The sequence below is a fragment of the Wyeomyia smithii genome, chromosome 2 (genome assembly GCF_029784165.1).
Source record: "Wyeomyia smithii strain HCP4-BCI-WySm-NY-G18 chromosome 2, ASM2978416v1, whole genome shotgun sequence".
Taxonomy (NCBI): domain Eukaryota; kingdom Metazoa; phylum Arthropoda; class Insecta; order Diptera; family Culicidae; genus Wyeomyia; species Wyeomyia smithii.
Window position 1 is genome coordinate 26660510 of NC_073695.1, and position 68842 is coordinate 26729351.

Here is a 68842-nt window from a genome sequence, read left to right on the forward strand (position 1 = left end):
ATACCAAACTGAGTAGATCTTAATCACTTGAGAGTCAAAACAAAGGAGCGTGTACGGAGACACCCGCTGATCTGGCAAGCCTGCTTCACACTGTTTCCTTCTGTTCATAATTTTTGCATAACACCCTGCACAGTATACGCATACAACGAGCGCACTCGCTGGCAGAGTGTCCACTCTTTCGCTGGTATTGGTATGTCCGGTGTACTTGAAAGAAAACCGTGGAAAAGTGTACGTACGTCTTGTGCCCGTGTTCGATTCGATTTGCCATGAAGGCATGAATGGCTTTCAGCAGTCAGCGAGCAAGTAGGTTCAGTCACAGTCCGGTCTTTTCTCCTGTCGCGTCAAAATATTCAGATTCAGAGGAGGGTTTGGGTTTTTGTTGAAGAAAAAAAAAGAAGTAACACTGTAAAAGTTGTAAGTGTAAAGTGTGCGTGTGTGTAACCTGCGTGTGGTTCTGCAAAAACGAAGCAGATAAGGTGTACTTTTTCCCCGTGAATTAAAATTCTTTTGATTTTTTGAAAATTGTGGAATCTATGGTTCAGGTGCTCGTGGTGTTCCGGGGTGGGATGTGAGCTTGCTGCATCTGGATTAATCTATTTTGAGCAGTGTGTTTTTGATGTAAAAGTGAAGTGGCTGCTGGAAAGACCAGGTTATTAACTAGTGAAAAATCCATTTTGTCGACCGTTTCTGGTCGAAAAATTTCAAGAATTCGGAAAAGCTAGAGAGAAGAAAACTTTAAGCGAAGGAAGGATTATTAATCAACAGCGAAAAAATGGGTAAGTGAAACATATAAATTAAACAAAAAAACTAATTAATGGGAGCCGGTCTTTGAGAAAAGTTTTCATCTATTTGAATAGAACGTAAAGCAAAATGCAAACAAGAAATTATAGAATTCTGGCTTGCGCAAATCGATTTCTTATTGGAATGCTGGTACGCTGTCACCGTATAAGAAGGTGAAAAAAAGGGGAAAATGTCATTCTTCACTTTACACCACACTGCCTGCCACAAATGAAATCTTTTCGTTGGAAACGGGAGCGAGCCGGCGAAAAATGCAGCAAATTATTCCCGGCAACCGTTTCGGCTTTTGGGCGTTGTCCCCCCGTATCGCCTGGTCTGTGTTTCTAATTTTATAAATAAAAATATATTAGAACGTTCGCGTGCGTCGTCGGAAAATACTACGAGGGGAAGATGTGATTTGATAGACCCGATGAATTTGCACCCTGTCAGTAGAGTGTTCAGCGAGAGAGAGAGAGAGAGTGGGTGGCAGTTATCCCGTCGATCAATCGAAGAGGAAAAAGCAATCGATATGTAGAAGGAAAACGCGAAAGCAGAAAGCGAATTTTTCCTCCTCTTTGCTGATGATTATCGGGCGAACTTCAGTCCCGCAAATAAACTTTTGGAATACTGTACTGAGGAGAGAAATAGAACCGTTATTTTATTTTGCCTGCTACGGCTCTTCTTTGCATGGAACAGTGGGTTCCCGTACGAGGGGACAGCAGTGGCTCTGGTAATCTTATCTGTGGGATTCGAGACGGTATTTTGGAATTTATTAGTTTTTGCTGTGCTGATGAAAGTGAAACATGGCTCCCCTGATAAGTATGTTCAGAGCAGTAGGTTTAGAATTCGTTAATGAAGTATTGAAACTTGTCGAAAAATTCACACCAAAGCCAGCCCACGGTCTGTGTGTCGATCACCGTTGAAACTCTTCCATTTTTGGCGAAAGAGGAAGTCGTATTATTTTTTTTTGCTTTGCACTATCGTCTATGACTGTAGGGAAGTAATATGGCAAAAATAAAATGACTGCCAAAAGAAGGGAGGAAGTTTACAGGCCTGCCACAGCCATAAGGCCTAGTTTGCTGCACTTTAAGAAAACAGAGAAAAAGCAACTCAGCTCCAAGCTAACGGAAGTTTTTCCCAGCTCAGGCTTGTTTGGCTGGGCGATGGTCAATGTTTTGTAAGAGCGATGAAGCCCAGGGCACTGCCGGGCTGTGCTTTACAGATTTACAACAGTCGGTCATTTGATAGTTCCACTGTAGACGGTTCGGGTTGAAACTAAGGCGAAACAGGCTTGAATTTTTTTCATGTTTGTGGCTTTTTTTAAATCCAAGTTGAAAACTGAATTTTTTTACCATACATAATTTTGGGTTGCCTCAATTGAGTAAAAGAGAATTAAAATCAAAGACGTATTTAAATACGACTGTTGAAGTACAAACGGAAGCTTGTTTGAAGTTTATTTCAATAAGTTGGTTTTTTATTTCGTTATTTGCCACGAGTAGTGAGAAGGCAAAACATTTTTCTAATACTGGTGAACGGAGATCAATCGTAGCCGAAACGATTAGAAACTGTTATCAGATTACAATCGCTAATTAGTGCGAACTATGTTTACGTTAGCAATTGCTTGGTGAAAGCAAGTAGAAATCACTGGTGACTTTTCGTCACATAATCTACCTGATCTGTTGATTAAATATAAAATTCTAGCTTGCCTGATTGCCGTGAGTAACTATACGGTGTATATCGTTGTTTCGAAGAAATGAAAATATTTGCAATTTTTATTTCTTTTAATTAGCGGTTCATGTTTTGAAAGTTAAGATGCTTTGATTTATTCTCACGTCCCCACCATTTGCAAATCTGTCAAAGCTTGAGTCATTCAGTATCTGGATTGAATTAAACAATCAATTTACTTCAGCGCTTCTGGCGGGCGTATCTGGAGAATTTGAACATTCATTTTTGATTTTCATATGTGGTAAACATAACAAATCAAGAACAAGCCAAAACTTCCTGGTAGAAATCGAATTCCATTACGGTAAAAGTGTTCGTCTTTTGAGGCTATCCACGAATCAAGCCATTTTTCAGTGTCTTTGAAGCAAGCTGGTTCTGCGTTTGGCATGGATCCTTTCCATGGATTCGTTTTCAATCGCTTACTTCTTACCACTCTGCCGAAGGAGTTATTTTTTCTAAGCAACAAAAAGTTGGTTACTAGAAGTTATTTAAGAAATATTTTCGTATAGGCATTCATCATAACGAGTCTTTATTATAAGTGAACCTATATCTCGGATAAAATCGTATGCATTTTTTCCTATCATATGAGAAAATGTTTATTTTAACTGGTTTTGTTAATATCAGTTATCACCTCTAGCAGCTTTCACACCTCCGTAAACACAGCTTTGCTAGCGCGAATTTGATTGTTCCAGTAAGGTGTTTTATGCTGGTTGTTGATAGCTTTCGCATTTCCTGTTTGAAGTATCGAACAAATCTGTTTCCAATCATTTCTTTCGATTTTTTTCTAGCCTATAATTATCAGTAAGTAGGTTTCATAGTTTTCATCTATTCCATCTAACGAGAGTTACAGGATTTTTTATCGGAATCAGTCGTGACAAAAAGTCGGTTCATTAAGCGAAAGTGATCATGATGTAGAATTTTATGGCTAATCATTCATTCACATCATTGAAATATAGGCATAGGATAGCAGTGAAACTAATCGAGCTGAAATAAAAAAAAAGTTTATAAGTGTTGTTGTGATGACGTTCGTTGAACGGCGAAATAAAAGCTGAATGTGAACGTGATCAGCAAAAATCTTTTCCTACTATTTTCTGCTAACTTTGCTTAGCCTCCCAGGTGGTCTCGAGATACGATACTGGCTTAACAAGCCAATCGTCATAGGTTCGAGTCTCGGCTCGGAAGAAACTGTAAGTATCGGTAGGATCGTAGCGCTAGTTCCGCAATTGTCCTGTACAATGACAAATGGCTGCGAAATATGTGTATAATAAACAGAACGTTGAGTGTCGAATCGGAATGTAGGCTTTACTTTTCTTGCCCAGCTTGCTTCCTCAATTCGTTCGAAAACAACAAATTTGCTTACTTGAGCTTGAGTTTTATTTTCGCAAATTTCGTAGATGCTCTACCGTGATGAATATGAACTAGAAAAGTTGCACAAAGAACCATCGTAAGATGGCTAATTGTGGATGAATTGACCCCATGCGTATAAGTCCCTCTGACATCGAATGGACTGATTCTACTAAGATTCGAACTCATGAACTTTTGCTTGTCTATGCGGTCTCGGTAACAATAACAAAAACAATAAAAAAAACAATCGAAAACAATAAATTTGCTGTTTAATTTTCTTAGCATATCGAAAAATCACAATGTAAAAAAGATTTGTTCAGAAATTTTCACGAAGGAGGCGAAGAAAAAAGAATAAAACATCGCCTGAACGAAAATAACTTAGTGTACAAATGTCTCGTTGAATATTTTGAACGATTAAACAAAAATACTTCTTGGTTTGTATTTTCTGTCGCAAAAAGATTTACGATAAAGCGGAAATAAAATTCCAGAAAAATGTTTTCAGGATGAGTCAGGATGTTCAAACGCTATTTTTTGGGAATAGGCATTGAAAGTTGTGAGAGTGAGAATTTTCTATCAAAATAAACATTTTACTGTCTTACAAATGAAAATCCAAAACATTTAGTACAGTAGTTGCTAACTGAGGTCCGCGGGAGCCTTTTTCTTAGTGCCAAAATAATTTTATTGTGAAATAGCACTTTTTTTTAACTTTTTTTTTTCTAACCGTTTATTTTTAGATTGCGGATACATTCTTGATAGAAATGCTACCAAGATAAAAATTTTCTGCTATTTGTTGTTATATCCTGTTATCCATCTGCTAGATGTTATGAACAATTTGATAGCTGATAACGTCCTGAAAGAGAGAAATTAGCGCCCCAAAATCATTTCATTGTGAAGTATTTTTAAAAAAATCCTGCCACTCATCGGACATTGTGGCACTGCAAAAGGTTTTTCTCCGCATATATTTGAAATTTGATTTTAAACTATTTATTGCATAATGCATGCTTTACTGTTTACGAATCTTTAAAAGTCTTAATACTTGATGGACCCAACGCTAATTTTCAAATCCGTTTATCTCGAAAATATAAATTTTGAGTCGTGCAAGTTTTTACAGTTTGTTCGTCATGCGTTTAGTAATGTGATTGCGAACCAATCACAGGTGCTGTATTTTCCTTCTATGATGCTAACAGTTCCTAACAGTAATTAGCACTCCGATTCTTGATAGTAAACTCATGAAGACTGTAGATGAGAAAAACCCCCTTTTTACTACTTCAATTGAAAATATGTGGTCGTCCCTGAACAGACAGTTAAAACAAAGCAGGAGGCATGCCTATATGACGGTGCTGTTAACACAGACGGGAGATCCAAAATCTAGCGAAAAATGATCTATAATCACCAGTGCGCGATCTGCCGTTTTTTAAACATGAAGAATAAATTTACGCATGTTAGCTTTTATACGTGGCAGTTAACCGAAACGTTCACCATGGCGGACGGAAATAGGCATGTTTTGAGTTTTGAGTTTTATTTCTCAATTCCTCCTCAGTTATCGCGACGACAATCGTTGGAGTAGATCTTATGCATCAGGTTAGCCAGAAAATTCTCGATGGAACGCAGCTGGGGGACGTTAGGCGGGTTCGCCGACTTGGATACCACATCGATATTCAGCCGCTCCATCTCCTCCAACCATCGGTTCGAGTAGTGGGCCAACGCTAGATCCTGCCAGAATACCGCATCTTCGCCCTTATGGAATTTCTTGATAAACGACGCAACTTCTGGTAGCCACATCGTAAAATAAATTTCCCCGTTCACGGCCAGTCCAAAGCGACTTTTACATCCCTTTTTTGCTGATTGTCAGCCACAGTAGCAGTGTATGAAATAAATTTCACCTCGGAGCTCACTTGTGCACAGTGCCCTGCTAGTCGTTGCCATCCAGGATGACATATTCTCGTCGTCCATCACCACCGCTACGTCGCGATTCACCGGGAAAATCGACTTGACCATTTTATTCACCCGCTACCGCTGCGTCATTGCCTGCAGCTTCGAGACAAGTGGACGGGACTGCCGCTTCCTGCTATGTATGTCTATGTTTGCCAGGTAATTTTTCATTGGTCAGTCTCCCTCTTCAGCATCCTTTAGAGCTTCTTGACGCTCAGGGTACCGTTCTTTGAACGCGTACAATTCTGAACGGAGTAGCTTCACTGTTTTCGCCATCACGGTTAAAGTTCGTTACTATGATTGATGCTGCATGGTTAGTTTTGTCACTTTTTGCGTAGTTCGTCCAACGTTTTAATGCAAACGTTAGACATTATCCGGGGGGGTCTAAAAAATTCAATTTACTTCTGAGTAGGACAGTGGCTATGTGGCATCACCTGACATTCAAACTTTGGTTCGAATTAAACAATTGTACTTGAAAAATTTGCAGGATAAAACTATTCAGTATGGTTAGAACTAAGTATGGAAGACTGATCTTTAATTTGCATTACAATTCATGTCAATTGTGCATATAGATGATAAGTAATGAGAGTTTAAAGCTCATTTTTTGAGGTAAAAATTGATTTCTCTCCGCCGGGACAGGGTTAGATTATTGTTCTCTGCATCGCACTATTTAATGTCTAATTAACCTACAGTTGTGATTAAAATTAAAATAACATCGATGCTTAAAACTTTTGATGCACTGTCATTTCTCTTGATAGACGTTTTAAGAGCAAATCAAAACTTTTAATTACAAAAAAGCTATTCCTTCTAAGGAAAAGAATTTTTAATTGGTATCTCTAATCAACAGGAACAACAAACGGATCCATACAAACAAACGGATCTCATACAGTCGACAGGTTGTTGAGCACGCTTTATGGTTAATGATTTTGCGGGATATAAACCTTCAACCGAAATAGAAAGAAATATAGGGTAGATAATATTATTTGGACATAATAGTTGTTAAAAGTTCGACTGTTGCATTTTCAAAAAGGTAGAACAACGTTGTTTTTACTGTTCGACGTTTCGTCACAGATCCTTGACATTTTCAGCAAAGATGACTCAGCAAAGATTTATTAGCATGGTCTTGTTTTTACATATCCAAATAGTTACAATTACGAATGGTCTAGCTAATTGTCTGTGGCTTTTGTGTCTGTGTTGTGACTTACATGAATCTTGTTCGCAACTGGTCAGGATACTTTTTTGGGTCTATCGTTACACTGTTTGCGGCTATGGCTAATCGAAACAGGAATTACATACAGAAACCAGAAATCGACCCTAGATTCAATTTTGAATTCTGGGATGGTTACGTCCGGTTTCTGAAAAAGTCAAAAATGGCCAGATATCATCAAATGTGTGTAGTTCCGGCACCGAGATAAAGTAATCATCTTCAAGAGACTCATTGAGACTCTGCAAGCATTCTGAATTTTTAAATCACTCTCATCATTAAGCCTCTGTAGATCGACTGGTAATAAGTGTACAGGAAATAGACTTGGTTAATATCCATGATCCAAAGGAAATTTAACAAAGTTTTTATATAGTATACTGTCGTGCACGGAAGAGTAAAGTTAAGTGGGGGGGGAGGGATTTTTTTTGATAATATGTGTGCTCACTTGATTGATGATACTTTGGTTATGTTGACATGTTTTAAGTTATTTTTATGTTTATTTGATAGATATTCACAATTTCATCTGGATGACTCCTTAGCCTGTCAAAAAACTAGATTTATCCTAATTCTGGAAAAATTCACAGTTGCCAGTTCCTGCAAAACCTGGAATTTACGGTGAATTTGAATTTATCTGGAAAAAATCTGTAGTATTAGGGGATTGTGTAAATCAGAGCTTTCAGGGATTCCTGTTTTAAAACAATGTCGCACTGAGAATCTAATTGTGAGCATTGGGTGAGAATTCATTGAGCACGTGAAGAAAAATGAAGAAACGAAAATCAAATTCAGTCGAATGCAAAAAAAAAAACACAAATTGGAGATGAAATGATGAAGAGCTTGAATCTCATACATTGTGTAAAAAACAACATCAAAATGTTATATCGAGTTAAAAAACTTAACATTATGCCAGCGTAGAAATAGAGGATTCAACTATTTCTAAACTACTTTTGAAATCGATTAAAAAACTTAACGTATATTTTATCCTTACGTTGCTACCAAATAGGTTAGACAAAATTATGGAATGGTTTAAAACGGAACTGTTTTTGAAATAAACATTCGAGTGTGAAAAAAACAGCCTAAACAAATCAAAGGAATTTAACTCTTCAAGTTGGCTAGATACCCTGTTATATATTTCCAATATTATAGATAATGATTTTCACACACTTGTTTCTTATACACAATTACCGTTGACCAAACCGTCATAGTAATAAACATAGATACGTGCGCTCGGTTACAGTATCGAAATAAGAATCCCATGATGAGTCACTCAGATTCATTTGATGAGTGTATTATAGCTTGGAACAAACGGGTATCGCGGCAAGCATCATGTTCGTGTGTGCTAGATTTGACATGAAACTTCCGAGTAGATTTTTTTTACCACAAATGACAAAATTTACGCCAAAAAAAGTTGAGGTGTTATTAGATTCGTGTTCGGTATTCTCGAGTAGTGTCGTTTCATGGTGTATCAAAAAAATCGCAAGCGATTTACTAGCCCGTGGTTTGAGAGCTAGCAGAGTATGACCCTGTAATTTTTGACGTGATTGTTTGGTTGTACATTTAGCTTTGCGGTGTCACATTTTTACCGATTATAGGTACCTGTAAGAGCACTTACTTGTTCGAGGTCGTTCGAGCAAGCAAGCAAGCGAGCAACCGACTCGGTATCTATCTCACATTATTTACTGATCTTTCGACAAACTTGCTGACCGCTGACGGACGCCGTTGCTTGTGCTGTGGATATGTACGGTGCCAAAGTATTTTCTGGCAATTCGCAAATTGACTCGTTAGTTACACTGTTGTTGGGATGGACAAAGTACGAAGCGAGAGCAAAGATTAAAAAGCGAGTTTCTACCGGTTCAGCACGCCTGAACTGTATTAGCGTGCTGTCATGTTATCACGTTATATTAACGATGTTCTGTCCATCCCTAGCATCGAACCGCTTGGAAGAGTAAATAGTGTCCCATGGAATACCGACTGAGAATGGCTCTGGGTTTAGTCTAAAGTTCAGTATAACATTACTCTCAAAAGAGTTCTCACACATGACCGCCAATAGCGACAGTTACCCCAAGCACCGATTCGCTCTCTTCAGTTCGTGCTATGTGGTGTGTTTTGCTGCGATGTGACGATGATGTCATCAGATTAATATTTGGTTTGATTACATCACTTTTGTTTGAGAAGCGCGCCATCGACGATGGCTACTCGCAAATCGAGGGGAGTGTGATGATAGAGAAACCGAAGCAACACTGTGCTGTATATGGGAAAACATAGCGGTACCTATGAAACCCGCGATCGCGCTTCTATTTCTGCTGAGCGCTGCTTGCCTTTCGTCCAACCCGTTTTGCGCGGCCATTCACGGAACGGTACTGTCGCGTACCAAAATAAAACAAAAAAGGTAACGTTTTCTGTCGCCATTCAGCGGTGGCTGCGCTTTTTTCCTGGTTCTTGTCCGCAAGCGTCAGCCAGCCGGTACACGTTTAGAAGGGTGATAGACGAAAAAGAATTTCGAAAAAGCGAAAGTTTTTTTTTCTATCTATCTCTCTTGTTTATCTATTGGACACGGGCAGACCAAAAAGGGAGCAGTAGAATTATACATGCTCCAATTCCGTCAAACCAGTGAGCGTGGCGGTCGTGACGAACTGGTCTGAAATACGCAGCTAAAACACGTCGAGGGGGAAAGAGAAGCCCTCTAAATCGTACATTCTGCTGCCTCCGAAAAATGACTGCTCTATATACTGACTAGAGATGACGGCCATCCCGTTATCACCATCAACTAATGGATGCTGGGGTGCTACCAAAACGCGTTCCGCGGGAGTCAAATGAAAACAACATGTCTGCTAGTGGAGAGCTAGATTCCATTTTTTGAGCGATAATACTCACAGACGGCGGGACACGGCGGAATGTCATAAGTCACGAATAAATTGGTAATTGATGTTTACTGATGTGGCGAAGACAAGTGGCGGAATGCGAGTTCTCGCCTGCTGATGCTGATGAGCTGGAATGTTAATAGTTCTCATTTTTTTCTACGCCAAGCGGGCTGCTAGTCGAAGTTAATTCAATTTATAGATCATGTATTAAGATGCCTAAGCTTATAGCGGTGGAGGAAACTGCACAGGCAGGCAGCACGTGGAACGTTGACGAGGCTAGGTTGCCGCTTACTGATGGCTTCTATTAGGTAAGCCAACTGGAATTGTTGATGATAAAAAGAAACCTGGGAAATGCATTATATGAATGTTTAAGTATATTGCATTCAGCGGCTCATGTTTTAAAAATAACGTAAATATCTGGAATTATCATATTATTATGTGAGTTCCTCTGTCTCTGTTTACTAGAAAATTTTAAAAACATATATGGTTTCTTCTGTATAGTCCGACTTTTGACCCACGAAATAGATATCTTCTAAGCTTTTCAATTTATGTGACATATTTTAAAGTGAACATAAATAAATTGTATCCGTTTTGCTGGTAAGAAACTGATCAGACCAAAATTATTTCTGCCACGGCGCGACACCTACGAGAAAGTTTTTTTTTTCGAAAACGTCATTAACAAGACATCACAATTCTCACAATTCTTTTTTTGATATGATTTAAAAAAAAATGAAATTTTTATTGATTTCCATCCATTGCCTTCTGGTGAATTTCGAGGAATTTTTCCAGCAGTGGACATATATTTTTATTTGCCAATAATTTCCGCAAAAAGATGTTTTTTTCTACGCATTAGAGGCTGTGTGTGCAGTGTAGTAGTCACCATCGAAATTTCCGTCTTTAAAGTGACGGAACCAATCACGACACGATGTTTCACTTAGAGCAGCATTTCCGTAAACGTTTTTAACTCTCGACGCGCTTAAGCTTCTCGCACATGACGATTATTTGGCATAAAATTGGACATTTTCCCACAACTAAAGGTATTTGATGCCACAATAGAATCACTGACGTATCAAAGCGGTTTATTCACCGAAGATCTCAGCTTAGTTTGTCACGTTTCAGATATGCCAAAAGCGACTAGCAGTTACTGCTAATACCATCTATTGTCAAATAGCGAAAAGATGTTTGCGCACCTAATTTGTAGCTAAATTGTTTATATTTTTCCATTTCAAATTTCAGTTATGAATATTAGCTTTAGTTTAGCTTGACTACTCCGCGATAGGTCCGAATCAGTGAAATCGCACAGAGAATCAGCTGAATTTAACTGGGAGTGACCGACAATTATAAGTTTCAGTGACTCAATACCTTGAAGGATGTTTTACGTGACTTTTGCTGTTTGGAGACCGTAACCTCTGCAGCTCCACAGAGGTCACAGGAAAAAGTTTTTTTAGTAGGAAAAGGTACAGCCAGGTTTTTTCTACACGAGGGAAACATACCTCGTATAAAACGCCCAAAAATAGCTTAAATTCAAAAATGCGCGTAAAAAACGCGTCAATCGAATCCGTGTAAAAAAACTGCGGCAATTCAAAAATCCGCGTAAAAAACAGCGCGATTCAAAAATCCGCGTGAAGTTAACCACCAAGATCACCAAGAAAGGCTTTAGAAAAAACCCGATACTGTCTACGACCAGTACTCAAAATTGTTCTCTTTGACGGTAGTTTTGGATCTTTCGGAGGGCGGAGGGTTTTTTTGACGTAGGACTACGTCCAACCGTACTATATCGATATACATTCTGCGGAAAACTAAAACCAAGGTGTAACGTTGGAATGAAAGATTTCAAACGGTAATACTGATGTAACCACATGACGGATCATAGTAATCAATATGCCGTTGGAATGATAAAATGTTGGACAATTTTGTGATTCTTCATATATCATTGTTACTTGATTGTTAAACAGTGAAAATTGCTGAAAAGTTTCAAGGTCGAATTTTTACGAACAATGTACCTATCACATGCGAGCACGCCTGGCACAGACTTCATGAGTGGATACCAACTGCCTGCTATGACAATCTCTACATCAGTGACAAAAAAAATTGACAGAATCTCCCCGTCCCAACAGGTCAACTAATATTTGCTTCTATGAGCCTAGACTATTTTGATGTCTTGAAAGTGAAGCTTTTGCGGAAAGTTCGTAACAACCTCCTTTATCAGACAATTAAACGATCTGCTGTGAGAATGTTATTAAAACTGATGTCTTGAAGGAAAACATGCTGGCACAGGCAACAGTACTGCACCGAGCCATGTAGGAGAAGACGGTCGCTCGTCGTCAGTGCGGTAGCACTCAATTGCCATTTGTGTGCAGTGCAGTCAAGCCAAGTGGAAACAATGTAGCTGCTGTCGACGTACAGTGGTGCGTGTTCGCACACTACGCTGTGCGGCCGGGGATAAAATAATTCTGTACGCAAGAGTATATCACGATGTTGGATGTTGTATCCAATATGTGATTACAATTGAACAGATTTTTACCACCAATGCTTCATCAAACGACGAACGTTGCCAAAGCTTGTGATACAATAATTGGCATATCGTTGAATAGTAGATTAGTAAAAAGTTCAGTTGAAATCCACTTTTTCTAGTTCAGTTTCGCAGCTTTCAACCAATCGCGAGCTCGCTTTATTTAGCTGCAACAGATGTTTTCTAATCGTTTTAAAGTGGTTATTGTATTACTACCCCTGAACAGATTTCAAACACCGAAAACGGCAGGTAGAATATTGCGAAAGATTGTAATATAATAATTAAAATATCTTTGCAACAAAAGTTGTGTTAAAAATCGAGCAGATGGCATTTGAACTGCAACAGTCGTGATTTGCATATCCATGTTTAATAATAAAAACTTCTTTCAAATTCCTCAAGTTTGAAGTTGCATTGGGTTGCTGTCTTTTTGAATTCTACACTCTGGTTTTTCTCAGATATATTAAAATGGCCAATAGGCTATTTAAAAGACAATAGAAAACCAATATGCTTCGCTAAGATTTTGAAACAGATAGTTCAGATAGCTCGTTTAAACTGTACTGATGGTTATATTTTGCCATTGCGCGGTTGTGGTCTAGAGAAAAACCAAATTATATGCATCTTGACGTTAGGTTTTGAACGTTCATATTCGTATTTTTCAATTATAAAAATATTACATCAGCATCTGCAAGAAACTATTTAGATATTAAACATATAAACACAACCTTTCATTTTGTTGTTTGTTTGTTTTTTTTTTTATTGGTATCTCAAAACTGATTTATTTTTTCTGGTTCTGCTTAATGAATAAATGTTTCAATTTGCCTAAAATGAAAAACTGAATGTAAACATGTTCATAAATTTCAATGTCAATTTAAATTTTTTTGTAAATCTAGATTTTCCACTAAAAACTGCAACTCTTTATCGTTACTTTTCCAACGAACTTGTAAATACAGTATTTTTTTATGTTACATCTTTGCTAAGCAGTTGTGAGAAACTGACAATGATGCTGCTTTGGAATCTGTGAGTGAGCTATCTTTTTCAAGCGCAATTGAAGATAAAAGGAAGTTTACTTCTAAATCGTTCTTATTTAAGACCTATATAAAAATTGCTTTTTCGCGTGTTGAAGAAAATTGACTGCATTAGGATGAATTATTCATCCTAATGCAGTCAATTATCATTCTAGTATTCATCAATGTTAAAAACAGTATTTTTTTCTTCTCAAATAGAGGTTTGCAAATAAATAATCAGCATTTTTTCAGTTGTCAAAATCGGACCATGTTAAAAATAAAAGCTTTTCTTTTTATGACTTTCTGGTGGCATATGACCTTAACAATATGTGGCCACCAATGAACTAGTTTTAGGATTGTAAGTCGTTAGAGGTGTCGCTTGGTGGATTTAGGCTCAATAATCTGGAAGTATCCGGAACGCAACGGGTACAGGTCCGCATGAAGCCTTTAACGACATAGACACTTGATATGACCCCTCCGAGTAATTAGAGGTATAGCAGGGTACTTAGTACTGCTTTGATCAAGTCTATTATATCACCGGAACTTGCTCCGGTAATATATCCAGTACCGTCTTACTGATTCCGGTATTCCGTTTCGGAAACATAATGGACAAAATGCCTTTCTTTTGGTGGTTGTTGAGCTTAAATTGGTTAAAAGCAAAACAAGAAACCTATAAATTATGATTTAACATAACCGCTCGTTTTTGGCTTATGTGTGCCAAAGTCGAACCGTGCCAAAATTGAACCGTGCGGAACAGAGTCTTATTTCTCAAAATGAAATATGAAACTATCGTAGTCCTACGTCAAACATGCGGTCGTATCTTGGATACCACCCTCGTACTATTTTTTGGACTAAGTTTTTTACTCAATAAACACTTAGACGTTTTACGTTTCCAACCCTCGTTAGTTCGAAAATCCGCGAAATTTTTTTGAAGTAGAATACTTCTCTCAGGAAGTTCGGCTACATAGGGATGCGAAATAAAAATCTAAAACCGAAAAAAGTGAAAAATATGTCCAATTTCAAATGCTAATTAATCGGTTAGTATTCGATGGATTTCCTTCGTTCTTGCAGCAATAGATTGGAAAATCTTCTAAGATTCTTCCCAAAAGAAGATAATTGTAATATTATTATTTACACTATTGTACTTTTGAAAATAGTCAAGCCTTTTCAAAACGAAAAATTCGACCTCTGATTGGTCGTCATATGATTGCTTCATAAGCACGGTCGACAGAATCATATACCTTACCTTGCAATTTAAAACATGCTATTTGGCCTATATAAGTGCCTGTTTCAGCCGAAGCCGCTTGTAATAGTTCTAGACAGCGACAACAGCAGTCGTCCTCCCTTAACAGCAGCACTAGCAGTGCAGTGGATACCAGCGATGGCGGAAAGCGGCCACAGCTGTGACGTAGTAATGGATAGCGCAGTAGTTGCAGCGGATTCCAGCAACGATAGTGGCTGATGCAGTGAGGCACTTTAGTGAAATGCAGTCTCTGTGCGATAGTGGGCACCAGTAAATGCATTCAATGAAAAGTTGACTCATTCTGACAACACGTGAGCCTTCTAGTTTTGAGTGTTATATCTGCATTTCATTGTTTACTTTATCACAAGGAATACTTTATTCGCGCTGTCAGTGATAACGCAAAGATGTGATCGGCATCTTATCCGATACTAAAATGAACAACAAATTGTCCTTTTCAGAATGAAATAAAAACTTGATTAGAGAGTTAATATTTTCTAATGAGTTAATTCACATTTCTAACTTTGTATAAGTTATAAATATTTCTTTTATTTCCGTGTCTCAGAACGTACTGAATTATTTTTTCCTTCAGTCATGAGCACGACATCCGAAAATATTTCATCTCAAAATTTAAAAGTTGTCAATCCCCAACCATGACAAGCAACTTACTATATTATTGAAAATGGTCAACCCTTCTTGAAGCGCAAAATTCGATTGATCTGATAAGTCAACGTTTGTTGACTAGAAAAATGACTGGCACGCAAACAGCCGGGTTTCTTTCTTGTAAAAGTATTCTACTTCAACCTTGCGGTCGTGGCTTTGCACACAACCCTCCTGTTTTTTTAATTAACGCTGGATCGCATAAAAAAACACATTATTTCTAAAATCCGCGTAAAAAACCACTTTAATTAAAAATACGCTTAAAAAACCTGACTACGTTGGATCAGAATTCACATTGATAAGTGATGCGATCATACATATAATTCCGACCATTCCGGTTAGAGAAGCACAAACAGTATATTTATACTTGGTATCGGTTTAGACCAACAGATAGTAAGAATGCTGTTGGGGCCGTGCACAATCGTGCGTGGTTCATTTCAATAAAGCACAAATTTGCTTAATTTCCTGTTTGAGATTAATCCAAACCCACAGATAATAGAATGGTGTTAGGATCCCGCACAGGTGTGTATGGTATATCTCAGTGAGACACAATATATTACACCACCCAATGTAGATTCGATTCAAGCCAACATACCGTAAAATGTATCAGTGGGGTGAAGTTAATCACCTGGAAATTCAACTTTTGCAAGATTCACTTACTTACTTACTCACTTCACTTACTTGTCAAAAGTAACCCTTGCATGCCCGGGTCAATTTGACATATTTTCGAAAAAATCCTCTAACTCAGTCAAAACTCAAGCAAATTTGATCAAACAAGTTTCAAAATAACAAGAACAAAATTGAATTTACCTAAAGTAAACCCTTGGGGTGAATTACCCTAAATTTGTAGAACTGAACAAAGTTTGATAAAAACTCAGAAAGTTAAGCAGGAAATTAAAAAAAATACTTAATTCCAGCGCTAATTTTTGACCTTTTGCAATAAACCGAATCAAATAAGACAAAAATCTCATGAGCCAAAATTATAAAATTTTAACCTGCAATATTGTTATTTTCGTTTCCAAACTTACTGCGATTGATATTTTTCAGTTGAGAAATCATAATTTATCTTGAACATATCGAATAATTGCAATATCCAATAGAATGTATGGATTTCAAGGGTGATTCATTCTACCCCGATTAACTTATGGTACCTTATGGAATTCTCAAATTCATTTCAAAAAGTAAAAGTAAAAATATAAATTTCAACAAAAGTTTATAGAGGTTTCCTTGAGCACATAGTACTTGTTTCAAATATATACTATTCCGGAAAAATTTTTCGTGAAGCGAGTGAATTTGAAAATATTATTCCATAGTACCATAGACAGACTATTGGGGCCATGCACAAATGTGTATGGTTTACTTGTAAGAAACACAAAATTTATTATATTATTGTTTTTGGAACAAACAAAAGGAATATTGCTAGGGTTACGCACATATGTGTGTGATTTGTCTATTAAATATCAACAGTGTTTTGCATTCTACGATTTGAAGTTAGCTTAAGCCAACGGTAAAGAGCTTTTAGGGCACTGATTACACTGGTCAACACAGGTGCACTCCAAAAGCTTAAACCCGAAAAAAAATAATAGATTATAGCTATTCAACCTTACCAACCATGTGAATTTATATGTCTCCAGTGTCCGCGGAGTCAATACACCGGTGGCTCTGAAGCTCGAACTGAAAAAACTGAAAGATCATACTAATTTTTCGAACTAAATTTCTATTTTTGCCCGTTAACATTCAAGTTTTTTAAGCAGACAATGTGTACAGTAGGGAGAGCGAAAAACCAGCGAACTGGAAATATAATTCAGATTTGGAAAAAATATACCGCATCCCGTCGGGAGACGGTATCTTCTTCCAAATCTGTATCATATTTCCAGTTCGCTTATTTTTCGCTTTCCCTACTGCACACATTGTCTGCTTAATAAACTTGAAAGATTATAGCTTAACCATTTCTGTGAGTTTGTATTCCTAGTCACCAACATTTTTTCAAAGACATAAATGAGTTTTCAACAACATAAACGTTAACATAACGTTGAAGCGACGAATCTGACGAGCAATTACTTTGCGAGACTATGACGGCATCAAATTTCACAGGAATGGTTAAATATCTATAATCTTTTTAGAGCAACTATTTTTATCGTATTTAGTGAAATCGGAATTAGAAAAACATGTTTCAGAACTATGAAAAGTTATCGAGGACCAGGGTGTCGAAAAAAAAAACTGAAAAATCAGGGAATTCATTTTTCGCTCAGGGAAAACAGGAAATATCATGGAAAACTGAAAAATATTCAGGGAAAATTTTTTAACTGAGATTTTTTTAAACGAATCTTTAGCGTAAAAACTGATGTTTTCAGCATAAAAGGCTAATTCGGGACCTCGACGGCTCGGTTTCTTACCCGAATGAATACTTTTTTCATTGGGATTTCAGAGTTGCGTTAATCTACATTGCACTTTTTTATGCGAAATGCTGAAAATTTCAGAGAAATTAATGTTATATTTCAGTGAATATCATGGAAAATCATTGAATTTCATCTTGAAAACTTTTTCCCCATCCTGCAAGGTACTTCGAAGGCACTGAAACATTAAGAAGGGTTTGCTTATTTAAATAATAGATCAATGTTCTGCATAACCTCAGATTTTTTGAAAACAGCTTAGTGGCGTAAAAAATACTCTCGAGAATTTCGAGTCCAAAACCTGCTGTAAATAGAACTAGATTGAAATTTCACCAATGGCCAAAGGGGTTTCCTTGAACACAGAACAGTACTTGTATTAATACATACTGTTTTGGGAAAAATCTATATGAAACAAGGTAATTGCAAAATATTATAAAAATATATCGATGTAACCTTGCGTCGTGGTACCAAAGGAAGACTGTTGGGGCCATGCACAATTGAGTATGGTTTACTTGAAAGAAACACAAAAATTATTATATTTCTCTCCTTGATAACTCCTCATAGTCCTGAAACATATAATCAATTCCCATTTCGCTAGCTTTTCAATAACAAAAAAAATCAATTTTAAGAGCATATTAACTGGGACACCTAAGTTTTACTAATTTTTAATTGAATAAATTATAGAAAATAAAATATAGTAATTATAAAAATAAAAATAAAAAATAATAAAATAAAACTCCAATTTGTTAAAGCAAATTCACCTACTGGTGGTAGCCCATAGTCTATTGCGCATACGAGAAAATTCGTGCAACACAAAAAGAAAAAAAAAACACGGAATGTGCATGACAAGGTACTGCCATTCGTGAGAACGCACCAGAAGGACAAACACAAATAAAACACGCCACATGTTTCGATCACTCCAGTCCGCACCCCTTAACACACGCTGTAACTGGTCCAATCGGCCTCCCCGAAGCTGCGACTGCAAGCAACACAACAGAAATTATCAAGAAGAAACGAAACTCTCGCTCGAACGATCGTTTCTGCCGTTAAAATCGAACGAAAAAAATGAGTGCATAAAAATCAGCGTAAAATCACCAAAACCTATCTTTTGATTCCCGTCTTTCCTCTGTACCAGGGTGTTAGTGCGAGCAGCGTCACACGGGCGAGTAACACAGTAGGAATAATCCACGCAAAAAACAGTTTTTGACACCGACAACCGTGTGGGACATATATACACTACCTCCACCACATTTCATGGAACACAACAACACTCACCGATAAAATGTCCTGAGTTTATTTACACTTGATTCCGGTTACGTTCATTCCCAAAAACCGAATGAATTTATTTTGTTTCGAAATATCGCGCAACCAAAAAGTTTTCACGTCGAACCTCGACCCTCGACTCTTTCCCCTTACCTAAATTTCAGTTACAAAATTTTAGTCAAAAAATAAATAAAACTACTGTGGCAGATTTAATTTCTGATATGAAGATGAAACCTCTCAGTGGGTCTCGAGGTACGATGCTGGTCTAACAAGCCAGTTGTGGGATGGAGTCTCGGCTCGAGAGGTACTGTTAGTGTCAATAGGATCGAGGCGTTAGCCCCGCAATTGTCCTGCACACTAAACAGTTGGTTGCGAAGTCTGTGTATAAGATACAGAAGGTCTAGTCCGGAATCGGAATGTAGCACCAAGGCTTTGCTTTGCTTTATGAAGATGAAAGAGTACAGCTGATGGTATTACTGATAGAATCTTCGTTTCATGCAAGAAACTTTCAATTCACCCAACTGCACATAATCAGCTGTAGTTTCACAGCTAACTATGTTTAACTAGATCGTACGCTGCATTGAAATCCACAAACAGATGATGAGCGCTTTATTTGGGATTTGTTTCAGAGTTAACGTTTGGTTCGTCTACATCTCGCCGATGGGGCTGACAGCTTTGACAGAGCTGCCGGGATACAGTTTCGTTCAATGGCACGATCGATCGAGACAGATGCTGTTGTTTGAGGGGTTTTCATGATTTTTGCTTTCTCTTACAAATTCTTTCCAGTAGTTTTTGCAATGGTGTTATTGAAAAAAATCCATTTTGGGGTCTCCATCTACCAAAGAACAGTAAAGTTATACATCAAAGCTGTGTTTGATATTTTGTCTTAGCTCATAAAGAGTTCCGCGATGTTTTATAATCTCGGCTGGATAGGTTTATCAGTAATGGTACAAGGGTTTGTCATTATTCATTATTAATCAACTCTGTCGAGGATCATAAAGCTGAACAATGTTGTAGAACAACATACGAACAGAATATCTTTCACCTGACATTCATCCTTTCAGTAAATTAAGCTAAATCGTTGACTCTAGCAAAAACCATTACATGCAGTTATTGTTTGTGAAAGTGCAGGACGCAAAGTGTCAGTTTCATGAGTTCAACGGTCAAATAAAATCAAACTTTAAATTGGTGAAAAAACGTACTTCACCGTGAGGAGCAACCACTTTTCGCGCGCTTGCAGGAACTTAACGATCAGCGACTAATCACAATAATAACAAGTGAATGGTCAATTCAGTGCACCCGCAGTGGGCAGGATATTACCCGCAGCGGAGGCCGGCCAGTCGATCGGTCAACAGTCATCACTGCTGCCGAGTTCAACGACGTTCAATCAAGCCGGGTCGGGCGGTCGGTTAAAGTCGTACGTTCACCACTGAACTAATTTTGCACTGTTTTTCTTCCGTCCGGCGATGAAGAAGAAGGTACTGGCCGTAATGATGATGCCCAATGCGGATAACGGCAGTTTGTAGTCATCGTTTAGGTCACTATCTATCGTTCATCCTTGCGCAAATTTCCCCCTTTGAAACTTTTATTGCTTTTACCATTGCACATTTGAGAAACTATATCTAGAACTCGCAAGGGGTGTGTAGACCTCTAACCTTCGCTAAGCATTTATTTCGCATTTCGGTTTCCGCACTGGTTTTTGCGTTGTTCATTCGAGCACGGATAAAGAAAGTGAAGTGACGAACAGTTTTATTCGATGCAGAAAAAAAGAATGAATCGTGTGTCGAATAAATATGTCTGAGGAAAAGAAACAATTCGTCTGACCCTGTAGTCAGTGTAAGTGATAGTTTTTCGGGTTATTCTTCCATAGAACTGATATTACTGAATGAATAAGGCTTAAACATTTTGTTGTACTTGGCAAATACTTTTTCGTATCGTATCGTTTCGTATATGTAATTCGTAAATTGAATTAGATCACGTGTCTACATGTTACCCAATTGCAGATTTTTCACATGTTCGTAAGTCTGGCTCAACTCGTAGACTCATAGGACTTCGCGCTCAGCATTCATTCAGTGCCTGCCATTTCCAATGCCATTTTTTTAATTTCAAAACTATCGATTCGACAGATTTTTATTTATGATTCGTGATTTCTAGTGTTCTGTACACAGATTTTGGCAAGCTGCCACCAACACCTTCCGGGTGGTTTTATTTTACACCGAAAACGAGAAACGGCACCGAGAGCGAGACAATCAATTTGCATTAAGTAAATTGAGGACGTAATAACAACTAGTCTCGAGCGAGTGTCACGTTTGTCGGACCATAAGCACTTCACACCTATATACCCTTGCTTTGCTTGAGTACACACGCTCAACCGGATGAAGAAAATAGCAAACCCACGGGAAGAGACTAAATAGGACGTACGATAAGAAGCCAACTCACCGCCTTACACCTTGGCTTGTTCGCTTATCACACAGGTGATAACAAGCACAAGTGGCGAGTTGTTCCAACGCTGTTTCGCTATAAAAAGAACGTTTCGAATCGATGCCGACCGGCGCTTATCAGATGGCGGTTGGTTGAGGGAACGAATTATTTCACCGCGGCTACCGGACTGACTGGCTGAACCTGGGTAACGAGAATGTGTGTGGTCATCGGGTGTAAAAGTTGTCTTATCAGCTACGGTCGGTAGAACAAGAGTTTGACGAATCATGAAAAATGTCTAAAAGGTGAACCCGGTTGACAAGGGTGTTGAGTTATTTTAAATTGACATTTCCACGGTCGTTTCCAACTACTCGAAAGTTGGGTGCGGCGAGACTGCTGATTGCCTTATTGAAGGAAAATCATTTTCGCTTGTCTAGCTAAATGATAGATCGCCACTTTAGTCGGTGACAGAGACTGCGTCGACCTGAAAATGGCGACATCGACGACGGTTGACGGTCCTATTGATAAAGGGTGCCGCAAAATACCTTCACCTTGTTTGTGAACAGGTTCTATTAGTTAGTCTATTCAAACAGGCCACAGTACAATGCACCTTTTATCTTCACCATGATCAGCCAGCAGCAGCAGGTACGGCACTGCTCGAACAATTTGTGTAGCAAAACTCGGTCAAAACTATCGTTTGCGGAGCGTGCGTTTACGGTTTTGAGTTTTTTTTTCGCCATGAGGCACAACTTGGTCGGTACTGCGCTAATAATAGTCAAAGTATATTCAGTGTGCGCTTAATACGCAGTGTTGCTGGAAATTAAACGAAGCTTGCGCTGATGGACAACTTTGGAATGCGACACTTCGCGACAGGCCGACCGACCGCTTCGGGCAGAGCGGTAACTGCGAAGTCATCCACATTACATTTGTTCCCCATCAGCTTATGGACGGATACAGTATGAGTGGACCTTGTCGTATTATCACTAATAATGATATCAGATGAAGTAATTAACAATTCACGTTTATCGAAACAATCAATCTATTATTTGCAGTAATAATATATTATTTATTTGATTTACCTGTCTATACCATGAACTAAATGAAACATGAAATGTGGATGGGAATAAGTTCATCTTAATAAAACCTCCAATGGACGTGAAATCTAATAATTTTTTAGTAATTACAACGCTATTATCAGAAATAGTTATCATGTATTGCTCAGTTTGACTATTATGATAATCAACCATATCAAACATTCGAGAATTAGCAGCGTATTACATTAACTAGAGCACGATTCTCAATCGTAAAACCGTAGATGATGCAAAAAATTCTATTTCAAACAAAAGATCTGTTATGATTGTTATAAACACAAACAGATGAACGTTTATGTTGATCTAAAGAATCTTCATGGAATAAATAGAGTTTTCATGAGATTATCTTTAAAAGTTAAGTGAATAAATAATCGCTGAAAACCCTCTGTTCAAGCTTTAGTTTAAGGATGAGTGGGCTAGAGGTTTTTTAGAAATATGGGTTTCAGGTTCGGCTCAACAACAGCCCATTCTTTTGAATTTATACTCGATGACGTCGATTGGAGTATTTAAACCACTACCTCTACTACTGATCAAAGGTTTTTGGATGCGTTTTCAAATGTTAGAATTTCCAAAATAAATATAGACTACACAAACCATCAGAAAACAATAAAATAAGCAATACAGGTCGGACTCGACTCGTCGGAGTTTTGAAAAATATTTCACCCTGGATAATCAAATTCTCCGGATGATCGAACCATTTATTCATTTTTGTTTATCTATTTTTATTGTCAAAAATATTAGTTTACTAATAAAAATGTATTGTACTCGGTAAATGCGTAAATGCGACTGAATGTCGATGTTTGTCATATATGGTCATATATGAATCGTATAACGGGTTTTAATATACTTATCTTGGAGATGTCTAAACGAATTTAAATGCAATAGATTTCATTTGAAAGCTACAGCACTCCGTCCAAATCTTCATGAACTTGATCCGAATCGGTTCACAGGTTTCAAAACAAGTTCCGAATTAAGCATAACTGGAACATTCAGTTACCAAAACACGCTGATACCCTCTCCACATGTACCCTTTTTGTGACGTTTCCAGCATTGCGGCCTTTTGAAGCCAACCAGATAAGTGACGGATCAGAGAAAGTCATCAAGATTTAAGCATATATTCGTAAATGTCAGAATATTGAAAAGTCAAAATATTGGGTCATTTAGCTAGCTAAGCATAATCGAGCCCCGAATAATCGTGTCTCCGGACAATCGGGTCCGACCTTTAGGTAATAATATCTTACATCACACAACTCTGAAAATTACCAACTTTTCTAATACATTACCAGCATCGAGATATGCACGTCCACGACTCCAATAAAGATACTTGAGTATAAATAACTTTGAATTTTTCAAAGGAAAATTGTTTATTAATGAATTTATTTACCTAATTCGAAACAAGATTGAACATTAAGGAAATTTTCTCTACGAAAACATAAAGACAAACGGGTTTGCTGGATTCCCGTACGTTTTTTCTGCATCCCACAAAAATTGTTACATCTTAATTTTTTTTGCGCTGAACGTCTTTTAAATAAATAAATTCAATTTTTCAAAAAAAATCGCCGATGAAATATTTTTTAACTTTCCGATCCCTGATACTTATCCAGTTGGCAACAATTCTGCGAAAAAAATTAGAGGTACATGAAAATTCGTTAACAATCGAAATTCATATTCATGTATCAAAATAACGCTCAATTCAAATGAGTTTCGTGGTCCCCGTGGCTCTGTGGTTAGCGATGTCGGTCGGCTAGCACTCCCACACGGTTGTGATTTAAAATTTTAAAATTTTGTATTGAGTGATACGTCTGTTTGTCTGTGGTAAAATGACTGACTTAATTGTTAATTTTTTGAAATTAAAAGACACTGCACTTCCCTCAAATGCACTGGTTGCTGACTATGTTAATATGATTGTCATTAGTGAAGTTAGAGGGAATTTTTTTGTATATTTGCGCTAAAAAAATTAAATTTAAAAAAAAAAAATTAAAATTGATTCTTAGCCAGTTGGCAACATTTTTGCGAAAAAAAAATAGAAGGAACACGAAAATTCGATAATAATCAATATTTTGACACCGTGCGTTTGTATGGTAGCCCTTCCTGATAGAGCAGGGAGGAGTCTCAAACTACCATAAAAATATTTCTTCATTTCGGCTCAGTCATTTCCAAGCCTATATAGATCAGCCAGACAGACAGACAGAACTCCTTTTTTTATATTATAGATTTAATAATTTTTCAGATTGATTTACAAAAAAAGTAGCGGGGGCCTAGTGTGGTTGGTAACGTCTCCGCCAACCACGCTCGACGCCTGGGTTCGAATCCCACCGCCGACATAGGTGTTGATGGTTGTGAGGTGGCGTGATCCACTCACAACCAACCCAAACTGGTCTAGATTCAATCCTAGCCGACACCGGGAGATTTTCTGAGGCGAAAAATCTCTGGGATCACGCCTTCCATCGCATGAGGAAGTAAAGCCGTTGGCGCCGGTCCGTTAATAAACGGGTCGTGAGTTAGGGTCCTGGGTGTGGAGTCGCCTCCCTGGGCGTCGGTGATTGGCCACAACAGTGGCGGAACTAGACCGACGGAAAATAAGCGAGAATAAAAAAAAATACAAAAAAAGAGACGCGTTTTTTCGTGGACATAAGTGTAGTTACTTCCTCAATCTGTGATTTCCAGAATTTATAGTTGAACAGGTTGGTTGAAAAGCCACGAGTCGCCACTGGTTTTCAGAAACCGGAAGTCGCCATCTTGAATTCTAAACTTGCGCCTGGAATTGCTTCCCAGCCTCTGAGTATCAACTCGATTCCGGAAATATTCCTACAGGCTGGTATTTGGTCATTTTAGACTGTTTCCCAGTAATCGGAAGTGGTCATGCAAAGTGGCACCGAGAATCGATCGTCTAAGAAAATAAAAGGAACAATGACAAATTTCGCGCCAACTCGGCTAGAAAATTTGATCAGAAAACTTTGTGGTTGTGTAGGCCTTTAAGCAATCTCGAATACTTTTTTTCGAATAGGTATCTAGGCTCACATTTAAACTGGACTAAAAGTGCAGTCTTTTTTATAAATTGGTATATCTAAAAAATGGCATGAGCTAGAGAAAAGTTGTCAAGGGAAGACTTACGAAATTATCTGAATTTTATTATTCAAATATTGCAAAAATGTAACTTGACCTTTGAATTTTAGATCACTTTGAAGTCATTTTTTTAAATAGACAATTGAGCTGCCTTTCTAACAATATTTTTTTCATATTCAACACTTTCGGGTTTTTTGCTTCTAAACGGTAATATACCACCATGGCGTTGAAGTAAGAGAAGCGACCCGTCAAAATTTCGCTCGCGCATCTTGAAAATCCGAACTATCTACTCGCACGCCAAGTTAGCGGAATTGTTGAATGTGGCCTAATCAATCGTCATCAACGCTATAAAAGTGGTTGGAGAACGTTTGCGACTACTAGAAAGACATGATCGGAGGAAGTCGAAAACCGAAGGCCATAAAAACGACAAAAAGAGTGGCCAGCAGATCCAAGTGGAATCACAACTGTTCCGTCTGAGATATCACTAGTAAGCTGGCAGTGTCGTTTGCAACGGTGAATCGAGCTAAAAAATGAGCCGGACTGTCGACTTACAAAAAAGTGGTGACGATAAGCAAAACAAGTCGGCTAGACAACTATCGCGAAGGTTGTACGTGCAGATGCTAATGAAGATTGATAATGAAACTTACGCCAAGGCAGACTTCAAACAGCTTCCTAGATAGTAATACCTATTATACGGCAACTGGAATCGAAAAGGTGGCAGAGATTTTTAAACACATTAAGCTGTCGAAGTTTGCAAAGAAATATCTCGTGTAGCAGGCCATCTTTTCCTGTGGTTTGAAGGGCAACATTTTCATCGTGAAAGGTCCCGTCAAACAGGAAAACTTGATGGAAGAAGACAAAAGAAAGGTCCGACAATTCGCATTCGCTAAAATAGAAACTTGAGTCAATATTTTTCCTTTATTCTGTACGAATTGAACTTGACAAAGAAACATGATTTGATTTTTTTTTATAAAAGAAACGATTTACACACGTTTTAATTTCACCAATTTTTGACCGTAACACCCGTCATCTATCATAAGTTTGGAAACCCTTCACAAAGTATTGGAACAATTTGCATCTTTTAAAATTTAGCGTCACCCGAAATAGGGAGATATCTCGTGTCTCCAGCGGCCTAGAAAGTTGCGGTTTTCAGCAAATTTGTTCAGAAGGCCAGGGACTTCTGGATGGTGGACAGTTAAGTACGGAAAAAAATATTACATGCGGATCTGCGAATCCATTTTGTTTCCACAAAGCGATGAATGTGTGTTTTCAAAATGGCGTGCATCCGCATGCATTGTATTTTCTCTTACTACTTTTGCTACATGACTGGAGATGAAACTTATTACTTTTCAAGTAATAAACTTGTACAAATAAAAATTTGCTCCAACTTAAAGCCCTCCCCTGAGAGATTGCTGAAGAAGGCAATTTTTGATTGGTGGGATTCTCGAGATAGAATAGGTTCCAAACACTTTAAACTACGTGTACACTAGCGCCACGTTGCAGCGAAACTCCGACCCATACTGTTCGCCGACCACAAGCCCTTGACCTCGTGAACAACTTTGCCAAAGACTCTTTAGGTTGTCGGAGTCACGAGGTAGAGTTACATAAACCGGCTCACTTTAAGTGCTGCTAGGCCTTGCGGGATGCGGTCAAGTTTGAACTGGGTGTTGCAGAGGCGATTTTAAACTCATGGTGGGAAGTGTCATGTTGCGGAAATAAAGTTATTAAATAAATGTTTTTTACAAGCAGTTTATTTCGTAACGAAAGATATTGAGACTCCAGCCGACTTCGGCTTCAGCAGCAAACCGAAAGAAGGCGGGTGCAAAAGTTTTGACTGTTTTTTAAGTTTTTTTCTCAAAACATACTTGGGATTTAAGTCACTAGTTTTGGACTGTTTATTTTTACTATTTGCAAGCGTAACGTTTTAGAAACGTTAAAAATAAATAAATTCAAGTTAAAAATTAGATGCGTCGTGAAGCAATGAAGTCGTGAAGGTAAGCCGATCCACTCATGCCATCCACTTGATGAGTCTTTTTTAAATTTATTCACTAATGATATTGCTTAATAAAACTTGATGAAGTTGTCTGAACATCGCCAGGAAAAGTTGTTTGGTTGATATTGGTAAATGCTCTAATGAATTTTTCATGAGTTTCATCTACTCGTGATACATCACCCATGAGTGATTTCTGACCCTCTCTTCTACAATCTTTACTGAATTAGACTAACTTGACCGAGTTGTGTTTGTTGTACATTACACAGACATGGCGGTTATTTTTTTCCAACTTCCAGATATCCAACCTAACCGCATCAGGTCGTTTTATTTGTTTGACCTTTCCAGTCGCACTTCACACTCGCTGCTTCAACAATCGAGCACATCCTCCGTGTGTACAGCAACACATCATCATATGCGTACTGACGCATGCACGTACCGTCAAACCTCATTTATTGGAATGATTTTTCTCAAACAAATATATAAGTCTGGCAACCCCCCTTCGCAAAGTTTATCGTAATTCCAACCAAAGTTTACTTCCAATTTGAACCTAATCGACCCGCTGAGGCGGACTAACCGATTGCTAGTTGTAAAGAAGGTCGAATGAGCGCGGTTAGATCGTAGTGGATGATAATAATCCATACAACTGCACGAAGAAAGCCCATCAAGTAGAGGTCTGGAAATAATTCAACCAAGATATGCCCTGGAAGAGAAGAGTCTTGCTTGCTTACTTGCTACTGTTGTTACATTTCATAATTAAGGTTCGAAGATCGCGAGTCTACACTCACATTTGCTTGTTCGCTATATAACCCTACACACGGTACAGTTCTGCGGTGTGGTTCATTCGCTTCATTATCATAATCAACGAGGTTGTGCTGCTTCTAGCTAGCAGTAAAAAAAAATAACATTTGCTGTCCCAAGATGACTGCACTTTTTCTGTCGTACAGTTCCGGCGAATTGTGATGTTGTTGTTGTTTTAAGAGAGAGAATTTATTTTTATTTCCAGAACAGATGATCTTTCGCTCTATCGTTATTAGTTTGGCTGGGTAAACTAAAGCTAAAAGCAAATAAACAAGACACGAATCACATTTCGGCTCGGCGCTTTCGTTTGATTCACGATCCCGATGAGTGCCATAAACTTTTTTTCCCTGAGACAATGTTATCGGGCTTCATTATCTTGTGCGTTAGGGGCGGCTTGCTTCGGGTTGCCTCACAATTGGAACGATGATAAATCTGCACGATGCGCTCACGAGTTGACTCATCTGATCTGTTCGGTTGAGGCCAATAAACGTGTATTGAATAATAACATTAAACCTATTAGGAAACGGCTTGTAAATAATGTTCAACATCAAACCGGTTTCAAGTCCCATCGGGACGGAATCTTCAAAGTGTAAAGTCCGGTCCATTTTATTTCCGAACGGAACTTTCTGTTTCTGAACGGAATGAATTGTTTCCGGGGTCTGAATAAGACTAGGTTAGAGGGTCTCAGAATGTCGCAAAATTTTTTTAGAAGATTCGTACCATTTGCCATAGACAATCTTCTACGAAGACAGTACCGTCTGCCGGGGTGAGATTAAGCCACGGGGGTGAGATTGAGCCAAAACGGTCAATGTTTGTATGTTAAATTACTTGAGATTTCCAAAACCTAATACCTCAAATTCAATACTTTATGAAACATGACATATTTATTCACCACTTAAAATGGAATATAGATAATATCAGTGAACTGTTTCGCTTAAAGAATGTTTCAAAGTACAGGGTGAAAAACACGCGCAAATAACGTTATTCAAAAATGTCCCAGGAAAACCAACCCGATCAAGAAATCACATCAACTTACTGCTCAGTTGGTACGTTAGGATGTCGTCTCCAATGTGTTGAGAAAATATTATGCATTGAACCTGTGCCGGCTCAGAAAATAATGTTTCTCCAAACTGTACACTTTTCGAGCCCTTTTGGGGTGAGATTGTGCCAAGCTATATTGAACGGCACAGTGTGCGGAATTCAGATTCACGACAAAATTATATCAGTATACACCAAAACATATGCATTGTTTACATAGGGTATGTTGTTTTCCCCACAGCATAAGGTATGTTGTCTAGCTATGGAATTCTTTGAAATAATGACTAAAAGCTTAAGAAGCTTACTGTTCTCAATTGTTAGATTTAAATTTTCAATGATTGATATTACTTATGGGATGTAACAAAATTTTATACTCCAATTCTATATAAACTGATGACTTTTAAAGCGAAGAAGGAGGGTTGTGGGTACGTTTCCAGAGGTTTTGAGATCTCCAATGGAATATACAGTTGTCAATGACACATAATAATTGAAACGAAAAGTCTTCTCAAACTTCATGTCCTAACGTTTTTCCTTTTTAGGCTACCTGGAGACGCCACTATGTGTATAGAGACTGTTTATAAGCCACGTTCTCATAACTAATTACTCTATGTATCAATTTGATCCAGCCATACATTTTTCTATAATTCATATGAGATATAGTTTCTGATCAACCCCCTAAAGCCCCTTAATAGTCCACGTTGTTTATGGTTGTCCCTATACTTACTGTTTTATCATGTTAGTCATGTCGATTATTCGTAGACATACTACTTTTCATTTAACAGGTATTAAATTCAACGTTTTGTTTTTGGCACAATCTCACCCCGGATGACGGTACTCTTCCAAACAGGTCAGCAGAAGATGTGGAACTTTGCACTACGATGTCAATCACAGGTTGCAAGCAAAATTGGCAATCCTTTTTTGACCAATTTATCTTTCGTCAATAAAAGTCAAATAATACATATTGCACAGCTGCAAACAGATAACGACTACAGTCTGGAATTGAAACTGACACATAGGGGTGTGCGAAACTGGCTTTTCTGGTGTCGAAACGAAACGAAACGAAATTAACCCTTAATTTCGGTTTCGCCAAATTAGTCGAAACGAAATCAAGGTGGATTTCAAGTTCTCGAGACGAAACGAAATTGATCTCTAAATTTCGCGAAATTTCGCGAAATTTCGAAAAATAAAATAAATGTTTCTGAAACATAGCATTACAATGATTTGTAACGTTGGAGCGTACGCTAACGAAGTACCCTTCAGTAGCTGATCGCAAGATGCTTACCTGGTCGACGAAGAGTAACGTAGGTATTCTTATACTGATAAACCGACAATGACGAGAAAATCAAAAATGTTGTAAAACCTTTGGAGGGCAACTTTTTTTTGAATTTTTTTAACACTGTTTAGTCAGACTAGACTAAGTGACATCTTTATCAATTCGAGGAAAACAAAATTTAAGTTAACTACTCTGTAAACTTTGAAGTTTTCAATATTTTTGCACATTTTTTAATATAACTTAAAATTACTTATTAACTGAGCAGTTCCACAAAAAATGTCCCAGTTTCAATATTTTTTGTCATTTTAGATTTGGCCTAAACTTTGCATAAACGTTTCTATAGGCTGAGAAGCTATTTAAAATGCTATTTTGGGAGGGTTATTGTGATTATAAATATTTTCAGAGCCAAAAGTTTTTTGATCAGTGTGACGTCTCTGGAAAAGTTTTAGACAGTAATTTCATCTTTCCGATAAAAAAAATTCTAATAAATTCATATTTTTTAATGTAAAAGAAACATTAAAAGTAATATAAAAAAGCTTATTTTTCAAAAATCTTTTTTTTTTGCGTGAAAATTACAAAAAAATTACCGAAGCGATGAAGAAGTCAAAAAAAAGGTATATTTTAAAAAAAAATTTACAACATGGACGAGGGAAATTTTTTTCTAAGCCTAAAAGTCACACCTTCTATTCCCGTTCATTTTCGCATCCTCGCAAACTGCATACATTGCCCGCTTTACTAAACTTAAAATGTAAGTTATATGACAAAAATGAAATTAGTTCGTAAAGTAAATTTACAACATGTTTATTTTTGGAAGGACAATATTATTATCTACAACTTTGCCAAAGGCACTATGCCAATCAAACCAACTGTTCCGATTATAAAAACATTTTAATTACCCACAGAGTGTTTGGAGATTAAAATATTTTTTTCAGTTAAATCGATTTGTTTGACTGGCATAACTAGTGTCTCTGGTAAGGTTGTAGAAAATAATTTTGTCCTAAAAAAATATGCCCTGTGAGTTTCTGCGACACGAAAAATAGTAAAATGCATTTGGGACCATTCCCAAACTACGTGGTCATATTTTGATCCCTTTTATATCCCCTACTCCCCCGTGGTCTTTCGTGGTCTTTTGTTTTGTGATCTTATTCTGCAAATATATGTACAATAAAGTATGAAAAATTTATAAAAAAAATGAAGGTTCAAGAAAACTGATTATTAGTTATTGCGCAAATCGTAAATAGAATTTTCAGTAATATCATTTTCTCAAAACCAAAATAACAAATAGATAATGGTTGTTTATTTTTTATAATATTTCATTGTCTTTAACAAATATAATAATTTCCTTACCTGAAAGTAATTTAAAATAAGCTTTTGTGTTGAGTATATTCAAAATGATTTTTAATTTGTTGTTGAGTATCAAAATAAATAAAATTTGTTTAAGCAGTTTGATCATCTACGATAAATTTTTCGCTTATAGTTATGGTTAATTGTATACTCATCTAGAAATCATCTAGAAAAATATTTAGTTGATAATAAGTGAAACCTTACTTTTAGTGATTTCAGGTATCGGATTTGTAACTTAGTTTTTTTTTAAATAAATTACAAAGTTTTTGAATGTCGAACAAAATATAAATTCTTTCTTCCTTCAGTTTACGAACATCCAGGTCTTATATATTGTTTTTAAGACCAAAACGTTGATTTTTTTTTACCGGTCGTTGAGTATTGAAATATACTTCCAGGAAAAATAACATAAATCCCGACGCATTGCAAAATAGAACTATTATTCTAAAGAAGTAAATGCGATATAAGGCAAAGCCTGTTTAAAACAAATAAAATTTTCTTCGTTCGGATAAATTTGAAATATGTTTCAAAAATTTGATAACAGTTAATTGCTGACAACTCTCAAACTTTCCGTGACACTTATTAATTAGCCGTGTCAAAAAAAATTATTAATCAAAAAATTGCGAAAGCTTCGTCTTGACTTAGTGGCAATAATAAATTATAAGTCAGAAAAAAGACTACTTGGTCTATTCGTTAACCCCCACACCCCCCGCGTGATTTTTCGTGGTCTTTTGATAACCCCCCCCCCCCCCACGTCCCGTCCCCCTATATATGACTACGTGGTTTGGGAACCTAACCTTTCTTTTCTTCTACCTTGTAAATTCGTCAAGTGCAAAGTCAGAATCACTTTTATGCTATAATCTGAACTTGTTTTTGACATTGTAAAATTTTTTGTCCCCCAAAACAAGAGTAACATTTCTCAGTTATGTGTTCAACGAGAGCGAACCATGTACTTTTTATTCATTCATTGATAAAGTATACTTTTTGGTAACGTTTAAAATATTTTTGATAAGGGACCTGGCAATTTTGAACCTATGCTGACTTTGAAGTCAGAGTGTTTTGAAACAATACTAAAAATTCAGGCAATTACGACTTTTTCTGCTTGACACGTCGATCACTCTGTCTGCACACTATAAGGTATGATATCTGGTCAGCCTAGTGATAGCAATGAACTATCTGAAAAAACACATTTAAATACACTACGGTGTGCGAAGAGGAGTCCTCTAACACAGAGAAATCCGAAAAAACGCTTGAAAATTTTTACAAGTCGAGTAGCATAGAACATTTGGCCTGTAAGATAGAGCTTCAGAGCTTTAGTTTTGACAGAAATTGCTATGCCCTCCTAAACGAAAGTCAAAAAGTGACCTCTTTAACCTTGTGGGCAGCGTTGCCAGGTCATTCTTTTAAAAATCTGGAAAAGGCAAAAAAAATCTGGAAGTCATTTCGTGGGGTGAAAGGTAAATTTTTCGGATAAAAGTCTTGGGGTACGTAAAATTTAAGGTGACAAAATTGCAAAATTTCGCGCCAAATTTGAAGTGATGACCTTTTTGCGGAACAGAGAAAATAAAATCTGGATAAAATCTGGATCATTCATGAAAAATCTGGATAATTGTACATCAAATCTGTCTACCTGGATACATATTCAAAAATCTGGATAATCCAGCTAAATCTGGAAACCTGGCAACGCTGCTTGTGGGCTGCAAATATAACCACATTTTGATGTACGTAAAAGATGCGTAAAATTTATTCCTACAAACAAATTACTAGATACTTTGTAGCGCATTTGGACGGCTTCATATTCCTCGAATATGACTTCAGTGATGACATGAATTTTATGCTCTGCGTGAAAAAAAAAAATACCTCCCGCATGATGTTAAGGTTTTGTCTTTAAAAACAAAAATTACCAGCTGAAAGTCTATTCTTCTATGTATGACTTAGTTTACCAGATATCTGTTGAGATATATTCTATTTAATTTATAGTCGCAATTAGCACAAACCAAAATGATGTGCATCGGAAATTTGGTCCGAAATTTCGCGAAATTTCGTAATCGTCGAAATTGGAAGTTTAATTTCGCGAAATTTTAGGCGGAATTTAGCGAAATTCAACGAAATTTTTCGGCAATTTCGCGAAACCGAAATTTCGCGAAATTTCTGGAAATTTCGAGTTTTGCGAAATTATACGAAATCATTCGAAATCTCGCACAGCCTTACTGACACAATATATACAGTTCAAGTTTGCTTACGCAACCTCTTCTCATTATGGAGTTTTATCTCAATGCATTGCTTCATTCAGAGGCCAAAACAGTTCTGAACCTGCTGTTCGAGTCGGTCGGAAGACGGTCTACGTTTCGAGACGCCACGTGCAGACCACACGTAGTTCATTCATACTTTCCAAAAGAGATTTCATTCCTACTTAATCCCGCGACATTATAGTACAAACCATTACATCGAACCGCTGTCGAGTATACGCACACAGACCGCGCGGTGTGGCGGGCGGATTTTCAAATTCGGTACGGATGATGTATGAACCTGCCTCGGTTGCCTGCTGCATGTGTGGGACTCTCTCGATTTTACATGGAGTCGCGAGGGTTGCAGCCGTTCTGACTACGCGATCAGGTCGATTTTTTGTTCGTTTTCTTCAATGATAGCAACAGAGCAACATCAGAGTGTGAGTTTCGTTCATCCGTGGAATACCGTTGATTTGCCGTGGCGGTCGATGACGAGTTTCCCAAAATAATCTACTGCTACTAATGCGCTGGAACTTCATGGTGTGTTCGCTGTGTGGTACAAGCGAAACGTTGGCGTAATGCAGTGACCGCGCCGATCTACCGTTGGAAATGGGTTTGACTTTGATTTTGAACGTTTGTGATATATGTTGGAAAAAAGAATTACAACATTTTCAGGTAAATCAAGATTTTGTTTAGTTTATACCAAGCACTAGTTAGTTTGTTTATACGACGGCATTTTTGAAATTCCTACCGGATTGAAAATTGCTTAACACGCGCTTAGACGTAACAAGGATGATTTATCTTATCGCTCATTTTGCTACAAAAGTCCGAACGGCTTATGGTCTGATAAAAACAACAACTTTGCACACCACTAACCTAGCGGTTTGCGTGAATACATTCACCGGATTTTCCAAGTCAGGTAAACTGAAGAATGACTTTCAAATTTATAGATCAATTCTGGTCCAAAAATATCATCTAACTTCTCCTATCAAATCCTGTTGATATCATTCACAAGGAAACTCAAGGTCAAGCATCTAACTCAAGAATATAATTTCAGGTATCAAAAATATTCTTAATGAATTAGCAGCTTGTATGCTGAATGGGAAAAAATCCCTATTTCGTCTTTCACAACAATTTATTTTGTCAAACGCTATATTGTGATTCATATCGGAATGAGAAATTATACAAAATGATAGAGTCACGTAGATAGAGAATAACAAATAACTGTTCGTCCTAATTTTCATTTGTCAACCGCGACCGATACAATATAGGGTCGTACTTAATGGATGTCGCCTAATGTGCTAATACATATAGTTTTCTTCAGTATTTAAAGTTCAAATACTAAAACTTTTTTTTCTCTGTGTGGACCCATCACTACGACCAGAGACATTTAATCCATTATTATATTGCCCAGGTGTTTTCTGTACTCCGCACTTCATATTATAGACAGCATCACTATTGAAGTAAATGATACACTTTTCATTTATATCCGTGCTTATGTCTGAGAGTTTACCTTTCGTTTCAAGCTTAATTGCTCTACTATACCGAGCCTCTTTCTATCCTACCAATATCGCCAAAATACAATTCTAACGTGAGACTACACCTAACGTTCCTCTCTGGCCAAGTTAATTCTAAGAGGGACTTATTATGTCAAGAGTAAGGAGTCTTATCGAAACCTCGTTCCCCGTGCCAATATCGCCAATTAAAATTCCCTGGAGAGGATAAACAGAAGAAGAAGTATTGTCGAATCCTCGTTCCTCCTACCAGCACAGCATCACAGTCACAGTTCCCGGAGAGGCACTTAATGCTTCACCTCTGGTCAGTTTTATTATAAGTAGGACTTATATTTTGTCAAGAGGAAGGAGTCTTATCGAAACCTCGTTCCTACAGCCAAGGGGCCATCCACATACCACGTGGACAGCTCAAAATCGTTAGAAATCTGTCCACGTGGTATGTGGATGGCCCCCAAGACCGCGCCATAACTACAATTCCCTGGAGAGAACTATTATATGTTAGACCATTTTTATTATAAGAGGGACTTATTTTAGTTAGAATGAAAGTCAGCAGGGATACTATAGAATTCAGCTTGAAGGAAGGGTATGTAGTGGAGAGCCTGAGAATAAACCCATGTTGAAGTCCTTTGACAACCAAATGGCCTGATTCTACTAAGATTCGAATCCACGACCACCAGCTTATCAAACCGGACACTGTAACCTTGTGGCTATGAAGCTCCCCTTAAAACTTTATTGCAAAAACTTACTTATCGTGGGTATACGACAACTATGCGGTCGTGTCTAAGAAACAACCTCTGCAATATTTTTTTATGGGAACAATTTCTAACATCTTTCTAATGAAATTAAGGCAAGTAGTTTGATACACGAACAAACAAGTATTGGTCGTCTTTTCAAGCAAATTTTTGCTGCGTAAAATACCCGCTTTCATGCTGCAATACAGTTCAATGACGTCAGCTTTGCGTTTTGACCGGGTATTAAGTTTGATTGCACTATTGTAAAGAAAACTGTAGTGAATCATGAGGAACTCGGGAATCCCAGGAATCAATATTTCTAATCCCGGAATCCGGGAAAAAGTAGGATATCGACAAGATTGCGAAAATCGACAACAAAAAAAGATTTGTTTTAAGAATCAACAATACCTCATAACATGTCATAATAGTTATTGTTTTATAAAACAATAAACAATTTAATTCATAATCAAAATCAATCAACCAATGACGTGTATGCTTCCAATGCACAAATATAGCAAATTAATACCAAATATCGCCGTTCCACCTTGCATCTTCATCACTATAACGTTATAAACGTTCCATCAATCATCCAACTATTCCCGTGGAAGATCGCCCCATGCGTGTTGCTAACCAGCGGAGGCGAATCGGTTAGTGTTATGTAAACCACACAGTGATTCTATCAAAAGCTCAAACAAAAACTGAGAAATTGTCATATTTTTCGTACAAATTTACGAAATGTATTTTCTATCATTTCATAGACTGCGAAGCCACGCCTTCACTAAAAGTTTTGTCTGAAGCCTGGTATAAAAAGTATCATACAGAAAATTCGCTTTAATACTCATTCAAAAGACGGGCGGCAATTTCGGGCGGCAATGTCCAGTCATGACAAAAAAGAAAAGCCGAATCCAGTTTTACCTCGTTCTGGACTCTTATTGCCAATAGGTCGAATTCCCCGTCTGTTTAGCGCATTAGTGTTGAAGTAAACGCCTACCTGGTGGTTGTGAAGGAATACCAAGCTGCAGAAATGCTGAATTGGCGGGAAATGCTGCCAGAGATTATAAGAAAAACAGAGTCAACCCTCGTCAAAGGATCGAAAAAAAAATCAACTTTTGTTGTACGATTTGTATTTCTTAGAAAACCCTCTTTTTGATCGCTATGATTCATATTGCGAAAACCTGTCGATCGCCACCGGAAGCACTGATTACTTAATAGGCATTCGGTTATTTGACAAGCGATGGTCGCAGTTTTTAATCTCAGTAGAATCAGACCATTCGATGTCAAAGAATTTTAGTATAACTTTATTCTCAGGTCCCTTTACACTGGATTCTACAATACCTCAGTGTCTTCCTCTTGACAAAATAAGTCCCTCTTATAATAAACCGGCCAGAAGTACACAGTTGATTATAATTTGTAATATTTGGCAGGAGGAGTCGGTATAGTAGGAGGCTTGTTATAGTAGAGCAGTTAACGTAAAAGAAATGGTAAAAGCATATACACGTAAGCACGGATAAATAATAAGCATGCCGCTCAGTGTTGCTACATTTTCTTTTAAACTAGAAGGGTAATTTTTTTTATCTGTACTTTTTCTTCCAAAAATCTGTACCTGTAAAATTTGAAAACATTACAGGAATTGAATATTGAGAATAGGTTATGTTTCTATTTAATTCTACTACAAAAGTAGTAGAATTAAATTGAGACATAACCTATTCTCAATATTCAATTCCATTCTACTAAGACGCTCAAAAAGAAATTTATTACAGGAATTGCTATTCATTTAGTTGACTATACTTACCCCCCTATTATTGGCAATATTTTTATTGAATTTGGAATATGTTATCAAGACAACAACAACGATTGTATTGCATGAAAACGACTTGGCCCTTTGCATCGTGCTTCATAGAAATGTTTTTGTTTTGTTTTCCGAAGAATGCTCAAGTGATTCCAAGTATACCGAGTAAAAATACCAGCTTAATTATCTAGGGATCTGATAATATGTACGTTTGCACAAAAATCCGTAATCTGTATCGTAAAGAATCTGTACCAAAAAAAGAAAAATCTGTACCTTTGCAGATAAATCTTTGTCTGTAGCAACACTGATGCCACTTATTCCCAAAAGCGGTGTTTCCTATAATGTATGTGCGGAATACAGCATCCACATGGGCGTTTGTAGTAACCCATTCCCCGCGAGTGATGTCATATGGCATCATCTGACATATAAACTTTGATAACAGTTTAATAACTATACTCGAAATTTCTAACGATGAAAATATTCTGAGCAGTGAGAGAACAGATTGATCTTCAACATGCAAAATAGTTTGTGCCAATTATGCATACGGTTGCTGAGTAATAAGAGTATTAATGACATTTTTCGATGTAAAAACTGATTTCTCTCCGCGGGGATAGGGTTAAAAAAACTTTTTTGGACTTTTTGCTGATGGTGAAAAAAAACTAGGACAGACAATTTAGTTCGAACCATTTCCTACAAAAAGTAATTACTCAAGAAATAATTTTGTTGATTTACTGTTTATTAGGCTATTATTAGACGCTGAACTAAAGTTTAACAAGCTGTTATTTAACAAAATTGTTACGTGGGTAACTTACTAGCAAAAAATTCTACGCCCTTGCTTGTCTAATAGGATGTTGGCATCCGAAACCGAAATGTGTAAAGTGCTTGGACAATGCGGAGTTCAATCGTTAAAACCCTTTTTACGTGTGTTGATTATGTCAACATACTCCGACTATCAAATTTTCACTTTCTGGATGTATGACTCTGGATGTAGGAGTCTCATAAAAAGCTTCTGTTTCACATCGCATCATTTTTATCAAGTTCGAATTTTCATTTTCGTTCCACAAAATAGCAAGTGTCAACTGGAGATGCCAATTGTTTTTGGAAAATTGTCTGCAACTGCTTGAAAACCGAAAAAATCTACAAAGGCTCTCGCATGAAACTGCAAATATTTGCATTTTGCAGACAAATATGCATATTTAGTATGCTTGGTGTCAATAAAAACATCGATCAAGTCATTTGCAGCTGGTGGCAGGAAGGCAGTCACGCAGTACTCACAAAAGATAAATTTACGCGTCGCGTGTTTTGATTATCTTTCGAACTTTACGAATTTTCTTACGTCATAGCAAGTTTGTGTCAAGTTAGTTCTACGTCAAAAAACAAGCAATAGTCTAACAAATCCCCTACACATTTCAACTGTGAAACTCGAAAATTTTGAACCTGGTTTTTAGATGTCAAAAAAGTCGTAAAATTCCTAAATGTCAAAACAATATGGGGCAATATTTTAAAAAATACTGGTAAGAATTTGGTTTTCAAAAAATGCGAAATCAACCAAAAAAATCTTGAAGTTACCGTGTGAGTCTTGGTTACTAACCATTATGTTGATTTCACACGATATAATTATATTTCACAAACGTTCTCCCACAGTATAAGATTAGCTTAGTAGGTAAATTGCCCATACAACCTTGCAATGGCATTGTGTAGGAATGTCATTACCCCACATATCTAAATCAACTCCGATAGCATTAATCTCTAACCGGCACTGATTTCGGTGCGGCGACGCTAATTACTTGTCCGCGTCAGCACAGAGTTTCATTGCGGCAAATCGATTTTAACGCCGGTTTCATCAGTGTCTGGATGTGTGTCCGGTTGCTGCATGTCCGTGGAACAGCAACCGTGCATGGCAAGAATTATGAAGAAAAGATAGCCGTCTGACTGGCTGATGCCACTTGCCACCACGGCGCACCAACGAAACAAAACCACTGCTCGGAAAATCGATACTAATTACAGTCTCACTTCCTTCTTCTTCGCCAGGCAAAACCAAAATCCAGTGCAGCAAATGCCAGAAAAAATGTTCCGGCGAGGTGTTGCGTGTTACGGACCGATATTTCCACAAGACCTGCTTCCAGTGCACCAAGTGCAACAAATCGCTGGCGACCGGCGGCTTTTTCTCAAAGGATGGCGCTTACTACTGTACGCTAGATTATCAGAAACTGTATGGCACAAAGTGTGCCGCCTGCGGTCAGTACGTCGAGGGTGAGGTAGTGTCCACCATGGGTAACACGTATCACCAGAAGTGTTTCACGTGCAGCAAGTGCAAACAACCGTTCCAGTCGGGCAGCAAGGTAAATCATACACAGACAGACATGTTTTTCCTTTAGTACATCTATGAAGTGCACGTCAATACCGGCAGACATGCGATACTTAATGCATTTCTTTTCGTTCACTTGTCCATCCCCTTTAAAACAAAACGATTTTTCAAAAGGTTACCAACACCGGCAAGGAAGTGCTCTGCGAGTGTTGTGTCAATGGTCCAGCGTCGGTCGCAGCAACGGCCGTGGCAGCCGCCCCACGTTCCACATCGGCTACTACCTCACCAAAAAGACAAATCGAACAGAAGCAGGAACAGCAAACGATTAAGGAAATCATCTCAAGCCCCAGCAGGGCTTCCACGCTGCACCACCATCAGGAAGCGGTACGGAAACAGCAGAATAGCAAGGATCTCGATCCAAACGAGTGCGCCGGATGCTCACAACAGCTGAAGGAAGGCCAAGCTTTGATTGCACTAGACCGACAGTGGCACATTTGGTGCTTCAAGTGAGTATACCAATCATGGATAACAACTTTTGTACATTAACTGATGAATTTATTAATTTTTAGGTGCAACGCCTGTGGTGTCACTCTGAACGGTGAATATATGGGCAAAGATGGGGTTCCGTACTGCGAGAAAGATTTCCAAAAATCGTTCGGAGTCAAGTGTGCCTACTGTAATCGATACATTAGCGGAAAGGTGCTGCAGGCCGGCGATAACCATCACTTCCATCCGACGTGCGCCCGCTGCACCAAGTGTGGCGATCCGTTTGGCGATGGCGAGGAAATGTATCTACAGGGAGGTGCAATATGGCACCCCCGGTGTGGCCCTGGGCCGTCTTCGGAGTCCGGCATCCTGAACGGGGTCGAGACCAACGGTTTCACGACGGAGACCGAATTCGATCGGACCAGTACAAGTGCAATGAGTGAAATTCAGGTACTACTGGCGCGCGCGGGTGGGCTCTTGTGCAGGAAAGAAGCATTCAGATTGCGCTAGTTTTGATTTAATGTGAAGCTTCTTATTTACATTTACCATAACGAGGTTGTTAATGACGTGGGCGTACTTCGCGGCTGCTTGGGGTGTCGTTAGGAGCAGGTATGAAGACACGAATTCAATTTTTTCTGAATGAAGAGAATTACAATAGACTACAAAATTCACACAACAAAACCCCCTATTATTATCAAACTTCAAGCAGCCCCGATGCGCGCCTCGTTCGTATGTAGTTTTCTTATCGTTAAGTTGATTCATCTAATTCCCGCGACGCAGCATGTTTCAGTAATTTGTGCACTGGGTTTTGTTTATTTTTAAACTTATTTTACAGTTTTCGTTACGTTCACAAACACCAAGTTTGAGTGGTTCTGTTTATAGTCCTTACACGCATAGAAAGGTTAGTTTTCTTTCTGCCATTTACGATTATTATTTCTCTTCCTATCCACTTGCTCATCTCCACTTCTTTGTTGTTGATTAAATAATAAAGTGGCTTATGATTTATGCAAGATTTCGCGAACTGCATCCACCCGCTTAGTTTCGGCACTAATCCCCATTCATATTGTTTATTTTCGAAAACCAGTATCACCGCACCACGAGCCCAGGTCTCATTCTAAGAGAGTACAATCGTCAGGGTTACGAAGACATTGCTCGTATCTACACATACAGCTATCTAACGGACGAGCCACATTATCTGAAGAAAACGATCGAGCCATACGATAAGGCTCCAGTATCGCCACATTTTCATCGTCCGCATCAGTACGGCGTTGGTCCACGGTCAAGTTCCGGATCAAGATCTCATTCGCGTAGTCGCAGTGCAATGAAGGTGCTGGTGGATAGCATTCGATCGGAAACGCCTCGTCCCAAGAGCCCTGGTATGAACAACGAGGAACCGATCGAGCTAAGCCACTATCCTGGTGGTAAGAAGCCCCTACCAGGGGAAAAACCAAAGATTGAACGGGATGATTTCCCGGCACCACCATACCCCTATACAGACCCCGAACGACGAAGACGCTACTCGGACACGTACAAGCACATTGAATCAGACGACGAGGTTGACGGTTCCCACGTGAAGAGGAAAGAAAACAAAGAGAATCAGACTGAGAGGTAAGTCGACATGCATTTTGTTCGACTATAGCAATACTAATCGTCTTTTTCTCTAGACGCCTACGAAAAGAAGAGGAAGAACTAAGCAAGCTGAAATCATCCGGAATGGGTAAGGTGATCTTGAAGGATCTTCAAGAGCAGAAAAAGTACGAAACATGGAAACGGGAGAACCTCGATCCACGGAATGCGTCGCGCACCCCGTCGGCATCGAAGGAACCGAGCTACCGACTGCGATACGAGTCTCCAGTCGGGGCTTCGCCATCCCGAAATCTCGACCATCAAAGACCCTACGAAGACGAGTACTTCGATCGATCGACCAGTTACCGCGGTTCCGTGGGTCGCGCTATCGGGAACGCACCCAGCTACAACGGTAAGTCTATCGCCACCAAAGCGCCTCGCAACAGATCATCGATTTTCAGTTGTTCATCGTTTTATTTTTTTTTATCCAATCATACATTCTTCATTGAACGCACCCATAACTCGCCCACAAATAGCCATCCACTCGTACAGGTCACCCCCGAAGCCAGGATACGGATTTAAAACTTCGACGCTACCTCCTTCGTCGCTAAGAAATGGTTACAGCTCTGTAAGTTTCCCTGTTGGTGCCCTCTTCACAGAACCTGCGCTTTTACCCGTTGTTCTTCTTGTTGGTGGTTATGGCTAGTTTATGTGGTGCATCTATCGATAAGCATTAGCAAACTAATTGATTTTACTAACTGATTACTAACATATACTAACGTGCGACTGTTTGTCTTTTTTCAATGTTTTCGTCCAATCGCTAACACCCCGGTGGATATCGATTCTCGCCTAAAATGGCAACGCAAACTGCGTCGCCGCTCTAACCAAAACTAACATCAAAATTATTGACTGCTTGTGCACAGTGGTGAGTTCCTTACGACAAGTACCAAAACCGGGTTACGGCTTGGCCCCTCGTTCGCAAACCTTCAGTTCCGCTACATCTGGTTCCGCTCACGGTGTTCCTGTAAGCTGCTTTTAATTGTAGTATCAATTTGTTTCGGAATGACAACGATTTGTGTTTGATTTTTCTTCTTTTTCTAAATCACATTTTTTGTTTTGGTTTGTTTTGATTTAAGCATTTCTGATGAAATTTGGATTTTAATTGACTATTATAGTATGCATAACATTTTTTTTAACCACCCTCACCGATGCTTTTACGGGCTTATTGCGATAAACGGATACTTTCGCGTGCGGGCCAAGTTTTGGACCTTAGAGGACGAGTTTTACTGTAAAAGTAGCCGTGTGTGTCTTATTCTATGTGATATTTTTTCCGTCTTACTTTCTAAAATTATCTGATCATCTGTTTTTTCCGCATGCCCCTGTGAGTGTACCTGTTTTCAGGACAGATTCAAACCGAAATTAGGATAATTCGAGACAAGTTTTTAAGTTTGTTAATTCTCTAATGAAGCATGCCGGAATAAACTATGCATGATATTTGTACGATGTGGATTATTGTGTTAATTTGCTCTATCAGCATCGAAAACTAATTAAAAATTATGTTTTGGCAGGATTTCTCGTTCGGTGGACTTGGAGATAAAACCCACAGCACGGAGTTCAGTTGTGGCAAGAGTGACAGTAAGTATAAAAAAATTTATCCTTTTAGCTTTGAGATTATTTCGCAGGATATAAATCAGAAACAAGACATCGATAAAGTAGAATTAAGTCAGCGACAACGATAAATAGTAGAATTAAAACGAATACTAACCTAAGCTAAAAAAAGACGAGAACAAAGCAAAGACTCATGTAAAATAAAGGCGAATCAGAAATATAACATACAAAAACCAAAGAAAAAACGATACAAGGACAACACAGACGAAACAAAAATAATCTTTGGACAAGTACAACAAGTTGAATTTCTTACCGCCGCAATCAAGAAATTCCAATTCGATCCAGAAAACGGGTTAACGTTCGACCACTGTTTCTCCAAATACGCAGTCCTCTTCAGACTGAATAATCGAAACCTGGATGACCCGGCGAAAGTGCAGCTTCTGTTACAGAGTCTAGAAGTTTTTAAATTATCTTTTAAGGATAAATTGAAGGTCAGCAAAAAAATCAAAAACGCACAAATAAAGATTATTCTGCCATTGAAGCATATTCGAAGCAGTACATGATACGTGACCGGTAACTTCAACGGTGTTCAAGCCGAACTTAAGCTTGACTGTGGTTCCGACATTTTGGTGGTTTCACAGAAAGCATGGAGTTTAAGGAAAACTACGATAAATTCTACGTAAATGTGGGCAACAACCGGATCTGGACAATCAGCCAGCCTTCACCATCAGCAACGTCAGACGAAACGAGCATTGTTACATCACTTCGATTAAAGATCTCACCGTGTTCAGTCTGGACTGGATGGACGCATTCAACCTTTGGTCGAGGCCGCTTGTTGCACATTGCAATAAGGTGAACCTGGCTCACTCGGTTCCCTGAAGTATTCAAGGAAGGTTTGAGTCGTTGCACCAGAACCAAAGTTAGTATGAACCTAAGACCAGATACGTCCAGTTCCGTTTCACGCCACACAAAAAGTAGAAGTGGAGTTGAAACGACGCCGTAAACTTGAAACAAGAAACCACTTAATGATTTGCGGTCCACTGTGTCCTCCTCAGTGTAAAGGAAATATTCTTCATTGAACTTGATGTCTACTGCAATAACTATTTTGCTCGCCAATTTCTCCCAAAACAGGTTTCCATTTGGAACGTAGCAAATCATTACCATTTCCTGGCCAACCTGTTTTGCTGTGGGGTCCCTCGACTCTTCTAGTAGTTAAATTGTACATTGGAAAAATATTCCGGTCTTGGCTCATGGTAAGACTTTTTCTCTTGTATCTCAGTCATAGCTATTGCTCCAATGTTTCAAGGACTATGAGCTTGAAACTTTGGAACACCTTCGACTTGCGTTTAATAGTATAGATTGCAGCGAAGTGTGTCCAATCGTGAGCGATACAAAATAACGAGATACATACATCCAATGCCGACGATCCGGGTAAATACTTCCCAACGGACGTGTGACCCGTAACTCCGCCTTATCGAACGGTATAGGGCCTTGCTCAAACGAAATCTCAAAAAAACTCATAAATCCATAGAAAACGAGCAGTAGTTTAAATCAAACTGGTGTTCGGAGGGGAATAAGGTCGATGAACCACTATGCAAAATATGATGCGGAAGGCACGCAGTTCGGTTTTGACAAACCAAAAGAATAAATTAACTACCAAGAAAAAATAGGAAGATTTTTGTGTTACGAAGTTTAACTGAGAGAAACGATTATTTTGTTGACCAATTTATTTACATCCAGAATGGCTACATCCAGAAAGGCCAGTGCGTAGTGAAGTTATTCCCGAGATCGAAATAAGACCATTCTTGATCCGTACGTTTACCGATTAACCTGTATGACTACATCTGTTACTAGTCAAAAAACATGATTTTTTATTCTGCTATTAGCCATCGACTAGAATACACGTATTTTGTATAAATTCCTCAACCTTGTTAATTGTTTAATATATAGACCAAGAGAAGTTTCTGCCCTGGTTGAGACCAAAACAAAATAAAGACGGAACAAAAGCAAGACAAAGGCAATATATAGTCGGAACAAAAAAAGATACAATTTAGTAACAGCAGAGGCGCATATCAGAGACAAAAAAATTGCAATTAAAAGTGATATGACAAGCAAAGCAAAGACAAAAAAAATAATAAAAGGGAAAAAGCTAGAGACCTATAACAAACTTTTCACAAAATGGTCAAAATATTATTTTTCTATTTTCAAGAATCCAATCAAAAGTTTTTAGAAAAATTAGAAACCATCCTGCGACAAATTTTCTAATTCAAGTTCTAATTCCAATCACTACCCCAGAACCACTGAGAACATAATTCCATCCGACTTTTTTTCCAGTATCAGTCGACTCAATAACTGAAGGGGATCGGCGAGCTCTCGGCGCGGACATTCCCGCATCCAGTACCTACTCCGGTGCGCTATCCTATCACTATCCACAGCAACCGATTCGTCGTAGCTTGCCAAACATGGCCCACTCGATGCTGGTGCACGAGCCCGCCAAAATCTACCCGTACCATTTGCTGCTGATCACAAACTATCGTTTACCGTCGGATGTTGATCGGTGCAATTTGGAGGTAAGTTTTTAGAGTAGAACCTGTTACAAAAAAGCAACGAATAATCATAATTTTTTCTACCAGCGTCATCTGTCGGACGTGGAGTTTGAGGCAATTCTACAGTGTGCCCGATCCGAATTCTATCGTATGCCCCAGTGGAGACGCAACGAAATCAAGAGACGTGCTCGGCTTTTTTAAAGTAAATACCCTTTCCCTGGTAAGTAAGATATACGCGCCGCCGTGCAGCTGAGAGCAAACCGTTCACTACGCAACGTACTATGTTATTGTTTCTTCAAGAAGAAATTATTATACCTAAACAGAGAATTTGAAACAGAAGAATATTGTAGGTTAGGACTCACTAGCTTACCCAGGAAGTTAACTTCTCCTCCCTTATACTTTTCCTTCATTAAATTGACTATACTACGTGTAATTGTTAGGGAATCCAACCGCGCGAAAGGTGAAGTTACAAATGATTAAATCACTAGATTCAACAACAAGCAGAACTTGTTAATGACAAACAACTAAACTCTAACACGAAATCGCAGTCTCGCTTTCGCTTTAGACGCTATCAAAAGCTGTTGATGAACAAGTAAAGTGGAACAGCAACACAAATATTAAACACTATATTTTAGACCTTAATCGTATTTAATAAAACATAACAGATAGTTGATAGGAAGAGGAACCATACATTGCATTTAGAAAGTTTCTGACGCTGATGTGAATTAGTTTTACCGTCGGTTTGGAGATTATTCATTTATTGATTCGATTTACATATTAGAAAAAATCACATGCCGGGTGCGAGACACAGTCACGTACTCTTTTTCCTAGCTTTTGTTTTGTAAATACATTGGACAGGATCGAAAGGGTCTAAGAAACAGAGAAACACAGAGTTATTCTAAAATCAATACTGGAAATAATAATACTGGAAATAGCCTTGTACTAGCCGGAGAGACAGTAATTTATTGAATTTTAATTCACGTAAGTTTTATTTAAATCCAAACTGCTTCAAGTACAGCAAACATTGACCATTTACGTAACGGAGCGTCGAATTCCTTGCAGAAAAAAGCAGTTCAGTTCAAAATGCTACGTAAATGGTGATGTGATTTTAAAATCCAATCTTGCACAGACACCAACATGTAACAAAACATCAACGGAAGTTAGAGAGAGAAGAAAAATGCTACGAAAAGGCTTAGGCATTAGACCAGAACTATCGCGTCAATGTGTGCATGAATCAAACTGCTTTATGATGTTACCTTGGTAAGAAAATGTACTAAATTCGCAAACCTACTACTGCCATAGTGAGAAATGAATAACATCAGTAGAAATTAAACCATCACGAAAATGTCAGCGGGCATTGCGTTTGCTGCGCTGCATCACAAAGACAAAACCTGTAGCTTTTCCCCGAGCAGAGGTACGTACGAAAACGAAAGAAAAACTCGTTAGCAATAAATGCCGCAGTAATTCAAATCAAAACAGTTTTGTAGTAACGTAACAGCAGATACACGTAACAAAGATATTTTTAGGTAGCTCCAAAAGTGCAGTGCCGCTCTTGAATGATATTTTTGTTTTACTAAGTAATAGCATTAGCCAGTAGAAGTGTTCGCCTATTGCCTAAAACTTGACTTCGAATTCCTCTGTTTTGCCTACCTTCTACGGCATCTAAAAAAAGGACGCGGTTGTCACTCATGACCAAACTCATGCACCTCTGCAATGTTAGACAAAATCATCACGTTCCGTGATTAGCGCAGCTAGACGGCATGCAAGCCACCACCAGCCAGAAAGTGCAAGCATACATAGAAGCTACACATAATTAAGAGCCTCTTTGAGCCTTTTTTGTGTTGAGAATACATAGAGCTATTTATTGAGAAAAAAAATTGGTCTAATTTTGTTACCACAATAGGACGGAAAAGAAACACCAAAAATAGTAACGAATCAAAAACAGTTTGCATGGGAAATATTTTCAGCTTGTATGGTGGAACAGGCAAGAACACGAACGACGGCTCAATATTGAGAATAGCTAATTAGGTTAGCACCTAGCCGTTTCGGAAACCTTAAGCCCTTGTTATGCCTGTCTAATTCAGTGTGTGAATTGGACTATTTTTGAAAATTCTATAATCTTATAGAGACAAATCGCGCGAAATGACCGATGGTCGAATATCGATCATTTTTGATTTGAATGAAACTACTATCAACCCGTATCGATCTGAAAAAGGTACAACACAGAGCACTACTTCACAGTCAGAACCGGAAAATACTGCTTCGCTGCTAGATCCTATGCGTCCACCGATTGTCAGACTAACGGAGCAATCCGCTGCTGGTGACAAACGCTATCTGAAAGCACGGCTGCGTGATCACAAAATTATGGATACGGTACGAACTTTCCTTGCTTTCCTGCATGATCAGGCAATAACGGTATGCATTCGAGGAATCACCAAAATTAGTGCATCGGTGATGCTGGCAGCTGAAGGACTACCAACTGATTTAAACCTGCTACGTGAAATTTTCCTGGACGTACATGAAGAACTGGGAATATCACGCGATGACGCTTTAGCAGACCTGTAGTCTCATCGGACATCGTTATCCAGTGAACGAACACACCGCCTACAACAACTAAGGAAAAGCACCGACAAATTGTACAAACCGAGTTTCCGGAAATAACGACCCCTTTCGATGAGAAAGAAGAAGACTTACAGGTAACACTCACGAACCCTCAAACATCGTCAACCACCATATCCCCAAAAATTTCTTCACCAACACAAAATGCGACTGAAATTTTGGTTTATTGTCAAAATTTCAATCGCATGAAAGGCCCAGCCAAAATGAAACAAATTTACAACAATCTTTTAGGCTCATCCTTTTCAGTCATATTGGCGACTGAAACAAACTGGGATGAAAGTGTCAAAAGTGAAGAAATTTTTGGAAATATGTTTAATGTATTCGGGAATGACAGGAATCTTCAAGAATCCGAAAAGAAGTCAGGCGGAGGAGTCCTCATAGCGGTCTCTGTGAATTTTAATTCAGAAACTGTTGCTGCACCTAAATTCAAAGAATTCGAGCACATTTGGATAAAATCGCACATAGCAGGTGAAACACACGTATTCGCCTCTGTGTACTTTCCTCCACATAACGCTAATAAAATTACGTATGAAAAGTTTTTTAATTGCGCAGAAAAATTTTTATCTGAACTACCTCCAGAAATGAAAGTTCACATCTATGGGGACTTCAATCAAAACACCGCTGACTTCATCTTGGACCCTGAAAACGAAAGCATCCTACTCCCAGTCGTTGGAGATAACATCACTTTGCACTTCATGTTTGACGAAATTGCTAAACTAGGTTTGAACCAGATTAACCATGTAAGAAACCGTGAAAATTGCTATTTGGACCTACTCTTAACGAATATCCATGAAGATTTCTGTGTGACCGAATCAGTTAACCCACTGTGGAAAAACGAAAATTTTCACACAGCAATTGAATATTCTTTATTTCTACATGAATATCAAAGACCCAACGACTGTGAGTATGAGGAAGTCCTTGATTTCAAACTCGCGAACTATGCAAATATTAAAAACAAATTAAACTGTGTCAATTGGCAACAAATTTTTAGTGATGAAGGAAACGTCGAATCATCTGTTAGCGTCTTTTACAAAATTCTGTACAACATCATCTCTCAAGAGATTCCATTGAAGAAAAAACGACGCCACGCTAACACTAAACATCCAGTCTGGTTTAACAAACAAATAAAAAATTTAAAAAACCGCAAACAAAAAGCCCACAAAATTTTAAAAAAACACAATAGCAGTGAAAATCTAGCAATTTACTTGGAAATATGTGATCAACTGAACTTTGCAACCAGTGATGCATTTGAAGAATTCAATGCAAGAACTGAACTAGAAATTAAGTTTTGTCCAAAGAACTTCTTCAATTACGTCAAAACAAAACTAAAATCAGACAATGTTCCATCAATAATGCAACTCGATGAACATGTTGGTGATAACTCGGAGAAAAATTGCAATCTCTTTGCAAAATTTTTCCAGGAAATCTATACCACATTTTCCGAAGAAAATCGCGACCGCGATTATTTTGCATTTTATCCAGAATATCCAAGAAACATTGGTGTCAACCAACTTCAGGTACAGAATGTTTTGCAGGGTCTGAGAAATTTAGACCCTTCAAAGGACCTGGACCTGACGGAATACCCCCAGCACCCATGAAAAATCTTTCGAAGGAACTTACATCTCCTTTGTTCTGGCTGTTCAATATGTCGTTGGAAACTGGAGTCTTCCCAAATATATGGAATAGCTCATTTTTAGTGCCTATTTTCAAATCTGGGCGTAAATCTGACATACGTAATTATCGTGGAATCGCCATTATCTCTTGCATACCTAAACTCTTTGAGGCAATTGTCAATGAAGAGATATGTGCTCAAGTCAAAAATCGAATAACTGACAAACAACACGGCTGATCGTATTGACATACCAATGCTACTTTTTAAACTGCAAAAAAATGGAATTGAATCTGGTCTCCTGAAGTGGCTTGAATCATATTTAACAAACAGGCAACAAATAATAAAATTTAATGGAAAAAAGTCAAATCCCATTCAAGTTACTTCAGGTGTTCCCCAAGGCTCCCACTTAGGACCACTTCTTTTTATTTTGTACGTAAACGACATTTTCTGCACCCTCAAAAATATTAAAGTTCTAATATATGCCGACGACATGAAGCTGTTTTTGGAAATAAAAAATCAAGAAGACATCAATGTATTTCAGAATGAAATCCACACATTTTACATCTGGTGTAAGAAAAGCCTACTTGAATTAAATGTAAAAAAATGCAATGTAATATCCTTTAGCAGAAAACTAACAACGCCCAAAATTGTAATTGCATTAGGGGATCAGAATGTGAATAATCTTAGATTCTAAACTTAATTTCATCGACCACTATAACACTATCATACACAAGGCAAACAACATGTTAGGGTTCAAACGCTTCTGCTACAATTTTCAAGACCCGTACACTATCAAAACTTTGTATATTGCCTATGTGAGGTCAATACTGGAATACTGTAGCATTGTGTGGTCTCCTCGTCCTGGCGTACATGAAGAAAGAATAGAATTAGTACAAAAGCAATTTCTACTATATGCTCTTCGTAAGCTAGGTTGGACCGCACATCGTCTTCCGTCATATGAAGCACGCTGCATGTTGATTGACATTCAAACATTAAAAAAACGGCGAGAGCACGCGATGGCTTCATTTGTAAACGATATCGTTTCGCAGAACGTTGACTCAGCAGTACTACTTTCTAAATTAAACTTTTATGCACCCATTCGACAACTTCGACACCGTAGTTTATTTGCTCTTATCCATCATCGTACGGAATACGCAAAAAATGGACCTATAAATAGTATGATGAATTCTTATAATCAACACTGCGAAGCCATTGACTTAACGATGTCCCGGTATAAACTAAAACAGTATTTCAAGTCCTTGAGGCTGAGGACACAAAATTAATTTGTTTTATGTTCGTGTATAGTTTAGAAATTATTGTAACCAGTCTACATATATGATTGACGAAATAAATAAATAAATATGTTTAGAAACTTTGCACACGTATTTGGCTTAGCAAACTGAGCATTTTTCACAGGTGGAGAGATTTTTTACATTCATGAGTTACATTCTAAAAGGGCGTATGCCTTTTGGCACAGGTTTTATTCGAAGCATTGTAGCCCAGAAACCGTTGGTTGTATAGAAAAACTGTCTGAGAATGAGTTGTACGGAATTGAAAATGCCCCTTAAAAAAAATATACACTGTACGAAAAAAAAATTTTTTTTGACCAAAAAAAATTAAAAATAAACATTAAATTTCAATTTCAAAAAAAAAAAAAGAGTTGAATTTTTTTTTTAAAGAAACTTGACGTTAATACGCAACTTTTTAAAAAAAGTCCAGGATGGAGAAATGAAAAATATTTTTTTTATGGTAGATTAATTTTTTTATAAAAATTCTAATTTGAACATTTTTCAAATTATTTGTATTCTGATGATTTTAAAAGATCAGGGTGGCCAGCGAACCCGGGAAAACCGGGAAAAAGCCGGGAATTCGAAAATGAACCGGGAAACCCGGGAATTTCAATACTAAACCGGGAAATTTGTCATGTTTATTTTGAATATTTTTTTTCATCTACTACATGCTTGGGATCTGTTGTTTTAGTTCAACACGCTATACATTTTCTGCCATTTCACAAACACTGGAAGACTCAAGGAACCATTTAGTTGGTCTCGGGGTAAGATGCTGGAGTAACAAGCCAGTCGTCATAGGTTTGAAAAAGAAGAAACCAGCTCTACAAAACGCGGAAAATCGGAACCAGAGAGTGCAGAAAGTTACAAATATCGCTTTAGTTCAACAGTTTATTTAAACCAGTAATTAATTTACGTAAAGTCTAAAAAGAAGGAAAATTGCTCCAAAGGACGGTTCAAAATAAATTAAAAATTTATGTGAAAACATTCTGAAACATGAATAAGTTGATTCTAAATTATATCTTGATTTTAGCTGAGTGAAGTAATGAAAATTTTGAGAGAATGACATTTTCTGACGTTATTTGTTTCGAAAAGCCCCATGTGTGTACTTTCTTCTAGACATAAGATAATACCAGATAATACCTCGTTTAGGATTTACACAATGGGCCGAGTTGCATTCCTCAGCCATGAAAAGTCGAAATATCAACAGCAAATAGATGTTGGCCGAAGTAGTTAGCCTTTTTTCCAAGTTTTGAAATTAAATAATGATATTAAAAACAAAATTCTCTCACAAATTTATTTTGGCAATAAATAAAAGTGGTTCCAATATATTCATGTGTTTTAAAACCGGGAAAAAACATCAATTTTTAACTGGGAAAATCGGGAAAAACCGGGAATTCGAAATTGGGAATCTGCTGGCCACCCTGAAAGATGCAGAAAGTCATTTTGAATCAAAAAGCTCTTGGTAGTAAACATTTTAAAGGCATCGGTTTTCGAGTTATTTTGAATTTAAGCTCAAGCGATATTAATGTCTGATGGAGCTGCCTCACAATATAAAAATAGAAAAACTTTGCAAGTTCAAAACAAAATATAACGTCGATGCAGTGGCATTTTTTTGCGACTTCTCATGTTAAAGGCCCATTCGATGCAATTGGTTGCATATTAAAACGAATGGCAGAAAATGCAAGTTTAGCTAAAGAACATGAACATCCCATTACAAGCGCAAAAGAATTGTATGATTGGTCTAATCAGCAAAATAATAAAAATTCATCAAAAATGTCATTTAGTTGAGTATCATATCATAATATTTTCAAAAAATCTATAATAATAGCTGCCACACAAAAGTATTACTCTTTTGTTCCGATTTCAGAGAATAAGATACAAACGAAGCTGTTTTCAAAAGATGACGAATCATTTACTTATGATGTATATAAAATATAAGGTGAAGCTAATTCTGTAATGTATCTATGTCATAAAAAAATATGTTCCTAAGATAATATAACTCGAAAATAAATATTTAATTCTCATATATATTTATATCACTTAGAACATTTAACTCTTTTCTTGAGAACCGTTCGCCCAATCGTTTTGTTGTCAAAGAATGAATTGTATATTTTTGATCAAGCATTCCAATAAACGTATGGTTTTCGCTGGAGAACCATGGACAAATTATGAAAAACGTGTATTTTCCTAAATAATTATAATTTTTCGAGCTTAAATTAGAAATAACTCGAAAACCAATGCTTTTAGAATGTTTACTACCAAGAGCTTTTTGATTCAAGAATGACTTTCTGCATCTTTTAAAAAATGTTTGAATTAGAATTTTCATAAAAAAATTAATATACCATAAAAAAATTATTTTCCATTTCTCCATCCTGGACTTTTTTTTTAAAGTTGCGTACTAATGTCAAGTTTCTTTAAAAAAAATAAAACAAAAATTCAACTCTTTTTTTTTTAAATTGAAATTTAATGTTTATATTTAATTTTTTTGTTGGTCAAAAAAAAATTTTTTTTTGTACAGTGTATATTTTTTATGGTGCATTTTTAATTCCCTACAACTCATTCTCAGACAGTTTTTCTATACAACCAACGGTTTCTGGGCTACAATGCTTCGAATAAAACCTATGCCAAAAGGCATACGTCCTTTTAGAATGTAACTCATGGGTGTAAAATATCTCTCCACCTGTGGAAAATGCTCAGTTTGCTAAGCCAAATACGTGTGCAAAGTTTCATTCAAATCAAAAATGGTCGATTAAATTTTCGCGTATTTCCAGGCGATTTGAAATGATTTTGCTCTATAATCTATCGTCATTTATGGAAACTTGCTTCAGTCCCAACATAACTCTGCGTTGTTTCATTGAAATCAACTTTTCAAGCTTCATCACATTGGTACTTATTGCGGGAGTCACGTCACGGAAAAATATATTTTATTCTCACGCTCACTTCACTTTTTGAGACCTGTTTTCGATTCCAGAAACATAAAAATTAGCTCCGTGAAGTAAGATTGACAGTGAAGTGAAAATGAGAATAGGATGGAAGAAATAAGGGAGTTTCCCAGCTCAAAACTTTCTAAATCTGAGAAAGTCTATTTTTTCGAAAAAATTATTACCTGTCCTTTCGTCACCAGTCAAAAAAGTGAAACTTTCACCGCTTTAAAGCGTTACTTCACTGCATCCGATTTAACTTAAATTTTGTTTGAGGACATTTTTCGAGAAAACGGCCTACCGCTAAATGAAATCCGAAGATCAATTGTTTCCCATACGCCTCAGCTCAAAAATTCCCAGAAGTCCCAGAGTTTTTTCTTCCAGAAAAAAATCACAAGGGTTGAATGCAAAGCGACGACCGCAAGGTTGACGTAGAACTTCATAAGGTAGGTTGTTACATTACACATATGTAACCCCCGCCGTAGTCGAGCTTTTCCTGCCTGCTTTAATCAGTCGTGCCGTAAAAAGGTTGTTAATCGATAATTTATCGTAAACGTCGATAACGATACCGTCTGTTATCGTTATCGACGATGACGCTTACGTCTTCAGACATTATCGTCATTGTCAATGACGATAGCTACTGGACGGTATCGAATCAAAAACGTTTGTCTATTACCATCCATTGCAATACCATCTTTTGCTTTATTAGATGTTCAATCATTTACTTATGATGTATATAAAATATAAGGTGAAGCTAATTCTGTAATGTATCTATGTCATAAAAAAATATGTTCCTAAGATAATATAACTCGAAAATAAATATTTAATTCTCATATATATTTATATCACTTAGAACATTTAACTCTTTTCTTGAGAACCGTTCGCCCAATCGTTTTGTTGTCAAAGAATGAATTGTATATTTTTGATCAAGCATTCCAATAAACGTATGGTTTTCGCTGGAGAACCATGGACAAATTATGAAAAACGTGTATTTTCCTAAATAATTATAATTTTTCGAGCTTAAATTAGAAATAACTCGAAAACCAATGCTTTTAGAATGTTTACTACCAAGAGCTTTTTGATTCAAGAATGACTTTCTGCATCTTTTAAAAAATGTTTGAATTAGAATTTTCATAAAAAAATTAATATACCATAAAAAAATTATTTTCCATTTCTCCATCCTGGACTTTTTTTTTAAAGTTGCGTATTAATGTCAAGTTTCTTTAAAAAAAATAAAACAAAAATTCAACTCTTTTTTTTTTAAATTGAAATTTAATGTTTATATTTAATTTTTTTGTTGGTCAAAAAAAAATTTTTTTTTGTACAGTGTATATTTTTTATGGTGCATTTTTAATTCCCTACAACTCATTCTCAGACAGTTTTTCTATACAACCAACGGTTTCTGGGCTACAATGCTTCGAATAAAACCTATGCCAAAAGGCATACGTCCTTTTAGAATGTAACTCATGGGTGTAAAATATCTCTCCACCTGTGGAAAATGCTCAGTTTGCTAAGCCAAATACGTGTGCAAAGTTTCATTCAAATCAAAAATGGTCGATTAAATTTTCGCGTATTTCCAGGCGATTTGAAATGATTTTGCTCTATAATCTATCGTCATTTATGGAAACTTGCTTCAGTCCCAACATAACTCTGCGTTGTTTCATTGAAATCAACTTTTCAAGCTTCATCACATTGGTACTTATTGCGGGAGTCACGTCACGGAAAAATATATTTTATTCTCACGCTCACTTCACTTTTTGAGACCTGTTTTCGATTCCAGAAACATAAAAATTAGCTCCGTGAAGTAAGATTGACAGTGAAGTGAAAATGAGAATAGGATGGAAGAAATAAGGGAGTTTCCCAGCTCAAAACTTTCTAAATCTGAGAAAGTCTATTTTTTCGAAAAAATTATTACCTGTCCTTTCGTCACCAGTCAAAAAAGTGAAACTTTCACCGCTTTAAAGCGTTACTTCACTGCATCCGATTTAACTTAAATTTTGTTTGAGGACATTTTTCGAGAAAACGGCCTACCGCTAAATGAAATCCGAAGATCAATTGTTTCCCATACGCCTCAGCTCAAAAATTCCCAGAAGTCCCAGAGTTTTTTCTTCCAGAAAAAAATCACAAGGGTTGAATGCAAAGCGACGACCGCAAGGTTGACGTAGAACTTCATAAGGTAGGTTGTTACATTACACATATGTAACCCCCGCCGTAGTCGAGCTTTTCCTGCCTGCTTTAATCAGTCGTGCCGTAAAAAGGTTGTTAATCGATAATTTATCGTAAACGTCGATAACGATACCGTCTGTTATCGTTATCGACGATGACGCTTACGTCTTCAGACATTATCGTCATTGTCAATGACGATAGCTACTGGACGGTATCGAATCAAAAACGTTTGTCTATTACCATCCATTGCAATACCATCTTTTGCTTTATTAGATGTTAGAGAATGCTACATACCTTACTATTCGAATTTATGCTTTTAAAAGCGCCTCAGAAGCTAAAACAATCAAAACTGAGATATTAATCTTCCTGATGAGAAGCGAAACATAAACAAATAAGGAAAAGTTTCTTCCTGTGGCCTAGTGATGTTTCGTCTCCAATCCTCCGAAGTGAAAAAACGTTTCCTCACCCCGTGCCTGCTTTTTGATCAAGTCGTACACCATTCGCTACCACAGCAGACAAAACTGGCATAAAGCGTTAGTGAGCTGATAACGTCTAGTGACTATCTTTATCGCCGATATCATTAATGTTTGAAGACGGTATCGTCATCGTCAATGACGATACCATACGTTATCGGTAACGGCAATGACGATTATCGACGATAATCTATCGTATTAACAACCTTGGTCCCGGCCCGGACTTACTTGCGGCAGCGAGGAACGAGGCTACCAAAATGTTTTGCACGCAAGTATAATACCGTTTCATCTGTTTCCACCAGTACCGTTCCGTAGTACACTTCCAGTCCTCGGCAATCTGACGTCCCTTCCGCGGCTGACAACTAATTTTCTGGACTTCAGATTTACTACCAAGATGTTCGTGGACTTCGGTCCAAAATAACGATTTTTTCTTGATGGCTACCGAATGTGACCATGGCATTATTGTGTTGACCGAGACCTGGCTCAACGAACCTATTGAATCCGCACAACTTTTTGGCAATCTATTCGCTGTCTATCGATGCGATCGTAATCACCCGATCAACAGACAGAGAATCAAATCGGCCACGTTCTAATCGATGGCAGGTAGTCATAGAAAAGCCAGAACAGGAGTGCATGAGGAAACTGGAGCCAATCAGATACAAGTGAAATTATACAAGCGGTATGTAGATATTGGCATGTGTGTAGCTAGTGTTGAACACATTCGAACAATTGTGAACACGTTTAACAGTTTTCAGGATCGTTTGCAGTTCACGGTGGAAATTGAAGGGGCGGGTACAATTAAATTTCCAGACATGACACTCGAGCGCGAAAACAACCAAATTATCACAGCGTGGCTATCCAAACAGCAAAATGGAAGATATCTAAAACACCTTCAAGACCCCATTCCAACACAAACAGAACGCAACGATCGCACGTTTTGGCCGGGCTCTCAATTTGTTTTGTGGAGGAAAACGTAGAGCAAGAGAGATTATGAGAAAAAATAACTACCCATTATGGTTTAATCGATAGAATAAAAAAGGATAGGATACACAAACCCTATAACACGTTGGAAACGGAAAACAGAAGAACACAGCCACATACTGCTACTTCATGATATAATTTTTGCCTCACGAGCGCAGAACAAAAACAAACATTTTTTTGTAAGATTTGGACCACTGCGACCATTATTTTGATCTTTTATGGTAAAAAATAACAAACATAAAGTTTTCTGCAAAATGAAAGACCCAGTACCACCAGGCAAACAGAAGAACGGTGTACTCCATACCATGTGAAACGAACGATGGCAAAGCGTACATCGGACTGACGAAATGCATGCTGGAGACAGAACATAAGAATGACTGCAGAAATATGAACCAGAAGTCTGGACTAGTTACACACACAATAGAGAAAGGCCACGTGTTTGATTTTAAAAACACCGCAATACTAGAACGCATAACCTGGCGACCAGAATGGTGAGAACCAAGGCGAAAGTCGAACGGTTAACCCACAACGAGAGTGGAAATTTCAACGCCACCTACAATGGACTAATGGCTCGATTATGTAGAGATCCGAAAACACGAATAAAAACCAACGCTACTGATGATGAAGTGGGCTACATAACGTTTGAGGTAAAAAAATGGGTACCACAGCGATATTCAGCCGCTTCATCTCCTCCAACGATCGCTTCAAGTAATGGGCCGATGCCAGATGCGGCCAAAATACCGCGTTTTCGGCCTTGTGGTAATTTTGAATGAACGATGTAACTTCCGGCAGACACTTCGTACTATAAATTTCCCATTCACGGCCAGTTCGAAACGATAGAAAAGCGGCTTTGACATCCCCGTCTCAACACCTTCGTGGGGAAGCTGATGTGTGAAATAAAATTCACCTCGATGCTCACTTCCTCCGTGGGGGAAGTTAAATACGAAGTGCCCTACCAGTAGTTGCCATCCAGGGTGAGACGCAGTGATGCCACATTTTCATCTGCATTTTGAAACTCAGGAAATCTTGCCACCTTGGTAAAATTTCAAAATATCTGTATAAAAATTTGCATATGTACTGAACATATCCTTCTCGAAAAAAGCACGCGAAATAGCTTGTTTGACATAATTCCGGTGAGTAATTCATAATAAAATCTTCAACAGGCTAAACAGCGTTTATGTTTTTTTGTTCACACAACATTTATTTGACACGACAAAATACAAATTAATGTTTTACGGAAACGGCGTTTATGCTCATTATTGTTTTTCAACAGCATCAAGAAGTTTAATGGGCAACCTTATGGAAACCAAAAAAATCTGTATAAATCTGTATAATTTTCAAAAAATCTGTAATCTTTATATGAAGATATCTGTATAAAAAATACGTGAACAATCTGTATAAATACAGATAAATGTGAGACGTGTCCGGTCGTCCATCACCACCGCAACGTCGCAATCTGCTGAGAAAGTCGACTAGACCATCTTATCAGGCGCTGCCGCTGCGCCATTGCCTGCAACTCCGAAACCGAATGCAGGGCAAATGGCCATTACTCCACAAATAAGTGGTATTTCTTTTGAACAAACTTGTTTTTTTTTATTGTTGATAAACAGAATTTTTCAAAAGGTGGTACACGCCTAAAAAAATTCAAACTTTGCTCTTTTTTCACGAGCAAAAAGGTGTATAACCCTTCAAGCTACTCGTTTATACGTCCTGGAAAGTATAAAGTAGACGGAAACACATCGCAGCCGTGGACCTGCTATATACATGGGCGTAGCCAGAATTTCAAATAGGGGGAGGGGCGGGGGGTCAAGTTCTTTAAAATTTTAGAGGTGAAAAAATGGTATTTTGAAAAATAGAAATAAATACTAGTGTTTAGTGATTGCTACATCGAAGCAACCAGTGAAAAGTTGTGCTTGACATCAGAGGGGAAATTTGATCATTCTTTGTCCAACTTCGAATATAAATAGATGTTCTTCAGTAAAAACTCTTAAGTTCATTTGAACCTTTGGACATATCATTTTGGCAACAAGGATTTCAAGAATCCATGAACATGGCAGAAGATAGAGTTGATCAGCAGCCGCAACTGAGCAAGATCGCGCCAAATCACCGATGGTCGAAAATCGACCATTTTTGATTTGAATGAAACTTTGCACACGTATTTGGCTCAGCAAACTGAGCATTTCCACAGATGGAGCGATTTTTTACACCCATGAGTTACATTCTAAAAGGGCGTATGCCTTTTGGCATGAGTTTTATTAGGAGCATTGTAGCCCAGAAACCGTTGGTTGTATAGAAAAACTGTCTGAAAATGAGTTGTAGGGAATTGAAAATGCACCATAAAAAAATATACACTGTTCAAAAAAAAATTTTTTTGACCAAAAAAATTAAAAATAAACATTAAATTTCAATCTAAAAAAAAGAGTTGAATTTTTCTCTTATTTTTTTTTTAGAAACTTGACGTTAATACGCAACTTTTAAAAAAAAGTCCAGGATGAAGAAATGAAAAATAATATTTTTATGGTAGATTAATTTTTTTATAAAAATTCTAATTCAAACATTTTTCAAAATATTTGTATTCTGATGATTTTAAAAGATGCAGAGAGTCATTTTGAATCAAAAAGCTCTTGGTAGTAAACATTCTAAACGCATTGGTTTTCGAGTTGTTTTAAATTAAAGCTCGATAAATTAATTATATTTCGGAAAATACACGTTTTCCTTATCTTGTCCATGGTTCTCCAGCAAAAACCTTTCGTTCATTGGAATGTTTGATCAAAAATATACAATTCATTCTTTGACAACAAAACGATTGGATAAATAACTCAAGCGCTAAACCTTAGCCTACCTACACGTTCCCCCTTGCCCAATGTTTTATAAAAAAATATATTTGTCGTGCAACACTACCTACTTGTTTACTAATAATAACTGTTTGTAAAGTACGCAACCAATAACTACTGGGTTACCTATAATATCTGTTTTCGTATATAAATACGATTGCACTACTCCAGATGTGTTAGTAACAGTTTGCATATTGTGAAAATGAATAAAGTGAAAATGGAATACACCAAGCCCAAATGCTGTAAACCCTTTCTTGATCATCGGTGCTCATCAAGCTTACGCAAATTAAAAAAAACGTTATTGCAAAATTAAAAATATATATAATATATAACAGTCAAGCTCATTTTAATACGTCTTTATTAATTTGTGATTCGTGTAGTTATTGGAATGATAGTCAAGCCACCATTTATCCCTTCGTTGTTTACTATTCAGAATCTGGAACACTTAAGAATATCAGCCTCATCATAATATCGGAAGTACTCCATCATGATACTGTTGCGGTTCAGGTGTTTATTGCCAAATTAATGAGTTTTTTGAAAACAACAATAGAGTTGAAGAAAGCGATATTAATGTCTGATGGAGCTGCCTCACAATATAAAAATAGAAAAAACTTTGCAAGTCTTTGCAAGTTCAAAACAAAGTATAACGTCGATGCAGAGTGGCATTTTTTTGCGACTTCTCATGTTAAAGGCCCATGCGATGCAATTGATGGCATATTAAAACGAATGGCAGAAAATGTAAGTTTAGCTAAAGAACATGACATCCCATTACAAGCGCAAAAGAATTGTATGATTGGTCTAATCAGAAAAGTAATAAAAATTCATCAAAAATGTCATTTAGTTGGGTATAAGATGATGAATATGAACAAGGAGTAACAGAATGGAGCAATATTTTCAAAAAATCTATAATAATAGCTGCCACTCAAATGTATTACTCTTTTGTTTCGATTTCAGAAAATAAGATACAAACGAAGCTGTTTTCAAAAGATGACGAATCATTTACTTATGATGTATATAAAATATAAGGTGAAACTAGTTCTGTTCTGTAAAGTATCTAAGTCATGAAAAAATATGTTCTTAAGATAATAAAACTCGAAAATTAATATTTGATTCTTATATATATATATTTATATCACTTAAAACATTTAACTCTTTTCTTGAGAACCGTTCGCCCAATCGTTTTGTTGTCAAAGAATGAATTGTATATTTTTGATCAAGCATTCCAATGAACGTATGGGTTTTGCTGGAGAACCATGGACGAATTCAGAAAAACGTGTATTTTCCCAAATAATTATAATTTTTCGAGCTTAAATTAGAAATAACTCGAAAACCAATGTCTTTAGAATGTTAACTACCAAGAGCTTTTTGCTTTAAAATGACTCTCTGCATCTTTTAAAATCATCAGAATACAAATATTTTGAAAAATGTTTAAATTAGAATTTTCATAAAAAAATTAATCTACTATAAAAAAATTATTTTTCATTTCTCCATCCTGGACTTTTTTTTTTAAAAGTTGCGTATTAACGTCAAGTTTCTTTAAAAAAAATAAGAAAAAAATTCAACTCTTATTTTTAAATTGAAATTTATTGTTTATTTTTAATTTTTTTGGTCAAAAAAATTTTTTTTTGTACAGTGTATATTTTTTTATGGTGCATTTTTAATTCCCTACAACTCATTCTCAGACAGTTTTTCTATACAACCAACGGTTTCTGGGCTACAATGCTCCTAATAAAACCTATGCCAAAAGGCATACGTCCTTTTAGAATGTAACTCATGGGTGTAAAAAATCTCTTCACCTGTGAAAAATGCTCAGTTTGCTAAGCCAAATACGTGTGCAAAGTTTCATTCAAATCAAAAATGGTCGATTAAATTTTCGCGTATTTCCAGGCGATTTGAAATGATTCTGCTCAATTGGGAATTCAAAATATGATTCTCAAGATGGCCCAACTTTAACAGCAAATGGCGGCCCAGCAGCAGCAGCCTCAGTATCAAACCCCAGAGCAGATTTTGAAGTCCCTCTCATCAAACATCACCGAGTTTGTCTTCGAAGAAGAAAACGGTGTTACGTTCGAACGCTGGTTTAACCGCTACCAGGACCTCTTTGAGAACGATGCAGGCCAGCTGAATGATGCGACGAAGGTACGTCTACTTCTCCGGAAGCTGGACACCCATGCGCACAGCCGCTATCTCAACTACATCTTGTCATAGCTTCCCAAGGATGTGAAGTTTGAAGACACAGTCAAGAATCTCAATAAAATCCTCGGACATCAAACGTCGACGTTCCGGAAGCGGTTTATGTATCTGCAGTTAGTGAAATGCGAAGATTTTCAGTTCCAGAACCTAACACCGGATCATTTCAAGTGCCTCAGTTTCGTCATCGGATTGAAAGCCACAAAATATGCGGATGTCCGGGTAAGACTACTTTCACATCTGTTCAACTGAAGAACCAAAAACGAGACAGAATCTCTTTATTGCAGGTATCGACATCTAGCGGTGGAGAGAATGCATTTTACACTCGAAAATTCATCACGCTTATATTCCATTCATTCAACAAAAGGACCGTATGAGCTCTCGCCGCTTTTTCGTCGAGAGAATCCTTTGTTCTCCCCGGTGCTGGTATAGCGAGGGTGCCTTTTCATGATAAACGTACAGTGCCACCCGCATACGTGCAACGGTTTTTATGTAGATATATTTTTAATGAATTTCATTGTTGCTTAAGTTGAAAACTGAATATCTTGACTAACGACAATTATTTTTTTGTATTGTTCCTAATGTCGTAGGCAGTGCTGGTACAGCGCGTCTGATATGCATTTCTAGCAATGTTAGGTAAAAAAACGGTACGAGAAAAAAATATTGTCGTTGGTCGAGAAATTCGGTTTCCAAGTCCAACGGAAATATTCGAGTAAATCAATTAACAGGTTAAAATAGTTTCAACAGTCGTGAGGTGTACGATCCAAGAAAATTTGTTAGACAATGTTTGAATGGTTGAAAGATTTTTAGTTTAATTTGTTCTATTGACGTTGATTGTGAATTGTTACTGAATTTCCACTTCAAAGATCTCTTGAATGCGGTCCTGTGTGAAGTGCGGTCGGTCCTGTGAACTTGATTTTGATAGATTCAACTATTCAAGATCACCTTTTTGCCTGGTTATTAAAGCAAAAAAAAATAGTTTTTTGGTGCATGTTCAAACTATTGGAGCGAACTGTTCGAACGATGCACTGTAAAATCAATGTAGGATGGAACAGCAAAAAATGAATGCGAAAGCTTGGGCACCAATTTGCTGCAGAGTTTTGTTCGAAGTTGCATATCTGTTCTGTGTTACTTTCCATACTTGAGAATGAAAAGCCTGAATCACCAATTACTATCCAATCATTGATAAGTATCAACGCCTTGTCAACTTAAAGGAAGACACCATGATCAACAACCACATTTGCAAGGACTGCAACCGCATTGGCCACAAAGAAGGATACGGTTCCTGTTCGAAGAAAACGAATCAAACGATGCCGATATCCTGAAGGCTTCCGCTTCTAAAGATCCACCAGCTGAACTTGAAAAGGTTCAAGAACATCCTCCGCCACCATTAGAAGCTCCACCACAACTCATGGCTGAAGAACAACAACCCTTCGATACTGCTGAACAGCTACTAGACAATGAAAAAAATGTTCCTGAGATGAGGAAGTTCCAGAAACTCCTGAGGGCTCATTACGCTGCCTTCCAGATTCCAAGGGTACTGGCTGCTTTAAGGGGGGAGATGTTACATCAAGGCAACCATCAGAGTGGAAAATTTGATTATTCTTTGTCCAACCTCGAATAGAAATAGATGTTCTTTAGTAAAAACCCTTAAACCTTTTGACATATTAGTGATCAACACAAATTTCATTTTTTTGTTAACACTTAATTAAACTAAACTGTAATTTAATTTGCACTAAACCTACCGTAGAAAGATAACAATAACAATGTCGCTAATTAAAACCCATCTTCCTTTTATCCTCCGCAAATCGCTCCAGCGCTAATTCAGTAAATTTTCGAGGATTGTTGTTAACCATCTGCCGATGAACACTCAGCAAGCAGAGGGCACTCAACCGCTGTTCAACCATTGTTGACCTCAGCCAGGTTTTCACCCGACGTAATATGCTGAACGAGCGTTCAATCGTGCATATTTCACATGGTAGAGCAAGTGCAATTTTATTTGCTTTCTCAGTCGCAGGAAAGAAAGAACGGGCTTCAGCTAGCAGGTCTGTAAGATCCAGCGCTTGAACTCTTCCAACGACATGCGTATTACGTTAGTGGGATGCAGCAAGAACAACGCTTAGGCAGGTGCACTATCTTCACCGAACCGTGTTTCCAGTGAGATTACAAGAGAATCAAGGTAAGGAACTGTCACAGCTCGGTTCCAATACTCCAAGCTAGTTGATGCAGGCGGATTTGCCCGGTACTTTTGCCGCTGCAATGTCCTTGGTGGATCAACTGAAAAACCTGTGCAATTCCACGCAACATAGGGCAAGCATTTCAATCAATTACTTTTGATCTGGCTCATACTTTAAACAGATGTTTTTATGGGCTGAAGATGTCGTTTTGTGATTTCCAGCAATGTCAATAACTAGGAAGGGGAGGGGCGACGGCCCTCACTGCTGAGCTATTGGACATCATGCGAGATAATGCTGCATTAGCCATTGAAGCCCTCTTACAGGCATATTCGACATGGCTCCCGAAGGCGAGCTTGTCATCGATCATCACCCCCAGCAGCTTCAGGGAGCGCTTTGATTGTGCAATTCCCGACGCTGATCAACGCCTGTTGCTTCGACTTGCGGTTATTGACAACTGAAATCTCCGTCTTATGATGCGCCAGCTCCAGTTTTTTGGAGCTCATCCAGTCCCCGACGACGCTTATAGAGTGCGAAGCCGGGGAGCTTTAGTTTCAGCACTTCATCGTACATGATATTCCACAATACCGGGCCCAGGATGGAACCTTGTGGAACTCCTGCGGTAATTGTGACACATTTTTGACCCTCGTCTGTGCTGTAAACTAGCACACGATTCTGGAAATAATTTTCCAGAATCCTGTACAAAGACACCGGAATGTCTAGTTTCCGAAGCGAGTGGGCTATAGAATCCCAGCTAACACTATTGAACGCATTTTTCACGTCCAACGTGACGATTACGCAATGGCGAATGCCCCATACTTTACGCTGGAGTGCTACCTCTGCTTTGGTTTGGTGACGGACAGAATAGCATCCACCGTAGACTTGCCTTTTCGGAAGCCGAACTGGTTACTCGACAGACCGTTTGCACTTTCGGTGTACGTAACCAGTCTATTGAGAATAACCTTCTCGAGCACTTAACCCGCCGTATCGAGCAAACATATCGGTCTGTATACCGAGGTGGTTTCCCTGTCTTCGGCAATAAGACCAGCTTCTGTCGCTTCCATCTCTCTGGGAATGTACAGTCATCCAGGCACTTCTGCATGACTTCCCGAAATAGTATATGGGTCATTCCATACGAAGTGACCACGAAAAAGCACAAACTTGGACACGACCATAACAGATTTTGCTCAAAGTTGGGAGAATTATTCATCTACTGTCACTTTGGAAAAATCCCAAATTTGGTGTCGATTGGAATACCCCCCGCTCTGTGGGACGGGGGGTGCTTATTGCAAAGTCACGCATTTTTTTTCAAATCTTTTTTTTCTTACAATTTATAGAAAATAGTTTGGAATTTCGTAATTAATTTTACGAAAAAATGTTATATCTCAAGATTGGCTCATATTACCACGGAGTGGTAAATGCTTCTTACGTAAAATTTTCTGAGAAACACGATGAAACCATCAAATTTAAAATAAAATTAGCTGCATTGGCCGAAAAATGCAAATTTCATTTTAAAATACAAAAATAATTGATCTGGCAGCACTTCCGGGCAAAAACAATATTTTTTCTGAATTTCTTGGTTAATTTTCCTCAAAATTCACCTATCACTATTTTTCGATTGTCTTACGTCTATAAATTATAAAATAAAATAGTTGTTTCTTATGTGAAATTTTCCAAGGAACACGTTGAAATTATCAAATTTAAAATAAAAATGGCTGCATTTGCCGAAAAAAGTGAATTTAGTTTTAAAATACAACAATAATTTATCTGGCAACACTTCTGGTCAAAACTTATATTTTTTCTGGATTCCTTGGTTTATTTTTTTCAAAAATCATCTATCAGTATTTTTCGGACATCTTACGTCTATGAATTGTAAGGAAAAGAAAAAAGAGATTTTTGACAAAAATTGCGTGACTTTGCAATAAAGAGGGGGGTCCTGGAGAGCGGGGGGTATTCTAATCGACACCAAAATTGGGATTTTTCCAAAGAGACAGTAGATGAATAATTCCCCCAACTTTGAACAAAATCTGTGATGGTCGTGTCCAAGTGGCATGTACACTTCGTATGGAATGACCCATATACATGTATATATTAAAAAGTGCTTAGTTAGCCTTTAGTGGTTTTCATAAAAAAAATCTTCGAAAATAAGCTTTCTGAGATGTTTATAGTTTTTTGTTGTTGACAGCATCCGTTAATTACATAACGTTCATAGGGAGAGGGGAGATACCCTAGAACGTTACGTATCGTTACATAGGAAAGGGGAGAGGTGCATTATCCTTTTTTCATAACCCCCCTCGCCTTTTCGTGGAATCGCACACACATGCATTAAAAAAGGGACATAACAAGGTTTTGTGGAACTATTTAATTCTTTTTTTGGACGAAAAAAAGTAAGCTTTTGGACAGAATCGCGAATCAGTTAAAAAATAATGGTAAACTAAAATTTTATTTTTTTTAGTTCTATTACTGACAAAAAAGGTAGATGTACCTAATGGAAAACTGAACTGACGAATAAAATGAACATTAGAACTGTACAATGTGTTTGCTCAAAATGTTGAATAAGTTAACCAATAAAAACCCCTCTGGTGGCCGGAAAGTAATCTACTATTCCCGGGTATAGTTTTGACGATTTTTTTGACGAAATTCAAGCGCCATTTAAGCTGATTTTGATTGGCAACACAATCAAAGGTTTCACTCGTATCGGATTTGTCTCAAAAACAATTGTCTTCACTTATTAATCAACTAGTCAACTCTATTTGGTATTTTAAACAGAAACATTCTGATAAAATCTGTTATTTACGATAGTCTCGTTTAAGTTGAGGGTAAAAATACAAATTGGAACTGCCTACCATGTGAATTTCGAAACACGGCAAATTTGCAATA

The 68842-nt window shown here is 37.7% G+C and overlaps 1 protein-coding gene across 4 annotated transcripts; it reads left to right on the top strand.

Moving 5' to 3' along the window:
* Positions 1 to 218: 218 nt before the first annotated feature.
* Positions 219 to 48574, top strand: LOC129722680 (actin-binding LIM protein 2). Of its 4 annotated transcripts, none has more exons than XM_055676334.1 (11): positions 219 to 776; positions 40221 to 40531; positions 40672 to 41003; positions 41067 to 41433; positions 41819 to 41884; positions 42068 to 42591; positions 42648 to 42961; positions 43473 to 43573; positions 44118 to 44184; positions 46492 to 46727; positions 46791 to 48574. In XM_055676334.1, exons 1-11 carry the CDS (start codon positions 773 to 775, stop codon positions 46902 to 46904), a joined length of 2436 nt encoding a protein of 811 aa, XP_055532309.1. In that variant the 5' UTR covers positions 219 to 772; the 3' UTR covers positions 46905 to 48574. The 4 variants fall into 4 exon arrangements, with proteins under 4 accessions (XP_055532309.1, XP_055532310.1, XP_055532311.1 ...); XM_055676335.1 differs by lacking the exon at positions 43473 to 43573 and adding an exon at positions 43086 to 43177 and having other exon boundaries at positions 222 to 776; XM_055676336.1 differs by lacking the exon at positions 41819 to 41884 and having other exon boundaries at positions 222 to 776.
* Positions 48575 to 68842: the final 20268 nt, after the last annotated feature.

Excerpts from the sequence above, each read along its gene's own strand:
- LOC129722680 (XM_055676334.1), top strand. Across the intron at positions 40,532-40,671 it reads CGTTCCAGTCGGGCAGCAAG|GTTACCAACACCGGCAAGGA; the intron begins GTAAATCATACA and ends ATTTTTCAAAAG. Across the intron at positions 43,574-44,117 it reads GTTCCGCTCACGGTGTTCCT|GATTTCTCGTTCGGTGGACT; the intron begins GTAAGCTGCTTT and ends ATGTTTTGGCAG.